Below are 72,089 nucleotides of genomic sequence, written 5' to 3' on the forward strand. Positions count from 1 at the left end.
GGAAGGGAGGAAGGGAGGAAGGGAGGAAGGAAGGGAGGAAGGGAGGAAGGGAGGAAGGAAGGATGGAAGGGAGAAAGGAAGAAAGGAAGAAAGGAAGGATGGAAGGGAGGATGGAAGGAAGGGAGGAAGGAAGGGAGGAAGGAAGGGAGGAAGGAAGGATGGAAGGGAGGAAGGAAGGGAGGAAGGAAGGGAGGAAGGATGGAAGGGAGGAAGGGAGGAAGGAAGGAAGGAAGGGAGGAAGAGAGGAAGGAAGGAAGGAAGGGAGGAAGAGAGGAAGGAAGGAAGGAAGGGAGGAAGAGAGGAAGGAAGGATGGAAGGGAGGATGGAAGGAAGGAAGGAAGGGAGAAAGGAAGAATGGAAGGGAGGATGGAAGGAAGGAAGGAAGGATGGAAGGAAGAAAGGAAGTATGGAAGGGAGGATGGAAGGAAGGAAGGATGGAAGTGAGAAAGGAAGGATGGAAGGGAGGATGGACAGACGGACGCAAGGAAAAAAATGAGGGAGGGAAGGAAGGAAGGAGGGAACGAACGTTTTTGATCAAAAAAACTGAACGAACCGGAACATCAATCAGCTCCCAGTCTTACAAATGCTGTCAGTTTTTGGGCACAAATTCCAACAGGCGTACTTCTCAGAGGAGCGGCTGTTGTTCTAGCTAAAAAATATCATAGACACAGAGGTCGCTGTATTCTAATAAAGTCTGTTTTTAATAAAGTTTGTTTTAGAAAAGAATAGCCAAGCCAAGTTGACACTGTTGGGCCCCTGAGCAAGGCCCCTAACCCTCAGTCTCTTGTATTGTATACGGCGATTGTAAGTCACTTTGTATAAAAGCATCTGCCGATGGCCGTGATTATAAATCTATAAACACGAGGCCAGTAAAGTGAATTATATTTATTTTATTTCTTCTATTTTATTCTGTTTGTTCTGGATGTTGGAGACCTGCAGCACTTAAAGTCCACAGCACGTCTCTTTTGGTCCATATTCAGGTAAGCAGTTTCCTGTTTCCATAGAAACGCTGAAAAACATCTTACTGATGGGCTTTAGTGCACAAAACACAGGTACAAAACACGCAGCACCAAAAATAGCCTGAACATCAGATCTGTTCTCTACAAAACACATTTCACATCACGGAAACGTCACTCTATAGCACAAATAAGCTAAACTGGACTTTATCAAAGTAAATATAAAAATAACAATCATTTTTACTGATAAATACTCTTATTTATAAACTACCGGCAGTGTTTTTGGTCAAAAAAAAGTTATTAAAGTTATTAAAGCGCTTTGTTTAGGTTTGTGAACATGATTTTGAACTGGCATGTTTTCACCCAAAAAAAACCCCAAAAGCTTCTAAAGAAGATAGAAGACTTATACACAATATTGCCAAAAGTATTCACTCACCATTCAAATGACTGAATTCAGGTGTTCCAATCACTTCCATGGCCAAAGGTGTATAAAACCGAGCACCTCGGCATGCAGACTGCTTCTACACACATCAGTGAAGGAACGGGTCGCTCTCAGGAGCTCAGTGAATTCCAGCGTGGTACCGTGATGCCACCTGTGCAACAAGTCCAGTGGTGAAATTTCCTCACTACTAAATATTCCACAGTCGACTGTCAGTGCTATTATAACAAAGTGGAAGCGATTGGGAACGACAGCAACTCCACCACCAAGTGTTAGGCCACGTAAAATGACAGAGCGGGTCAGCGGATGCTGAGAAACATAGTGCGCAGAGGTCACCAACTTTCTGCAGAGTTGATCACTACAGACCTCCAAACTTCATGTGGCCTTCAGATTAGCTGAAGAACATTGTGTAGAGCTTCATGGAACGGGTTTCCATGGCCGAGCAGCTGCATCCAAGCCTCACATCACCCAGCGCAATGCAAAGTGTCGGATGCAGTGGTGTAAAGCACGCCGCCACTGGACTCTAGAGCAGTGCAGACGTGTTCTCTGGAGTGACGAATCACGCTTCTCCGTCTGGAGATCCGATGGACGAGTCTGGGTTTGGCGGTTGCCAGGGGAACGGTACCTGTCTGACTGTATTGTGCCGAGTGTAAAGTGTGGTGGAGGGGGGATTATGGTGTGGAGGTGTTTTTCAGGAGTCGGGCTCGACCCCTTAGTTCCAGTGAAAGGAACTCTTAATGCTTCAGCACACCAAGAGATTCTGGACAATTTCATGCTCCTAACTTCGTGTGAACAGTTTGGGGATGGCCCCTTCCTGTTCCAACATGACTGCACTCCAGTGCACAAAGCACAAGCTCCATAAAGACGTGGATGAGCCAGTTTGGTGTGGAAGAACTTGACTGGCCTGCACAGAGTCCTGACCTCAACCCGATAGATAGAACACCTTTGGGATGAATTAGAGCGGAGACTGTGAGCCGGGCCTTCTCGTCCAACATCAGTGTCTGACCTCACAAATGCGCTTCTGGAAGAATGGTCAAAAATTCCCATAAACACACTCCTAAACCTTGTGGAATGCTTTCCCAGAGGAGTTGAAGCTGTTATAGCTGCAAAGTGTGCAGAGTTTACAGAGTTACCGTTTTTTATAATTTTCGGTTTTTTTTTGTTTTTAGGGTTTACAGAATTTAGTGTTCAGAGTGTATTTTTTTTTTTTTTTTTAGAATGCTGCTCTCTCCTCTATGCACAATAAAGAGCTGTTTATTTGAGACTTAATGTTGCTTAATGTATATATACACCGATCAGCCATAACATTAAAACCACCTCCTTGTTTCTACACTCACTGTCCATTTTATCATCTCCACTTACCATATAGAAGCACTTTGTAGTTCTACAATTACTGACTGTAGTCCATCTGTTTCTCTAAATGCTTTGTTACCCCCTTTCACCCTGTTCTTCAATAGTCAGGACCCCCACAGAGCAGGTATTATTTAGGTGGTGGATCATTCTCAGCACTGCAGTGACACTGACATGGTGGGGGTGTGTTAGTGTGTGTTGTGCTGGTATGAGTGGTTTTAAACACCGTGTCCACTCTATTAGACACTCCTACCTAGTCGGTCCACCTTGTAGATGTAAAGTCAGAGACGATCGCTCATCTATCGCTGCTGTTTGAGTCGGTCATCTTCTAGACCTTCATCAGCAGTCACAGGACGCTGCCCACGGGGCTCTGTTGTCTGGATATTTTTGGTTGGTGGACTATTCTCAGTCCAACAGTGACAGTGAGGTATTTAAAAATCCGCTCATACCAGCACAACACACACTAACACACCACCACCATGTCAGTGTCACTGCAGTGCTGAGAATCATCCACCACCTAAATAATACCTGCTCTGTGGGGGTCCTGACCATTGAAGAACAGCATGAAAGGAGGTAACAAAGCATGCAGAGAAACAGATGGACTACAGTCAGTAATTGTAGATTTACAACGTTTTTGTTTATTGTTTATTTATTTAAAAGCTTGGCATTAAGGGTGCACTTGTCAGTGCACTCTCAGTGCAGGTCCCAAGCCCCGACAGAAATAGGAGAGTTGTGTCAGGAAGGGCATCCGGTGTAAAAACTGAGCCAAATACGGGAGCAGCTGAAATAAAAAACACACTTTTTAAGGTGCATCCAATTATTCCGAATATCCCGTCCTTATTTCTGTACTGCGTGTTGTTTATTTATTCGTTTGCGTCGGGCTTGTTTGTTGGATTTTGGTTGGAACCTGCGATGGAAATCCCGTTTCTTTATAGAACAAAGACTCCGGCGCTCTGCGTATCGACAGAAATACAGACGCCTTGTTAAAACGAGGTCTGTACGAAGTGCCACACGCGAGAAAATACAACAAAACAACAGAACAACACCGTGGCCTAAAATATATTCAACCCTGGTAGCTTCTGAGGCTTCTACTGTCAGAAATCAGGGGCGTCCCGAAACAGCAAACGGGGCGATGCTTTTCATCATCGAGCCCCAGGTACGAACACCTCCGTCACTTTATTATCTGTAGTGATCGGAACAGCGTTTTGATCTGTTGTGTTGTGACCTGATGTGAGGTGAGTGTTTCTGCTTCGACTGGATTTCAGTGTTTGTAGGATGTCGGGAGTTGGCAATGAAGACATAACATCAGGCATAACATTATGACCACCTTCCTAATATTGTGTTGGTCTATATATACAGTATATATATAATTGTCACACGTAACTAATGTTAACACATGCAGACGCTAGAGACTCGTTTTTTACGAGTCATTTTTTTGAGAGTGATGAGTCGAGTTAGAGTCATTTGAAACAAGTCTGAGTCGTCTCTGTGTCCAGCCAAACCAGGGACTCGACTCCTTGCATACCAAACCAGCGTTAATCTTTAGTCTGTTAGGTTAAGATACAGGTTGTCTGCAACTTCAGCTTTTCGGACATTGTTAGCTGTTCTGGATAAAAGACAAAAATAATAAATAAATAAATAAATAAATAAAGAAGGTGTTTCATGCTTGTCGTTAACAAATGAACTTAATAATATAATAAGTTCAGAATGCCGCTCATGGCTTCCATATTTTTGGTCTGTGGAACAATTTCTTGTGTGGGTTGTTTGTGCATTAGCTCATAAACCATCGTCGTAAACGATGTAGCGATGTAACGATGTGTGTGTGTGTGTGTGTGTGTGTGAGTGTGTGTGTCTGCAGTCTCTGGCTTGCTCTCTGGGTACAGCATGTACTTGGCTGGGATGAAGTCTGAACGGTTCAGCGTGACATCTATAAAACACACCGAGCAACACACACACACACACACACACACACACTAAATGATGCCACTGTCCTGGCCTTTTCCCTATAAAAGACTCAATCAAGCAGTATGTGCCCCCCCCCCCCCCCCCCCCCCCCCCTCTCTCTCTCTCTTGAGAAACATCAGGAAATGCTTCGCGGTATTTTGGCTTTTTTAGAGGTCAAATTTTTACCTTTAAACTCCATCACAGATTCCGATTCTGAAATTATCATTAAGTGTGATACGTGTTGACAGGGGGCGAGCTATGCACCCTAGTAAACTGTAAATGGGCAACAATGTGCTCTGACTACAATCTTATGGGTGTGGTGCGGTGGCACAACTGGTAGAGAAGATGCCAAAGAGGAAAATAGGTCCCGGGCATCTTGAGCTGGATTGTGAATGTCCCTGGTCACAGCTGGTCACTGTTTGTGCAGTTTTGCACTTTTTGTGTCTGTGTGACTTTTCTCCAGGTACTTTGATTTCCTCTTTGATTATTTAAAAGAGCAGGCCACGCCTTCAACTGTAGGTTTTTTAGTGGATGAGGAATGATTATGAGGCAGTAAGGGACAGACAATTTTGGGCTGGGGTCCAGGGCATCCCCCTTTTTATGTTGGGCAGCTGAATTTCCCCCATTCCTTTTTTTAGTTTAGGAAAACAAGAACATGAAGAGCTGTGGTGAATATGAGGAGGTTATTATTATTATTACTGTTGTTGTTGTTATTATTATTATTATTGTTATTATTATTATTATTGTAATTATTGTTATTATTATTATTGTTGTTGTTATTATTATTATGTCTGTTGTTATTGTTATTGTCATTATATTATTTTTTTTTATTATTATTATTACTACTACTACTATTATTATTATTAATATTTTTTATTATCACTATTATTATTATTATTATTATTAATAATATTAATATTATTATCGTTATTAATATTATTATATTGTTATTTTTATTATTATTGTTATTATTTTTATTATTATTATTATTATTATTACTGTTTTTATTATTATTATTTGACGTTTGCTAACTCACATGAATGTCAGAGTAAAAAATAAATGATAATTTAGGAATGTTGTAAACTAGTGGTTAAGGTACTGGACTAGTTATCAGAAGGTCACTTGTTCCAGCCCCACTGCCAGGCTGCCACTGTTGGGCCCTTGAGCAAGGCCCCTAACCCATAATTACTGTAAGTCGCTTTGGATAAATGCCGAAACTGTAAATAATTAAATGTTTTGAAAATTGACATTGACATTCAAACCAACCTACACAATACAAATAAAAATAAAGCATCACTTCATGTAGTTACTAAATAATAAACCATTATTAGTAACTTTAGAACAATAATCATCACCAGTTTGACAGCTAAGCTTTCTTTTTTCTTTTGTTTTGACAGATTTATTTCTGCCCTCGAGGTGTTTAAAAGCCCAGAAGCAAAAGTGCAAAAGTATAAAAACAAACATAATAAATAAATAAAATTAAACTATGTGATGCATGTTAAAACATTTATTAAAGCTGAATCCTCACATTCAGTGACAGCTTTTTATTTATTAATTATTTTTATTTTATTTTAATTGTATTTATTTAACTATTTTTCTTACTGTTATTATAGTGCTTAGGTAAACAAAGCATGATGGGAAGTTTTGTTTCTCTTTTAGACGGAAGTACAGAGATAAAATCACCAAAGTTCTAGATATCATCACTAGAACTGGGTAACCAGTGCATTTATATACACACACACTAGTTTATTACTGACTTACACGTTTCAAACACTGGACAATTGATTGCGTTATTAATCCCCATAGAGAAATTGAAGTGTTACAGCAGCAATTTACAAATGTCATAAGCACCACACAAAACACGTCAATGTAGTGCAATAAGGAAATTCAATAAAAAATTAAAAAATGTAATGTAAATATATGATATAATATATATATATATATATATATGTGAAAAAAAATTGATTGGAGTGTAAATAAAAGATAAAAAAAAAATATATATATACAGTATATATATACAGTATATATATACATAAAAGAAAAAATTTAATGTAAATATGTGATTTAAAAATGTATATATATATATATATATACATATATATATATATATACATATACAGTATATATCAATTCAATTGTCAATTTATTTATAAAGCACATTTTATATATATATATATACATGAGCAAAAAATGTAATGTCAATATATAGTATAACAATATCATATGAGAAGACATGTAATGTACTGTAAATATGCAATATAGATATATAAAAAATATATAAGTATTTAATATAAAATGTAATATTAAAAAAACACTAAAAGAGTAAGAATGAAACAGCACCATGAGCAATTGTGTGCTGTGCAGAAAGATTGATTATCTTTGATAGTTACTATAGGTTCTGTGTCTTCCCCTGCACCAGAAAGAGTTATTAAAGATAAAAATAAATAAAATAAAAATCACTTTTTCAATACAGGGTAGGACCGATGCATAAATATATAAACTTAGTTGTGATTTTGGTCCATGATGCAAATTCGCAGGTCTAAAAAGTCACACTAAAGTTGAACCTGACACATTTTACTCAGGATCTACTGCCACTAGACGTCTGTAACATGAAATCTTTCACTGCACCAAATTCCAGTAGTACTGATTTAATTTTTCTCACATTTTTGCTAAAGTGGAGATGAACAAGTTTCTGCGGGTGAGTTTTAAACCTTTGGAGATCTGTTTTAATAAAAACTTCTTCTCCGGACCTGCAGCAATAAACACAGGAAGATTCTGAGTTTATTTTTATCCCCTTCACTGCATCCACGTTCCCAGAGGAGGAAACCTGCAGGAGTAAAGCTGACCACCTTTAATATCGTCCAACCAGCGAAGGAAACCTGCAGGAGTAAAGCTGACCACCTTTAATATCGTCCAACCAGAGGAGGAAACCTGCAGGAGTAAAGCTGACCACCTTTAATATCGTCCAACCAGAGGAGGAAACCTGCAGGAGTAAAGCTGACCACCTTTAATATCGTCCAACCAGAGGAGGAGAGTCCTGGTGCTTCACATGCCTCACAAAGCTTTATCTGTTTTATTCAGACTGGTTCCTTCACGTAAAGATATTATGAGTATATATTGTGACCAGGCGGCACACTGGCCTGGTGGGTAGCACTGTCGTCTCACAGCACCAGCAAAAAGGTTCGATTCCCAGTTGTTCTGGTTTCTAACTCTCCGAGATAAGAGTGTAAGAGAGACTCTCAGCTAAGAGGAAAACATCGTAATCCAAGAGTCAGAGCGAAATAAACAAACATCCTTTGATAAATCATCCGGGTCTGCGAGTTCACTCACATTCTTGGATCGTTGCAGATGTGTACAGATGTTACATGTTAAACGTTGCTTATTGTTTTGTTGAGAAAAGTAGCCACAGTTTACTGCTCAAAACACCAAGATTCCACTCAGTGTTTTTAATGTACATATATATATACAGTAGGGCCAAAAAGTATTTAGTCAGCCACTGATTGTGCAGGTTCTCCTATTTAGAAAGATGAGAGAGGTCTGTAATTTTCATCATAGCTACACTTCAACTATGAGAGACAAAATGAGAAAAAAAATCCAGGAAATCACATTGTAGGATTTTTTAAGAATTTATTTGTAAATTATGGTGGAAAATAAGTATTTGGTCAATAACAAAAGTTCAACTCAATACTTTGTAACATAACCTTTGTTGGCAATGACAGAGGTGAAACGTTTCCTGTAAGTCTTCACCAGGTTTGCACACACTGTAGCTGCTATTTTGGCCCATTCCTCCATGCAGATCTCCTCTAGAGCAGTGATGTTTTGGGGCTGTCGCTGGGCAACACGGACTCCACAAATTTTCTATGGGGTTGAGGTCTGGAGACTGGCTAGGCCACTCCAGGACCTTGAAATGCTTTTTACGGAGCCACTCCTTCGTTGCCCGAGCGGTGTGTTTAGGATCATTGTCATGCTGGAAGACCCAGCCACGTTCCATCTTCAATGCTCTCACTGATGGAAGGAGGTTTTGGCTTAAAATCTCACGATACATGGCCCCGTTCATTCTTCCCTTAACACGGATCAGTCGCCCTGTCCCCTTTGCAGAAAAACAGCCCCAAAGCATGATGTTTCCACCCCCATGCTTCACAGTAGGTATGGTGTTCTTGGGTTCTTCTTCTTCCTCCAAACACGACGAGTTGAGTTTTTACCAAAAAGTTCCATTTTGGTTTCATCTGACCACATGATATTCTCCCAATCCTCTTCTGGATCATCCATATGCTCTCTGGCAAACTTCAGACGGGCCTGGACATGTACTGGCTTAAGCAGGGGGACACGCCTGGCACTGCAGGATTTGAGTCCCTCTCGGCGTAGTGTGTTACTGATGGTAGCCTTTGTTACTTTGGTCCCAGCTCTCTGCAGGTCATTCATCAGGTCCCTCCGTGTAGTTCTGGGATTTTTGCTCACCGTTCTCATGATCATTTTGACCCCACGGCATCGAGGGAGATTATCAATGGTCTTGTATGTCTTCCATTTTCTTACAATTGCTCCAACAGTTGATTTATTCACACCAACATGCTTGCCTATTGTAGATTCACTCTTCCCAGCCTGGTGCAGGTCTACAATTTTCTTCCTGGTGTCCTTCGACAGCTCTTTGGTCTTGGCCATGGTTGAGTTTGGAGTCTGACTGTTTGAGGCTGTGGACAGGTGTCTTTTATACAGATAACGAGGTCAAACAGGTGCCATTAATACAGGTAACGAGTGGAGGACAGAAGAGCTTCTTAAAGAAGAAGTTACAGGTCTGTGAGAGCCAGAAATCTTGCTTGTTTGTGGGTGACCAAATACTTATTTTCCACCATAATTTACAAATAAATTCTTTAAAAATCCTACAATGTGATTTCCTGGATTTTTTTTTCTCATTTTGTCTCTCATAGTTGAAGTGTAGCTATGATGAAAATTACAGACCTCTCTCATCTTTCTAAGTAGGAGAACCTGCACAATCAGTGGCTGACTAAATACTTTTTGACTCCACTGTAGAGAGAGTTTTAAAAACAAACTCCGTCACTTTTGTACATCGTTGCCTTCCGATGCATTTTTCCAGCATCGTACCGACTTTTTAATACCGTCAGCAAAAAATGTTATTGGTTGAGCTCGTAGCCACTGATGCGCCGCTGCTTTCACATCATCATCACATAAAAATCTTCTTCCCCTTAGAGCCTCTCTGAGCCTCCAAAAAGGTGGAAATCAGATGGAGCTAAATCCGGACTATAAGCATCTCTCAGAGTGATTACTTCTCCTCCTACTACACCCTCACTTCTTATTACCAAAATATACAAGTGAGGAAACTTTTGAAGATCCCTCGTATTATGGCGAGTGGCTGGTGGATGTTCCCCTGCTTACATCATTGTGCACTACATCGTGAGATACAGAGCTCCCACTGCCGAAACATTGATGAGGGTTAAAACGGGTTTATTGGTTGAAATACACTAGGATCGTGTGGGGTAAAATCACGTTATCAAATTATGTTTAAAGACTTTTGGAAGTTTGGAAAGGCACAAGTTTGTTACGGGTTGCAGTGGGATTGATTTTTTAAGGGAAAAACCACCCAGGACAGGTTGCCAAACTGTGCATGATAAATACCTTGAGACGTCAGTCGGTTCTGGGAGTGGCGTTGAGTTTTAAAGACGTTGAGTTTCAAGGTATTTTTTCCCATGTGGATGTTTGGGAAACCTGTTAATGCGTCCATGGTCCCGTGGCGCTGCAGATATTTTAGTCTCATGTAAAATAATGAGGTTGTTTTTGACACTTAAACACAGAAAATAACACAAATATAATATAAACACACTGAAATACAATTAAAAACAGTTAAACATCAATAAAAATACAATAAAAGCTGCACTTTAGTTTTACTTCTTTATTGTTTCATTATGCTTCTTAGTCGTGGAGATCTTGGAATACCGTATTACATTCAGTACCGGCGCATTCACATGAGAAGTGTCGTTGTTTCCTATGGAGTGTGACAAAACACTGTGTCTTATGCAAACACGCCCTAAAGATGACCACTTTGTTTACATTGCTCACCCCTTTGTTTTGCTGGGCAAAGCGGTCTGTGCGAGGCAAACAAGTTCTCGCTCGCACGTTGAGTTTAAGGGAAACGCTGAACGTTGACCAATGCACTGTAATGAATTGCCACCCCTTTCTGAGAACTCAATGTGTTTCATAAAAAGTGAAATGAAAAAATTATACTAATTAAAAAAAACCACCAACTCTAGTGTACATACTGCCAATTATTTTCTACCTGACTGAGTTCATGCCTGGATTCCTCTGACTGATCTACTTTTTTACAGAACGCTGCCAACCAATCGACCTCATTGGTTTGATCCACTGGGGTGAAATAGAGCAGCGTTTCTTAAACTTCAAATTTTGTTTTTTGGGAACCCTCGGACAGAGGTTGTGATATTATTCTTTGTCTTACAGCAAGGATGATGTTTATTAGCCCTTCTTGCTCAGGAAGGTTTATATTTTGGTTGATGATGTGGGTTTTACAGCTAGCTTGAAGAGCTTGTGTAACTAGTGGTAGGAGCTTCCTCACCTGGGCCTCTCCATCAACAACTGAATCCGAATCGTTCGTAGTTCCCGTCTGCTGACCTCTGCACCTCCGAGGTGGACGAATCAACTATAAACTACAGTATATGTAGTTAAAATAGATATTATGACGTCACAAGATATCTCCCGTTTGCCAACAGTTTATTGATTTTTATGTCCCGCAGTAAAATGCAACGGGACCCCACTGGGGCTCACCGAGGGCCCCCTAATGGTTAAGAACCACAAAGACTCAACTGATTTAGGAGCTTGATGCTCAGTGTTATTATTGATGGTATACCGCCACCTAGTGTTTATAAAAGAACCATAACACCAAAACTACAAAAATTCAAGGTGAAAGGTCAAAAATTATAAGCAAACCTTGATTATAAGGGGTGTAAATCATGGTAGTCTTGTAATTTCAATTATTCCTTCCACTGTTCCTCTAGGGTGACCACTTTTTGTTTTTTAAAAGCAGGGTGGAGGCATGGGGCAGACGGATGTTTTTGGGATAGGGGGGGTGAATGAATGAATGAATGAATGAATGCCTTTATTGTCATTGTATATAAAATACAACAAAATCTTCTGTGCAACTCCTTGAAAAATAAGAAAAACAAGATCATACGCTTGACAAATGCATCCATAAGCATGAATCTAAGTTAATAAACTTTAATACATAAATTAACAAATGCCCTCATGGCCAGATAATTTTATTCCATTCAGCCGTTGACCCTAAACAACAAAAACAACAAATAGTTTAGCTTTTAATTCCTTTTACATAACAAATGTCATTTTCATGGCCATATATTACATAGAAAAAATAATGCACACAAATAATAGACTACAAAAGCTGAATCCTGGACATTTTTGGTCATTTAGAAATCCCTGCTGGGTGCATTGTCCAGAAAAAAATGCAAGGACATATGGTCACCCACAGAATCCTCTGACCAACGTCATTCATCAATCCTTATGTTTATTCACTTAAAAAATATCACAAAATACTATGTTAATATTAGTAAAACATTATTTAGGGAAGTAGGGCATCACATACTGCAGAATGTGCTGGTAAAGTGAAGTTAAGAATGCCAACGGGCATGGCGGTGATGGTCAAACTGACCAGTCAATTAGCACCATCACCAAGCTAAACTGATGACAGCCTTGGTCTGGCCAGTAATCACATATCGATGTTGACGTTTGCAGCATTTAGTGGATGCTTTTATCCAAAATGACTTACAGTACTGTGACAGTACACTGTCTAGGCAATTAAGGGCCTTGCTCAAGGGCCCGACAGTGACAACCTGGCAGTGGTGGGGCTTGAACCAACAACCTTACCTTGAACCAGTACCTTAACCGCTAGTTGTGTGATGTAAAGTCTGGACACTGAAGAAGGAGAAAGAGAAAGAAAGACACATTCATACCCACTGTGTCGCCCCTACATTAATCAAATGATTATAATAAACATTCATTTACTCATTGTCTGTTTAACCACCCCTTTATCCTGGTCAGGGTCGCGGTGGGTCTGATTCATTGGGCAAAAAGTAGGAAACACCCCAGGTCGCCAGTCCATGACATGACAAACACACACATTCCTGTATGAGGAAACCAGAACACCCGGAGGAAACCCACACAGACACGGGGAACGATACGGTTTGTGTAACTGCTGTATTTTTTAAATTTGTTTTTGTAAAGCACTGTGAGATGTTTGGCATGTTCTCACCCTCGTTGTTTAGGTTTTCTCTTTGTTGTGGTTGCTCTAAATTGCTCTTAGATGTGAGTAAGTAAGCAGTGTGTAAGCGAGTGTGTGAGCGAGTGAGTGAGCGAGTGAGTGGTTTGTGTTGCTTTGTGTTTCTGCTGTTGTATCTTTAGCTCATTGTAAAGCACTGTGAGATGTTTGGCATGTTCTCTCCTTCGTTGTGTAGATTTTCTCTTTGTGTTGGTTGCTCTTAACTGACTTTTCTGGAAATTGCAGAAAATCTTATGAAGGAAGATGATCACCACTGAGCGAGTGTACGAGACGGCCAGAACAGAGAAGGAGCTCCTGAACCACATTAAGTCCAGCAAGTTACGTTACTTTATGTTAGTGAAGGCCAGGATGTGTGGAAGGACCCAGAAGATGAGGAAGACCAAGAGTACACTGGACAGGCAACAAGAGACACATGACATAGTCACATGACATGAAAATGATGGACACCTGATTAAACTCTAAAGATGAGTCTAATCCATCTACTAAACACAGACCTGCTAAGGTCACGTCTAAATCTCCTCAAGCAGCGACCGGAGGCAAGGTTTGAAACCAAGACCCTGAAGTCACGCATCATTCACACGACCTGCTGCTTCACCTTGTGGGAAACGATAAATAACAGTACTGGGATTCGACAGCATGAACAGTGGCACCGTTTCATGTCTAGTTTGCAATTTAATTTACTTCAGTCGTAATTCAGATTCCTGGAAGTCGTTCCTGGACGTGTTGGCAGTTTTATCGCGCCGGTTCTGCTGTGCCCGTAGCTTCTAAAAAATATTATTATTAAAATTTACATCCAGTCCTCCTCCGGTTCATCCATCACTGCCAGTCTAGCACCACACACACACTCAGCAGAAGTGCTGAATCGCACCGTGATGCCTTTTAGTTAAAAGAAAGCCTGATTCAGCAGAAGGAGAACAGATCCTAAATCGTTTAGGGTTTGAGCTGAGTCACGTCTCTCTGTTATTATAAAATGCATTATTAATCAGAGAGGGTTTCACAGATCTGATCAATTACAGTATTGATGGAAAGCTGATGGGACTTGCTGTTGATTGATCATTTTGTTTTATGCACTGGAGCGACCGGATGCTGTAAATTCTACATTAATTAATGAATTTATTTATTTATTAGGATTTTAATGTCATGTTTTACACACTTTGGTTCACACAGATTCATCAGTTCAAGTTTTAATATCAAACACAGTCATGGACAATTTAGTATCTTCACTTAAAAACACTTGCACATCTGTGGGAGGAAACCAGAGCTCCTGGAGGAAACCCACACAGACACGGGGAGAACATGCAAACTCCACACAGAAAGAACCCAGACCACCCGCCTAAGGATCGACCCCAGGACCTCCTTGCTGTGAGGTGACAGTGCTACCAACCGAGCCACTTGTGCCGCCCCACATTAATCAAATGATTATAATAAACTGTAAAGCACTGTGAGATGTTTGGCATGTTCTCTCCCTCGTTGTGTAGATTTTCTCTTTGTGTTGGTTGCTCTAAATTGCCCTTAGATGTGAGTGAGTGAGTGAGTGAGTGAGTGAGTGAGCAATGTGTAGGCAAGGTGTGTTGGTTTGTGTTTCTGCTCTTATATATTTATTTCACTGTAAAGCACTGTGAGATGTTTGGCATGTTCTCTCCCTCATTGTGTAGATTTTCTCTTTGTATTGGTGCTCTAAATTGCCCATAGATATGAGTGAGTGAGAGAGTAAGTGAGTGAGTGAGTAATTGAGTGAGTGAATGAGTAAGTGAGTTAGTAAGAGAGTAAGAGAGTGAGGTGGTTTGTGAGTGAGTGGGTAAGTAAGAGTGAGTGAGTGAGTAAGAGAGTAAGAGAGTAAGAGAGTGAGTGAGTGAGTGAGTGAGTAAGAGAGTAAGAGAGTGAGAGAGTGAGTGAGTGAGTGAGTGAGTAAGAGAGTAAGAGAGTGAGTGGGTTTGTGAGTGAGTGAGTGGGTAAGAGAGTGAGTGAGTGAGTGAGTGAGTAAGAGAGTGAGTGGGTTTGTGAGTGAGTGAGTGGGTAAGTAAGAGAGTGAGTGAGTGAGTGAGTGAGTAAGAGAGTAAGAGAGTGAGTGGGTTTGTGAGTGAGTGAGTGAGTGAGTGGGTAAGTAAGAGAGTGAGTGAGTGAGTGAGTGAGTGAGTGAGTAAGAGAGTAAGAGAGTGAGTGGGTTTGTGAGTGAGTGAGTGAGTGTTCTGCTGTATCATTAACGCCCGGATACAGGCCTTCCTTACCGAGCACAGTGTCCTGAGTAATGGACAGATCGGCTTTTTACCAAATCATCGCACTACTGACCATATTTACACCCTACACACCCTAATCCACCAACAACTACACAAACTAAATCATGCTAAAGTTTTTGCATGTTTTATAGATTTTAGAAAAGCATTTGATTCAATCTGGCAAGAAGGATTATATTATAAAATTATCCAAAATGGTGTAGGGGGTAAAGTCTATGACATCATTAAATCAATGTATGTCAATAATAAATGTGGAGTAAAAATTGGCAATAAAATGACTGAGGTCTTCACTCAGGGGTGTGGTGTCAGGCAGGGTTGCAGCTTGTCTCCTACTCTATTTAATATCTATATCAATGATTTAGCGGTGTTATTGGAGCAATCTGCAAATTCCGGCCTGACACTAAATAAAACGGAAGTTAAATTTCTTCTCTATGCGGATGACCTGGTGCTGCTGTCGCCCACAGAAAAGGGGCTTCAGCAGCATCTGGATCTGCTGGAGAAGTACTGTCAGACCTGGGCCCTGACAGTAAATCCTGATAAATCTAAAATCATGATCTTCCAAAAGAAAGCCAGATCTCAGGAGACCAGGCACACTTTCAATCTAGGAAACACCGCCCTAGACCACACCCTTTCTTATGATTACCTGGGGCTCAAAATCAGCGCCTCAGGAGGCTTCGGTCTGGCAGTGGATGCACTGAAACAGAAGGCCTGCAGAGCCCTCTATTCAATTAAAAACAAATTCATTAAGATTGACATCCCAATTAGAATCTGGTTAAAGATCTTTGATAGTATAATCCTGCCCATTGCGCTATACGGTAGTGAAGTATGGGGTCCACTCAGTCATCATGACTACACTAGATGGGACAAGCATCCCACTGAAGTCCTGCATGCAGAATTCTGCAGAATGATTTTACATGTACAGAGAAAAACCCCAACCAACGCATGCAGGGCTGAATAAGGCCGATACCCATTAGTCATTAATATTAAAAAAAGAGCCCTTAAATTCTGGATGCACCTAAAATCCAGTCCCACAACAAGCCTGCAGTTTCAGGCACTTCAATCCCAAGAGCTCTACCCTGAAAAGAGTCCCCTGTGTCAGCTGGTTCAGAGACTGACCAACACACTGACCCCTAACAACCCCAACTCTCTGACCAGCACTGCTTCCCAAACACCAATCAGAATCACTCAAATTATCAAACACCTCAAAAACACTTATCTGGAACATTGGAGAACCCAAACTCAATCCCAAAACAGACTAAACTGCTATCTGACCCTAAAACATGAATACAACCTGGCCACGTATCTCTTCACTGTCCGAGATACGAAGCAGAGACAGATCCTCACCAAATACAGACTGAGTGACCACAGCCTGGCCATCGAGAGAGGCAGGTTAAAAAAGTCCTGGATCCCCAGAGAGGAGAGACTGTGTGGTCACTGCAGGACAGGTGAGGTTGAGACAGAGGTGCACTTCCTTCTAAGTTGCCCAAAATACACAACAATCAGACATAAATATTTTGATCAGTTTGGAAGAGAGGTGAGCGGCTTCAGAACGCTGACAGACAGTGAAAAACTGGCCATTATATTAGGAGAGGGACCATCAGCCTCCACTGCAGCCAGATATGTACAGGAGTGTCACACACTCCGGGAAAGTGAGTGAAACACCAAATAAAATCCCCACCCACCCCCCGCACACACACCACACACACACCACACACATCGCACACCCACCACACACACACACACTAATATTTTCTCTCTTTTTGTGTGAACAATTGTTTTACTATAAATTGAATATTTTCTTATCATTTTTTTTTTCTATGTATATACTTGTTCTTTTTTCAAATATTTATATATACTAATGTAAGCTTTGACAATACAAATATGTAAACTTGTCATGTCAATAAAGCAAATTGAATTGAATTGAATTGAGTGAGTGAGTGAGTAAGTAAGAGAGTGAGTGAGTGAGTGAGTAAGAGAGTGAGTGGGTTTGTGAGTGAGTGAGAGTAAGTAAGAGAGTGAGTGAGTGAGTGAGTGAGTAAGTGAGAGAGAGAGTAAATGAGTAGGAGAGTGAGTGGGTTTGTGAGTGAGTGAGTAAGTAAGAGAGTGAGTGAGTGAGTGAGTAAGTGAGAGTGAGTGAATGAGTAAGTGAGTTAGTAAGAGAGTAAGAGAGTGTGGGTTTGTGAGTAAGTGAGTGAGTAAGTAAGAGAGTGAGTAAGTGAGTGAATGAGTAAGTGAGTTAGTAAGAGAGTAAGAGAGTGAGTGGGTTTGTGAGTGAGTGAGTAAGTAAGAGAGTGAGTGAGTGAGTGAGTAAGTGAGAGAGAGTGAATGAGTAAGAGGGTGAATGAGTAAGTGAGTTAGTAAGAGGGTGAGTGAGTAAGTTAGTGAGTGAGTTAGTGAGTGAGTGAGTCAGAGGGTGAGAGAGAGAGAGAGTGAGTGGTTTGTATTGGTTTGTGTTTCTGCTGTTGTATCTTTAGTTCACTGTAAAGCACTATGAGATGTTTGGTATGTTCTCACCTTTGTTGTTTACATTTTGTCTTTGTTTTGGTTTGTTAACCCAGACATGCAGAATGTGGATTGGTTGCTCTAAATTGCCATTAAATGTGAATGAGTGAGTGAGTGAGTAGTATGGTGCCTTGTCCAGTCCTGATCTAGAAAGTGGTTATTAAAGTGATATAAATAAACGTTTGGTAATGTTTAATTCCTATAAAAGCATACGTTTGATGAGTTAAATGAGCTGGTGTGGCGTAATGGTACTCACCACCAGTTCTGTGGGTTCGAATCCTGGGCCGAGCTCAGAAATATAGAGGGCATTATGTGAAACCAGCCATTGGGGTAGGTGGATCAGTGCACACCTAATGCAGGTCCTAAGCCCGGACGAATAGGAGGATTACATCTTAGCGAAAGCGGCCAAAAGGAATCATGCATTCATATATTCAGTGATGGTGGCACCAACATGATGTACTTCTAGAAATGTAAAGCTTTCCACAAGCAGCAGTGATGACTGATGAGAATTTTATCTTTATTCTGTGTCTGAAAATAGCTTTAAAGCATCATGCTTAGTCATTACAGAAATAATTCACTTTTTTTACTAAAGGAACCATTAATGTGGGTTTAATCGAGAGAGATCCTGAATGCTGGATGGATGGATGAATAGCTCTTTCTATCACATCTCAGACTCTGTAGTATCGCCGGCCTTGAAGCCCGTAATATTAAATGTGATTAGCAGGAGCGCTAACCGACACGTAAATACTAAAAGCTTAAATCGATTGTGGGCGGCGAACGTCGTCGTTCTGGTTGAACAATCTTAATCGTCCCACTCATTCAACTGATTCTGAATCTGTTCCATTGTGAGGTACAGTAAAGGTGGGTGTATTTTTTTAGGAAACTGGAGCGTAAGCGTTAAATAAAAGTATTTCTAAAAAAGCAGCCAGAGATTAGAAATTAAAAGAGATAAAAAGCAAAGGAGATGAATTATTGTATAATTAATTGAAACTTCACATTACTCATTTTAAGGCAACTTTTTCCGCCTGTAACTGTAGGATTCTGAGCTTTTTTTTTTTGCTTTCTTTACGTTAAGCAGTAAAAGCAATTTATCAAACAGAAATAGTTCTTGGTCAGTGATTTACTGATGTTCTGTTAGCAAAAGGCTGTGGCCTTATTTATTTAGATTTTGTGTGGCTTGTAAAAGAAAAAAGAAAGCTGTAATTCAATATTACAAACATGTCAGTGTGGTTGACCACTCGTTCTTTCAATTTAACCAAACCAAAGAGATCTGCCTCCTCCTGGTCAGGGTCAAAGTACGGTAAATCTGTTATGTACTATAGATACACTGCGAGTAAAAAAAGGGACCTCTGTATTTGTGTACAAGGCCGTAGCCATGACTTGAGCACTGCTATGTCAAAGATGTCCAAGCTTGAGAGGGGGTGCTGGAGCCTATCCCAGCTTTTCAATGGGAAACCCACGCAGACACGGGGAGAACATGCAAACTCCACATAGAAAGGACCCGGACCGCTCCACCTGGGAGTCGAACCCAGGACCTTCTTGCACCCACTGAGCCACCATACAGCCCTGATTAGAATTAAGCGTTTACTAATGATAAATAAATAAATAAATAAATAAATAAATAAATAAATAAATAAATAAATAAATAAATAAATAAATAGACGAACGAATGACAGTCAGCACGATTGCGGAGTGAGTAGCAATGTCGCCTCAGGGCAGGAAGGGCCTGGGTTCGATTCCCCAGCCGGACAGCAAGGGTCCTTGCATGGTGTGGAGACTTTGCATGTTCTCCCTTTGCCTGTGTAGGTTTGCTCTGGGTTTTCTGGACACGTCGCCAGTCCGTCCTAGGGGAAACACTTTCTCACGCATTCACACACACATTCATACCTGGGGGACTTTAGTAGCTCCAGTTATCTTGACTGTGGGAGGAAACCCACACGGACATGGGGAGAACATGCAAACTCCACAAGCAAAGGACCCGGACCGCTCCACCTGAGAACCGGACCCAGGACCTTCTTGCACCCACTGAGTCACTGTGCCGCCCTGATTAGAATTAAATTGTTACTAAAGATAAATAAATAAATGAATAGATGAACAAATGACAGTCAGCACGGTTGCGGAGTGAGTTGCACTGTCGCCTCAGAGCAAGAAGGGCCTGGGTTTGATTCCCCAGCCGGGCAGCCAGGGTCCTTGCATGGTGTGGAATTTGCATGTTCTCCTTGTGTCTGTGTAGCTTTGCTCTGGGTTATCTGGACAGGTCGCCAGTCCGTCATAGTGCAAACACTTTCTCACGCATTCACACACACACACACACACATATTCATACCTGGGGGACTTTAGTAGCTCCAATTATCTTGACTGCATGTCTTTGGACTGTGGGAGGAAACCCACGCAGACACGGGGAGAACATGCAAAGTCCACACAGAAAGGACCCAGACCGATTCACCTGGGAGTTAAACCAAGGACCTTCTTGCACCCACTGATCCACCGTGTCGCCCTGATTGGAATAAAGAGGTTACTAAAAATACATAAATAAATGAATAGACGAGTGAGTAGCACTGTAGTCTCAGGGCAAGAAGGGTCTGGGTTCGATTCCCCAGCCGGGCAGCCAGGGTCCTTGCATGGTGTGGAATTTGCATGTTCTCCTTGTGCCTGTGTAGGTTTACTCTGGGTTTTCTGGACAGGTCGCCAGGCCGTCATAGGGGAAACACGCATTCACACTCATACCTGGGGGACTTCAGTAGCTCCAGTTATCTTGACTGCATGTCTTTGGACTGTGGGAGGAAACCGATTCACCTGGGAATCGAACCCAGGACCTTCTTGCACCCACTGATCCACTGTGCCACCCTGATTAGAATTAAATGGTTAAACGTTGAACGTTGGTCAGCACGGTTGCGGAGTGAGTAGCACTGTTGCCTCAGAGCAAGAAGGTCCTTGCATGCTGTGTGGAGTTTGCATGTTCTCCCCGTGTCTGTGTGTGTTTCCTCCGGGTGCTCCGGTTTCCTCCCACAGCCTGGTTGGTTAACTGCAGATACTAAAATTGACGAGTTTGTGTGTGTGTCTTGGGTGTCCCCTGCTTTTCGCCCAATGAATCAGACCCAACGCGACCCTGACCAGGATGAATCGTGTTGTTGCCACGCCCACTGTACAGAGCTCGCGGAAGCAGGAAGGCTGCTCGTGCTCTTGTAGGTGTTTTAGACACTTCCGGTTTGTTTTGACAGCGATTAAACTTCATTAGCAGCTCCGGTCACTGGTAAGAGCTTTATTTATATATATCTTTATTTATTTATTTAATAAATAACACACTAATACTAAATACAGTCTGCTGTATTTAAAAGTAGATATTAAGCAAATGAAATGCAACAGGTTGAGGAGGAAACTTTAACATACGGAAGATTGACTCTGAATTTCATAAATAATAACAAGCAACACAGAGGATAGTATATTTTATTAAAGTTAATAGTGTTAAAGTTCTTTATTTGTTGTTTTTTGAATGTAAATGTGCGTAAACAAAAACGTTTTCTAAACCGAAAGTGCAAAGCTCTGCAACCTACTAGGTTAACAGTGTTCCGTACACTACAGTGCATAAATAATATCCAATAAAATCGAAATATGTATTAAATAAACAAAATAAAGGTCTCTAATGTAAATGCACATCTCTACAAACTGCTTCCCATTCTTATTTTTGACTATAATTCGTATAAAACTTCATAATCAACAGGTTTGTACGGAACACTGTTATTAAGAGCTGTTTAGTTAGATATTCCATGACCGACTGTAGCTTTGCTTGCTCAGAGTTCATTTACACTCACAAGAGGCTTAAATATGAGCACTATTCTAGCTGTTCTGAGGAATTCATTGTGGTGTCTATCACATAAGACACATAAAACGCTTTCTCGATGTTTAAAAGTGTGTCTGTGGGGATTTGTGCTCTTTCACCTAAAAGCAAATGGCATTCCAATTCATCTCGAAGATGTGAAACTGGATTAAGGTGCAAGTTAATAAACGGCACAGACTCCTCTGGGCTCAAGCTGACAGGTCCACCCGTCAGTTCTTCTCGGATGGTACCATAGCCCATGGTATGGTGGTGTGTTGGTGCCAGGTCGTGTGTAAGTTACACCTCTGTGAAGGCGGCATTAATGCTCAGGGTACATGTGAAAATGTGTGTTGTGGTATAAAGCACAATATTCCACAGCTGAGACTCTGGAGTGTTCAGAAGATAAAGTGTTATTATAAGCAGAAATAAGAAAAAAATCTACTTGTACAACCACAACAGTTGGCGTTTGTGTTTCCCAACTGATTTATAGAACATTGTAAAGAAAAGATGATGCCACACCACGGTAAACATTCCCCCAGTGCAGCCATAAAATCTACACTGAGTCAATATACACGTACAGATTGTGAAACTCTAAAGATGATTAGTTTAAATATTAAAATTTTTTTCTTTCTGCTCTTTTCTTTTCAACTAAATGCAGACAGAAAAAATGTACACATCACTGCCGTCTTTATTCATGCTGTTTATTCACTCTAATATTACAAAGTACTAAAGAAATGTAAGAAAATAAAATAAATAAATACATCTGAAATAAATCAGTAAAAATAAAGAAAATAAATAAAAAATAAAATAAATGAATAAATAAACAAAAGTGAGGAAATTGAATAAAATTAAAGCAAAAAAAATAAATAAATACAAAAGTAAAATAAAGGAATAAAGGAATAAGAAAAAAAATTAATTTAAAGAAAATAAAAAAGTAAAGGAAGAATAAATACATAAATAAAAGTGAAGAAAATAAATAAATAAAAGAAATGAAAATAGCTGAATTAATTAAAAATAAATTTAAGAAAATAGTAAATAAATAAATAAAATTACATAAAAACATAAATAAATGTAAAATACTGTAAATTAATACATAAACAAAAGTAAAGACAATAAATAAAAGTAAATGTAAAGCAAGAATATAAATAAATACAAAGGTAAAAGATATAAATAAAATAAAGTAAATAAATGAAAAAAGGGTAAGTAAAGAAAATAAATAAATAAAAAAGGAAATAAAATTAAAAAAGCTAAGAGAGCATAAGTACATCAAAAGTGAAGAAAATAAATAAAAATAAAAAAGTAAAAAAAACAAATACATAAAAAAGTAAAGAAAATAATAAATAAATAAAAAGACATAAAGAAAAGACATAAATAAAAGTACAACAAATTAATACATAATAAAAGTAAAGAAAATAAATAAAAACAAACAAAAGCAAAATAAATAAATAAATACAAAAGTAAAAGATATAAATAAAATAAAGTAAATAAATGAAAAAGGGTAAGTAAAGAAAATAAATATAAGTAAAAATAATAGTAAATAAATAAAATAAAAAAATTAATAAAAATATATATTTTTTTTTTTCCAGATCAGACTTTGCGGTGGGATGAGCATCATGACGTCAGAACAAGACAAGGAGTTTAAATCTGTGCAGCTGGAGCAGCATGGAGCTGATTCTCTTGGTCCCGAGGGTCAAGTGGACTCGACCAGCACTCAGGGTACAGAGAGTGTGGAGGAAAGCACCAGCGCATCAGCGCAGCCCACTATTAACACCACCAGCACGACCAGCAGCAGCACCACCGAACCGGGACAGAAGTGGGTCAGAGCCGTGGAACAGTACAAGCTCAAGAAATTCTTCGTCCTTCGGGTAATTATACGGCATTTTATTCCTCACTGAATAACAGTAGCGCAGCACTAAAGCATGCTAGCCCACCAGTGCTGAGATCTCCAGCTCTCCAGCCGGGTGCTCACACAGACACACGATTGGCTGTGTGTCTGTAAGGGGCGGGACAATAGCTAAACAGGGATTCCTCATAACTGCTGCAGTTACGACCCCTGCTGGCTGATCGATGGTGCTGCACAGAGACGGGGGATAATGGAGAACGGTGCGTGACTCTCAGTGCGTGATACGGATCTCCAGGTGAGAAGAAGCGGTCGGTTTTGCACACGTGTCGGAGGGGGAGTGTGATGGTTGCGACCCTCCTCGGTCAGGATGGAGGTGAAATACGATCAGGGAATTGCATATGACTAGATTGGAAGGACACTGAGAACGCTCCTAGCGGGAAAAGCAGTGTTGACCTTATTAACACGCCCTATTATTCTCGTGTTGAAGTGTGTTCAGTTGTAATTATTAACGGATCCTCACTCCACCCAGTGTAAATAACCTGATCACATGACAGCCTAACAGTACAAGGCCATAAAGGCTCACCCTGTTTCCTGCATTACTTCATTCCCTTTGTGTAGTCCAGCTCATAGTCCTTGTCTACATGTAGCTGTGGTGTGGTTTTCCACACTGACCTCTGAAACATTTGCCAACCAAATCAGCTCGGCGACTCACGCAGAAATGCGTCGCTCAGTTTACACCAAAGTTAAAGTATAAAGTCACCAAGGAAGCTCGAAATCCAACAGCAGTCCCAATCTCTTCTTCACTTAGACATTTCAGACATAGTTTATATGAATTTTAACTCTATATGCAAGTATTTCCACATGTTGGTGGATCTCAGGTTAACTAAAGCACTTACAGAAAGGTTGTTTGGCTTGAATAAGCCTTGACTTACTGCGAAGAATTCCCAAAGAATTTGCCAAATATGCTCGTCTGTTACTGGGCGGTGAGGACGAACACAGAACATTACCTTTAAAAACATGCAGTATTTAAAATATTTAACTTTTCTATACCTTTTTTATATCTTTATATTTATTTATAGGTCTATAACATTGCAAACGTCCCCCTGTGGGATAATACAAGGTTATCTTAACTTATCTTAATCTATGTAAACTTAACTTATTTTAACTTACTTTATCTTAACTTATCTTAACCGATCTTAACTTATCTTAACCTATCTTAACCGATCTAAACTTCTTAGCTTATCTTAACCGATCTCAACCAATCCTAACCGATCTAAACTTATCTTAACTTATCTTAACCTATGTCAACTTAACTTATCTTAACCTATGTTAACTTAACTTAACATATCTTAACCGATCTTAACTTATCTTAACCGATCTTAACTTATCTTAACCGATCTAAACTTATCTTAGCTTATCCTAACCGATCTTAACTGATCCTAACCGATCTAAACTTACCTTAACCGAACCTCACCGATCTTATCATATCTTAACTTACATTAACTTATCTTAACTTATCTTAATCTATCTTAACTTATCTTATCTTAACATATCTTAATCTATCTTAACTTATCCTAACCTATCTTAAGATGTCTTAATCTATCTTAACTTATCTTAACATATGTTAACTTACCTTATCTTAACCAATCTTACCTTAACCGATCTTAACTTATCTTAACATATCTTATTATATCTTATTATATCTGACCTCATCTTAACTTATCGTATCTTAACCTATCTTTACTTATCTCAACATTTGTTAGATAGTTTTTTTATATAAGTATAATTTTAATGTGAGTTTTAATGTGACATTTTAATTACTCAATTACAAATCGTTACCAAGGGTCCCGGAGCTGTGAGTGCACATTAATCTGATGATTTAGATTTACCCACAATTATTAGCTGCACTAATTACTCTGCCCTTCTGCTCTGTACGCTCTAACACTGATTCCTGTTGTGTGTTGGTTCCTGGTGTAGCCGGGGACTTTTGACGGTGCAGTCGATGACATCAAGTCCATGGTGGATGAGAAGGAGGACGGTGATGTTCAGAGTGTTTGGTTAATGGCTGAGTAAGTGTTTTTGTTTTCTTTAGGTATTAAATGTCCTGTCATGAATGGAACCAACATGGAAAACATGACCTTTAAATCCTAATTAATAAATGAATAAAGAAATGAATGATGCTTTTAGGTATTCGGGTGGTCAGGTATCAGATTGTGGGATGTATTGTAGGAATTATAATATTTGCATACTGGTGCGCTGCTGTATTTGATAAGTGGAAGGAGATTCCAGAGAAAATCCACTGGACAGAGTGACTGGAAATAAAATTTGAACCCAGATCTTGGTGAATGTGGTTGTGACCACTGATAATTATAAATCTCAACGCTTTGCTATATTATTGTATTGTATCTTATCTTATCTTATCTTATCTTAGCGTAGCGTATCTCATCTCATCTCATCATATCTCTCCTTGACTTGGCTTGTCTTATATTATCTTATCTTATTTTATCCTATCCTATCGCATCCTATTTTATTTTATTTTATTTTATTTTATTTTATTTTATTTTATTTTATTTTATTTTATTTTATCTTCTTATCTTATCCTGTTGTTTCTTATCTTACTTTATCTTATTCTATCCTATCCTATTGTATCTTATCTTATCATATCTTATCTTATCGCATCGTATCATATCTCGCCTTGACTTGACTTGTCTTATCTTATCTTATTTGATCTTATCTTATTCTATACTATCTTATCGTATCATATTGTATCTTATCTTATTTTATCTTATCTTATCCTATCTTATCATATCATATCATATCTTGCCTTGTCTTGTCTTATCTTGTCTTGTCTTATCTTGTCTCACCTTGTCTTGTCTTATTTTATATTATCTTATCTTGTCTCACCTTGTCTTGTCTTATTTTATATTATCTTGTCTTGCCTTGTCTTGTCTTGTCTTATCTTGTCTCACCTTGTCTTGTCTTATTTTATATTATCTTGTCTCGCATTGTCTTGTCGCATCATATCATATCTTGCCTTGTATTGTCTTATCTTATCTTATTTGTCTCATCTTATATTGTCTTATTTGATCCTATCTTATCCTACCCTATCCTATCGTATCCTATTGTATCTTATCTTATCTTACTGTACCGTACCTTACCTTATTCAGTCATGCCAGTTGGAGCTACTAAATGCTTCCTGTCTTTAGCCTAAAAATCAGACCCACCACGACCCTGACCAGGTTAACACGGTGGTAAATCAGAATAAATAAATGAATAAAACTTGTAAATAACTAAGAACACCTTGCTGGATGTGTAAAAACCTGCGTGTAACGCTCGGAGGGTATCGGCGCACCTCTCTGCACTTTGCATATTCATGATCCTCTCTGCACTACAAGCCCACAATTCCACTTTGAATACAGTTTAGGATGTTTACGTTGCTACACGGCGAGTCAGACGGCGGCTCGTGTTCACGGCGGTTGGTTTCTGGCGGCGTGATCGTTACGCCATGAGTCTTGGTGGAGGGAACGAAAGGTTGTTTGCTTTATTTCCTTGGAAAGAGAGAGAAAGAGGTATTACAAAGTTCCTGTTTGAGAAATTGTGTTAACCGTCAGTTTGAAACACTTCCTCTTCAGTATTTGGTGTTAGATAAACTTTCAGGTGATAAAAAAACAAGAAGTTCAGACGCTTTAGGTAAAATAAGCATATTATTTTTACTGCTGCTTCATATTTAGAGTAGACAACAGCAGATGAAACAGATTCCTCAGTTATCTTGTGTTCTCCCCGTGTCCGTGTGGGTTTCCTCCGGGAGCTCCGGTTTCCTCCCACAGTCCAAAGACGTGCAAGTGAGGTGATTTGGAGATACTAAATTGTCCATGACTGTGTTTGACATTAAACTTGTGAGCTGATGAACTTTGTGTAACCAGTAACTACCGTTCCTGTCATGAATGGAACCAAAGTGTAAAACCTGACGTTAAAATCCTAATAAATAAATGAATAACCATGTATCTGAACAAGGGCGGTACGGTGGCTCGGTGGGTAGCACTGTCGCCTCACAGCAAGAAGGTCCTGGCTTCGATCCCCAGGCGGGGCGGTCCGGGTCCTTTCTGTGTGGAGTTTGCATGTTCTCCCCGTGTCCGTGTGGGTTTCCTCCCGGACGTCCAAAAGACGTGCAGTCAGGTTAATTGGAGAGACACTGAATTGCCCTATAGGTGAATGGGTGTGTGTGTGTCTGCCCTGCGATGGACTGGTGCCCCGTCCAGGGTGTTACTGTGTGCCTTGTGCCCATTGAAAAGCTGGGATAGGCTCCAGCACCCCCTTCGCGACCCTGATTGGATAAGCGGTTAAGAAAGTAAGTGAGTGTATTTAAACAAGCTGTCCATCTTTGCAGACATCTTTGTGTCTGCACCAAATCCACCTCCCAAGTTAGGCAGGAAACACCCTGGACAGGTCACCTGTCCATCACAGGCCACCACACCACACACACAAACACCTAGGGTCATTTTTGATTGCATGTCTTTATACTTGTGGAAGGAAACGGGAGCACTCTGTGGAAGCCTGTGAAGCTTTGTTAGCCCCCTTTCATGCTGTTCTTCAATGGTCAGGACCCCCACAGGACCACCACAGAGCAGGTATTATTTAGGTGGTGGATCATTCTCAGCACTGCAGTGACACTGACATGGTGGTGGTGTGTTAGTGTGTGTTGTGCTGGTATGAGTGGATCAGACACAGCAGCGCTGCTGGAGGTTTTAAATACCGTGTCCACTCACTGTCCACTCTATTAGACACTCCTACCTAGTCGGTCCACCTTGTAGATGTAAAGTCAGAGACGATCGCTCATCTATTGCTGCTGTTTGAGTCGGTCATCTTCTAGACCTTCATCGGTGGTCACAGGACGCTGCCCACAGGGCGCTGTTGGCTGGATGTTTTTGGTTGGTGGACAATTCTCAGTCCAGCAGTGACAGTGAGGTGTTTAAAAACTCCAGCAGCGCTGCTGTGTCTGATCCACTCATACCAGCACAACACGCACTAACACACCACATAAATAATACCTGCTCTGTGGTGGTCCTGTGGGGGTCCTGACCATTGAAGAACAGGGTGCAAAGGGGCTAACAAAGCATGTAGAGAAACAGATGGACTACAGTCAGTAATTGTAGAACTACAAAGTGCTTCTATATGGTAAATGGACAGTGGGAAGAGATTTAAAGTGAAATTTAATTTAATTTAACATTTTAAATGTGAGAATCCTAACATGCTGGAAGTGTTTATACAAACCCAGGAGGCACCTCGGCTTTATTATTTTGTCACTTTTCTGCCCTCTGCTGGTTCAAACTTGCATTTGCACCCGCTTTGTGCCCCTTTTTTAATTACACCCTAACCAGGGGTGTCTAAACTTTTCTTGTTGGGGCCCAGAATGAGCAAAAACATGAAAACACGGGTCCACCGCGGAGACGCTTTAGTAATAAAACAATTAAAAATATAACAGAGCTTGCTGATTACTAACAATTTCACTTTCTGTTTATTTGAGTTCTAATGATCTATCGTTCGAGAATGATAATGTTCACAACTGTGCCTCCGTCTCTCTGTTTCACCAGAGTCGATCACTGGAACAACGAGAAGGAGCGCGTGGTGCTGATCACTGAGAGATCTCTCCTCATCTGCAAGTACGACTTCATCATGCTGAACTGTGAGCAGATCCAGAGAGTTCCTCTCAACATGGTGGATCGTATCATCCAGGGCGGCTTCACATTCCCCCCTCACTCTCTCCTCACGTGAGTAACTGTCAGTGATTGTATGTCCTCCATCACAGGCCAGAACTGACACCTTAGGTATTTACTTGTGCGATATACTGCCAAGCATTTGGACTTCTGACCATGAGCTTGTTAGACGTAAAACAGAGGTTTCTCACAAGACTTGGAATTATGTATGTGGGAATTTGTTCCCATTCAGGTAAAGGATGTCAACATTTGTATGGCTGGACGCTGATTGATCAGCTGATGTTCTGGTTCATCCCTGAGCTGTTGAGTGCGGCTGAGGTCAGGGCTCTGGGCTGGAAACTGGAGTTTCTTTACTTTAAACAAATAATTAATAATAATAATAATAGTAATAATAATAATGAATAATAAATAATAAAATAAATAATAATAAGTAATAATAAATAATAATTATAATAATAATAATAATAATAACAAATAATGAATAATAATAAATAATAATAACCGTTATAGTAATAATAAATAATAATAATAATAAATAATAATACATAGTAATAAATAATAATGAATAATAATAATATTAATAATAATAAATAATAATAGTAATGAATAATAATAAATAATAATAACCGTTATAGTAATAATAATTAATAGTAATAATAATAATAAATAATAATAATAATGAATAATAAATAATAAAATAAATAATAATAATAATATTAAATAATGAATAATAATAATAACAATAAATATTAATAATAATGAATAATAATAAATAATAATAACAATTATAGTAATAATAAATAATAATAATAATAATAATAATAATAATAATAAATAAAAAATAATACATAGTAATAAATAATAATTAATAATAATAATAAATAATAATAATAAATAATAATAATAATAAATAATAATAAAAAAAAAATAATAATAATAATAATAATACATAGTAAAAAATAATAATAATGAATAATAATAATAATAATAAATATTAATAGTAATGAATAATAATAAATAATAATAACAGTTATAGTAATAATGAATAATAATAAATTATAATAATAATAATAAATAATAATAATAGTAATAATAATAATACATAGTAATAAATAATAATAATATTATGAATATGAATAATTATAATAATACATAGTAATAATAATAATAATAATAATAATAATAATAATAATAATAAAATAATAATAAATAATAATAATAATAATAACGAAATCCTTTTATTTGGCGTATTCCATCTTGTTTGGATCAGAGTACAGGGGGCGCCCCTGGAGGGAGAGGGTTATGGGCCTTGCTCAAGGGCCCAACAGTGGCAGCATGACAAAGCTGAGATTCAAAATCTCAGCGTTTCAATTGAGAGTCCAAAGTTCTACCCACTAGATTATATGTTTATACAAATAAATGTATGTTTTTATGTAATAATAAATTCATTTGTATAATATATATTTATAGATATTTAGTAGATCTTCACTTAATTAAGCAAATAACCAGTCAATCAAACAATCAATAAATAAATTAACAATTTTATTAAGCAACCAATTATTTAATAAATTAACCAACCAATTAATTACTCAATCAGTAAATAAATCAACCAATTACCCTATTAATTACCTGATCAATTAATCAATCAATCAAGTAATCAATCAATTATTACACCAATAAATAAAGCAATCAATCAGCCCATTAATCAATAAATTAATCAATCAAGCAATCAATTATTTGAACAATTAATCAAACAATTCATCAATCAGTCAATCAGTTAACCAAGCCATTAATCAATCAGTTATTACATCAATAAATAAAGCAATTAACCCATTAATCAATAAATGAATGAATCGATAGAGTCTCAGCTCACGTTTCTTGATGATGTATTAGTTTTGCCGTTCCTGGAGAGCGCTGCATGTCAGGTTGGTACAGTCAGGAATGTGTTATTGATCTCTCTGACCTGATGTGAACCAGATGTTGGTGCAGATGTGTGCAGCAGTGAATCACTTGTAGCTCCGGGACATGAAACGTTTAGTTTGATCGGTGAGTCATGTGAAGGTAGAGCGCAGTGATGAATCCGCCGCGCATAGTTCGGAGGGGCGCGGCTCTGTGAGCGGGCGGGTGTGAAGGGGCGTGTTCGGGGGTGGGGTGGGGTCGGGAATCGGGAATCGGAAGGTGCGTCGTCTCGCCTCTTCTTTTTACTCCTGTACAAGGATTTATTCTCTATGAGCGTGAAAAGCTCCGTTCCTTTGGCTCAGTGGTTGAGGTACTGGACTAGATATCAGAAGGTTGCTGGTTCAAGCCCCACCACCGCCAAGTTGCCACTGTTGGGCCCCTGAGCGAGGCCCTTAACTCTCAATTGCTCAAAATGTATTCATATTGTAAGTCACTTTGGATAAACGGTTGTAGGTGGCGGTTGTAGCCTAGTGGTTAAGGTACAACACTAGTAATCGGAAGGTCGCTGGTTTAAGTCCCACCACTGCCAGGTTGCCACTGTTGGGCCCCTGAGCGAGGCCCTTAACCCTCAATTGCTTAGACAGTACAATGTCACTGTACGTCACTTTGGATAAAAGCGTAAGCGTAAATGTAAACTTAATATTATTTCTTTATAGCGGTTAAGGTACTGTTTCACATCTGCTGTTGGGCCCCTGAGCGAGGCCCTTAATCCTGAATTGCTCGTACTGTATACAGCCACAGTTGTAAGCCGCTTTGGATAAGCGTGTCTGCTACATGCAGTGATGTAAATATAAAGTCTTGATTATGTGCTTAAAGGTGAAGGTACTGGACCCGTCATCAAGTTGCCACGATAGGGCCCCTGAGCGAGGCCCTTAATCTCAATAGTAATCACAATTTTCAGACGCTTTGGAGAAAAGTGTCTGCTAAATTGTGGAGGTTGTAGCCTAGTGGTTAAGGTACTGGACCAGTAATGGAATGGTCTTGGTTCAAACCCTGCCCGGTTGTCACTGTTGGGCCCTTGAGCGAGGCCCTTAACCCTCAATTGCTGGGACAATGTACTGTCACAGTGCTGTAAGTCGCTTTGGATAAAAGTGTCTGCTAAATTGTGGCAGTTGTAACATAAAGATTAAGGTACAAGACTAGTAATCGGAAGGCCACTGGTTAAAGTCCCATTGTTGGGCCCTTGAGCGAGGCCCTTAACCCTCAACTGCTTGGACAATATACTTTCATAGTAATGTTAGTCGCTTTGGATAAACGTGTAAGCGTAAATGTAAACGTAACATTATTTGTTTACTGGTGGTGGTATCTCAGCCTCACATCTGCTGTTGGGCCCCTGAGCGAGGCCCTTAACCCTGAATTGCTTGGACTGTACTGGATAATCGTGTCTGCTAAATGCTGTGATGTAAATATAAGGTCTGGATTATGTGCTTCGATATGAAATTCTACAGGCATCGGTTGCCTAAAGGTGAAGGTACTGGACCCTTAATCAAGTTGCCACGGTTGGGCCCCTGAGCGAGGCCCTTAACCCCTTAAATGCTCAAAATGTGTAAATGTATTCAGTAATAATCGTGAGTCACTTTGGATAAGAGTGTCTGCTAAATTGTGACGGTTGTAGCCTAGAGATTAAGGTACAAGACTAGTAATCGGAAGGCCACTGGTTTAAGTCCCACCACTGCCAGGTTGCTACTGTTGGGCCCTTGAGCAAGGCCCTTAACCCTCAATTGCTTGGACAATATACTGTCACAGTTCTGTAAGTCACTTTGGATAAAGGCGTCTGCTAAATACAGAAAATATAGTCCAAATATTATCTATTAACTGCTTTGCTGCCACTGCCAGTAAAGGGCCCACTTCTGCTGTTGGGCCCCTGAGCGAGGCCCTTAATCCTGAATTGCTTGGACTGTACTGGATAATCGTGTCTGCTAAATGCTGTGAGGTCAATATAAGGTCTGGATTATGTGCTTCGATTTGAAATTCTATAAGCATCGGTTGCCTAAAGGTGAAGGTACTGGACTCTTAATCAAGTTGCCACGGTTGGGCCCCTGAGCGAGGCCCTTAATCTCAGTAGTCAGTCTGTGATTTCAAACTCTGTGACGTATCTTTAGACCTAGTTGACACTAACATGAATAACTAAAAATGTACTTTGTAGCTGGACGTCGTATCCAGTTCTCACCTCCATGAGGCGGGTTCATATGGAGATCCGTATCGTGCACTTAGGGTGACACATCATTTTTCATCATCACCGTCGCTGTAGTGCCGTAGATCGGCCAGCAGAGGTCATTATGGCAGCAGTTATCCACGCTGGAGCCATTCGTTGTCCGTACAGGCGCCCGGCCTGGCTGTAGCAGAGCTGAGATTCGAACTCACAAGCTCATGATGTCGAATAGTTGACGTGCATTTGCGTAAATGTAGGTGGTCTAAGTTTTAATAGTGCATTTATGCTGGAAAAATATCAAATTCTAAATTAAACGCCAATAATTGTGACTTCAGATTGTAGTCAGGAGTCGTGTTTGCTGTTTTGGACCCCCCCCCCAAACTATTCGATCCAAGGAGCTGTCTGTGGGGTACCTGAATTACGTACTGCAGAGGCATTAATCGGGGTAAAGGATATCGTTTAATATCTCAGTCTTTCGGTTCTCCCAGCGCCTCAGCGGCCTGAATAATTCTGGCTCAGTCTTAAACCTGTCTAAGAGCTCCATTAGTCCTGAGCAGAGATGTTTGCAGCTCTCTGTAACTCAGTGTAAGACTTTAAGGCGGACTGGCAGGACAGAAACCACCACTGAGTAAAAAGCATCTTATATGGAACCACAGAAAATTCGACTCACTGGAAATACCGGAGGAAAGGACGAATAGATGCAGCCAAATTTAGGAACATCTTAAAAAAAACCTTCTCCAGAACACACGCTGACTCAGACATCCGTCAACATGACAGTCGCCTCAATCATACCGCCAAAACAACACTAGAGTGGCTTCTGAGTGAGTCTCTTCATGTCTGTAAGTGACCCAGGCAAAGCCCGAACTTAAACCCAATGAAAAGCATGAGGGAAGAATGGGATAAACTGCCCAAATCCAGATGTGCGAAGCTTTGTTAGACTTTATTAAACCTAGTCAAGTCTTTATTATGAGACTAGTGAGAACAAGAAGTCCAGAATGTAAAGAACTCTGTTATTGTAGGTTCTCGTATTTATTGCACTGCGTCGGACGCTCCCTCGTTATTCGGTCAGATCATCACTCAGAATTAAGGCGCCTCAGTAGGAGCATTTTAAGGGAGCTAAGAATTTAGACACGCCCTCTTCTCAAGAGTGTAGGATCGTGTAAGATTTTCAGACAAACTCAAAATATATGAAAATATAAGTGCGCTGTGAGTGTACCGAGGTAGCGAATGAGACGGATCCTGTGACTCGGGCTGGGTTGGGACAGACCGCAGGGTTTTGTCTGAATTCTGGCGCATCGTACAAATGCGAGACAAATTTATATATATAAAAAAAATAATTGAGTTGTATGATTAGAAAGGGGGACGAATAATGGGGTTCTGCTGTAAATAGGAGGCGAATATGATTAAAAACCAACACTGGGTATTTGTGCCGGACTTGTACTGGATAAACCGACCAAATCCAGATGTGCGAAGCTTTATTAGACTTTATTAAGTCTAATGAAGGTTTATTGTGAGACTTTATTAAAAAGTAGCGAGAACAGGAAGCCCAGAATGTAAAAACCTCAGTTTCTTTAAATTAGAAATGTCTTGCAGTTATTGTAGGTCTTCGTATTTATTGTACTTTTTTATCTGTACTGTGTGTATTGTTTATTTGCACTATGTACCTGTATATAACTTTACACTATACATATATTTTATACATATATACATATATTTATGTATATAGTATATAGTGAACTGTGGTTCACTTTATAATTCACTTTAATTCATTTTATAATTTACTTTATAATTTATATCTTACAACTGTGACTTATAATTAGGCAATAGAACACTCGAGGTCGTGTGTAATCGCGAATAACATCACGGCTGTGATTTGGTCGCAGGCACGAACCGAAGGTGAGAACTGTTTATACAACAGTTTTTACAAAATAAAGAAAGAAAATAAATCAAAGAAGCCCTGAATTTCATAATAAATATGCTTTAATATTGACGATACCTTCCGCCAAAAAGTAGTTCCACAACGAATATAAAGTTTAACACTACAAAGCACACATCCCAAGTTGCAAAAACTCATTTCAGGGAGGTAAGAACAAGAAGAAGAAGAAAGCAAGAACCTCCGAAGGGAAAAAAAGAAACAAAAAACCTCTCACACACACCAAAGGATTATGGAGAAAAACAGAACTACTAGGAGCTGCTAACTGGCTTAACTAACTGTTCGTGTTACAAACACATTAAAGTTCCCTACATAGTGCACTAGATAGTGAATTAGACAGTTGATTTATGTTCCCTACATAGTGCACTAGATAGTGAATTAGACAGTTGATTTATGTTCCCTACACAGTGCACTAGATAGTGTATCAGATAACGGATTTATGTTCCCTACATAGTGCACTAGATTGTGAATTAGACAATTGGTTTATGTTCCCTACACAGTGCGCTAGATTGTGTATCAGATAACGGATTCAAAACGTGATCGGGAATAAAGTCGGTGTCGCCTGCGTTTGTGTGCATGAAACTTGTCGTTACTGGCAACGCGTCAGCGGAGTAATACAGTTGTGGTGTGAAAAGGCTTGTGGTTAGAACGCTTCTCAACCAATCAGATTGTAAGGTCGGAACTACCTGTTGTATAATCTATACTAGCCTCGCAATGTTAACTGAAATAACACCTCCGTATGTACCACATGTACACCATATGTACCCTCAGGTCCTGTTTGGTGTTGTGTGTTGTCCGAGTGTTGTTGTGGTTATACAGATACTTTTTGTATAATGAGAGTCTCTGTAGTGTGTACTATTACTTACTATTACTTACTATTACTTACTATTACTTACTTTTTGACTTTGATTGATGTAACTTGCTACTGAGGTCTTAATTTCTTTCAGGATTAATAAAGTATCTATCTATCTATCTATCTATCTATCTATCTATCTATCTATCTATCTATCTATCTATCTATCTATCTATCTATCTATCTATCTATCTATCTGAAATGACAATAAATCCTCTGGACTTGACTTGAATGATTAATTTAAAGAATTAGTAATAGTTTTAAAGCTCTGGAATTTATACAAAACATAGACTAATGTGACTTTTTCCTCTTTATTTTGCTAAAGTATGTGTTTTTATTTCTCTAAAATACAATAATCAGTTTGAATGCTTGATAAAAGAGATGCGGGTTTATCTGGTGCTGTAATTCCCAGTGTGGCCAGCAGAGGTCAGTATTTACCACACTTATATCTCGGTGAAGAATATGCTTTTAATAAAGCTTTAGTAATAACTATAAAGCTCTGGCATTTAATAACCAATATAAATAGTCTAGTGTGATTTTACTTTATTTATTTTGCTAAATTAGGTGCATTTATTTCTCTAAAATACAATAATAAGTAGTTTAAATGCTTAATTATAGAGAAGCGGGTTTATCTGGGGCTGTAATTCCCAGTGTGACTACACTTATTTCTAGCAGAAGGAAATGCTTTTAATAAAGCTTTAATAATAGTTTTAAAGCTCTTAAGTGTAATGACTAATATAAAAATAGACTAATGTGACTTTTCTCTGGGTGTTTTTTTCCTCTAAAACACAATAATAATAGCTTTGAATGCTTAATAATTAGTCGATGCACCATTTTTAGAACTGTGTTTACAAATGATCCTGTTTAATTTCTACAACAACTCCATCAATATAAGCGTTCATATGATTCCCTCAGCACTACTTGCTGTGTGCAGGACCTCGGTCGTATCTGGTCCGGTCACTGGTTGGCGACATTAAGCTGCAGCAGATCAGAGGCCGATTGTAGAGCTTTCAAATAACAGCTCAAAGTTTTCCACGACCCAAATCATCCAAAGTTTGGTGATACTTAAAACTGGCACAAAACTAAAAGCTGGTTTGTACACGGTGCAGAGCTTTGATGGTACCACAGCAGCACCAGTGCCATGCTGCACGTCTATATAGTTTCATTACGCTTGTTTTGATTAATCGACTAATCGATAAAAAAGTCTATAGATTAATCGATAGAAAAATAGTTGTTAGTGGCAGCCCTATTAATAATAAAGAAGCAGGTTTCTTTGGGGCTGTAATTCCCAGTGTAACCACCAGAGGTCAGTACTTCCCCTCTCTCAGTGCACGTGTTCTCACCCAGCTGCGCGCTGACCGCACGATCCCGGCTCATACACGACACTCACAGCTGTCGAACCGGTCGGCCGTCGGCGTATAGTCGTATTTTGTTGTGTGGATCCTCGTGACCGCGCGGTCGATCTGCACCGTGTAAACAGAGCGTGTAGGTGGAGTTTAGGTGGCTAAACCAACAAAAGCCCAGCGCGGTCCCACAGTGCTGAATGCGGTCGACTTCCTGACGTGGAGCGGCGGGGATTAAGCCGTCTTGTGTTCGGATTTGTTAAGCGCTTCTTTTCAGCAAGCATCTGCACATCATTCATACAGTTCTCACTACTGAAACACATCTGTGTGTCGAGATTACCGCGGCGTCGGGGTCAGCGTTCCGATTCGGATCACACTGGTGTTCACAAACGCCAGAAAAGAACTTTATGTACAGTGGAACCTTTATAATAAAACCTTAATGCATAAGATCTAGTGAGCTGCCTTGCTGCATACTTCAGTCCCTTTTATCGCCTCTTTATTGTTTACTATGGGCGACTTTTTTTAATGTAATACCATATTGAGTTCCCAGGTCTGAGACACATGTTCCACTTTTAAACGTTGTTGTTCTCGCTGCTTTCTTTTTGTGGTCGGTAGGGATGTAACAACACACTCTACCTACGATGTGGGTTCACTAAATGATTTTTTCCCTGATTTTTTTAAAAGAAAATGAAATAGAAGACAAATTATGACGTTTCCTTTTATTATTTCTCTTTAAAAATAAAATAAAATCTTTTATTTATCTAAATAATAAATGCCCTTTTATTTCTGAGGTAGGTACAAACTATGCAAAACGATGCTGCACATTTCACTTTTTCGTGTAAAAAAAAAACTGAAATGAAGTTTTAAAACAAATCCAATATAAAATAAATAAATGAATAATACAAATAAAGAAAGTATCCTTACATAAATCTCGTGATGTCAACCAGGCGAGGTGAATAGCGCCAGCGCCCTCTGCTGTTTAAAGTGAATATCGATTCATTTTGCATGAATTACCGATTCGAATCGTGGCACATGTGCACCGATTTTTAACCGTCTTGTCGTGCTTCGTTACATCCATAGTGGTCGGTTGAATTACTGAGGTTTTTGGACCCCTGATAGCACTTGTGTTCAGTAAAAAGCAGATTTTTCTGTAGCCATTCGTGTTTGTTGACGTTTATAAGCTCCTCCCCCGGGTTCCCTTTACTCGGTATCTTGCATTCTCATTGGCTGGAGCTCGACTTCGCACTCGCTGCCGGTCACAACCTGATCGTGACACTTCTCACACTACAGGGTTTTTAGTCACCAACAGGTCCAGGTATTTAGCACAACTTGCATCCGATCTGTCGGAATTCGTGTAGAATGAACTAGGTATTAGCGAACGAGACGGATCCCGTGACTCGGGCTGGGTTGGGATGGACCACAGGGTTTACGAGTAGAAAGGACGGCACGGTGGCTCGGTGGGTAGCACAGTCGCCTCACAGCAAGAAGGTCCTGGGTTCGATCCCCAGGTGGGGCGGTCCGGGTCCTTTCTGTGTGGAGTTTGCATGTTCTCGGAGTACGGCGGGGTGTCCTGCAGGACGGGTGATGAAATGTGTGCTTTAGGTGTGTTTTATCCTGAAATAAAGCTTGACATTTTTGAGCGTGTGTGTGTGTGTGTGTGTGTGTGTGTGTGTGTGTGTGTTTGATGGAGCGTCCTGTACAGGATGTTTTATGGACGCTCATTATTCATCCACGGCAAATCTTTTCTCTCCGAACCTTTTCTTCTGTCTGTTTGTTTTTCTTAATCCTCTAGAACAATGCTGTAAAGGAGTGTGTGTGCGTGTGTGCGTGCGTGTGTGCGTGTGTGTGTGTGTGTGTGTGTGTGTGTGAGGAGTGACGGGGTGTGTATGTCTAAGACAGTGTGTTTGTTTAAAGTGTGTGTAATATTTATGTATTAAGAGATTGTGTGTGTGTGTGTGACTGCATGTATTTGTTGAGATGGTGTGTGTGTGTAAGATTGTGTGTATGAATTAAGTGTGTGTGTTTGTGTAAAGAGGCTAGTTGTGTGTGTGTGTATGTGTGTCTTCAAATACAAGATTCATGTATTAGGAGATGATGTGGGTGTGTGTGTTTAAGATTAATGGGTGTGTGAGTATGTGTGTGTTGTGAAAGGGATTTTAAGTGTGTTTGAGTGTGTGTGTGTGTGTGTGTGTGTGTAGACGCAAGTGAGCATGAGTGAATGCATGCACGAGTAAGTGTGAGTGTGAAAGTGAGAGTGTGTGTGTGGCAGGTGAGTGTGTGTGTGTGTGTATACGCGAATGAGTATGAGTGCATGCATGAGTGAGTGTGTGAGTGTGTGTGTGTGTGTGTGCAAGTGAGAGTGTGTGTGTGTGTGGCAGCTGAGTGTGTGTGCACATGCGAGTGAGAGTGTGTGCAAGTGTGTGTGTGTGTGCACATGCGAGTAAGTATGAGTGCATGCATGCATGAGTAAGTGTGTGTGTGAGTGTGTGTGTGTTGCAGTTCAGTGTGTATACACACAAGTGTGTGTGTTTGTGTACACGTGAGTGAGTATGAGTGCGTCCATGCATGAGTGTGTGTGAGCGTGTGTGTGTACACGCGAGTGTGTGTGTGTTTGTGTACACGTGAGTGAGTATGAGTGCGTCCATGCATGAGTGTGTGTGAGCGTGTGTGTGTACACGCGAGTGTGTGTGTGTTTGTGTACACGTGAGTAAGTATGAGTGCATGCATGCATGAGTAAGTGTGTGTGTGTGCAAGTGAGAGTGTGTGCGCACATCTGAGTGGGTGAGTGTGTGTGCAGACTGTGCACATGGGAGTAAGTGTGAGTGTGTGTGTGTGTGCACATGCAAGTGAGTGTGTGTGGCAGTTGAGTGTGTGTGCACATGCAAGTAAGTGAGTGTGTGTGTGCACATGCGAGTGAGTGTGTGTTTGTGTGTGTGTATACATAAAGCACTGATGACTGAGGTGTGTGTGTGTGTGTATACATAAAGCACTGATGACTGAGGTGTGTGTGTGTGTGTGTGTGTGTGTGTGTGTGTGTGTGTGTGTGTGTGTGTGTGCAGCCCCGCCCTCTGCTTGTCTGAACTGGTTCTTTTATTCTCACTGATTTTCCTGAATCATCTGAGACCAAAAACCTGAAGCTGCTTAACAAACCCTCACAGGAACCTTTACATGAACCACTACAGGAACCAATACAGGAACCATCACAGGAACCACTATAGGAACCTTTACATGAACCACTACAGGAACCAATACAGGAACCAATACAGGAACCATCACAGGAACCACTACAGGAACCATTAGAGGAACCAATACAGGAACCATCACAGGAACCATCACAGGAACCACTACAGGAACCAATACAGGAACCATCACAGGAACCACTACAGGAACCATTACAGGAACCATTACAGGAACCATTAGAGGAACCATTACAGGAACCCCTGCTTCTGTGTTCTAGTGAGGAACACTAGTGTTACCAGGTTTATACCAGGTTAACTTTTAAAAAATCAGCTTTGATTTGTCATTACTTTGTCGACACTGGAAGGGAAATACGAGTGGTGCATCCTCGCCACGTGCTAGCAATACAATCCTGACCAGTAGCGACCCAACCCTAGACCTAGACCCTAAACCCCCAGCCCTAGACATGGACTCGTGTGTCATTACAAGAGTTCCGTATCTGCAGCCGGCACAGCGGGCGGAACCTGTCATAAAGTTACCAATACAGAAGCCCGCTTGCCTAAAGGGACGATACGATTGGTCAGTTTTACTGTTTCATTGAATTCATATTGCTCCGCCCTTTGAAAATCTTCAGCTGGACAACCAATCCGCACAAAGTTCTTTTTATTGACAGCAGGGGGCGACAGAGAGGCGTCTTTAATTTAACCCTTCACATTCCAACACAAACTGAATAAGCAGGTATGAAGGATTTAATAGCTTAGGTTAGGTAATTGATTAGTTGATTGATTAGTTGGCCCTCTCTGAGGGTCTAGAGGCGCCGACGCCCCCCTTTGATCTAAAAAAATAACTTAAATACAATGTAAAAATAAATGTTTTGGTTCAGCCTGGCCAGACGCATCCGCTAATCCCAGTGATTTCTGACTGACCTTTAGTGTGGGTGTTGCACAGCAGCAGGGTCTTGATGACCTGGGTTTAATCCCAGCCTCCAGTCGCTGTATCAGGTTACAGTCTGTATTCATCTTCTCTGTCTGCCTGTCTGGGGCTCCAGTTCTTTTTCCACCTGCTTAAAAAATGCAAAAGGTGGATTGGCAGCTCTAGCTTGGCTCACGGACACACCGCCCTCTGAAGCTCAGCAGGGTTCGGCTCGGTCAGTCCCTCCACGGTCGGTCGCTCAGGAATACTGAGAGACGGCGGTAGCCTTGTGGGTTGAGATTTCAGCTATCAGTCGGAAGATTGTCGGTTCGAATCACGGCCCTGCCACTGTTGGGCCCCTGAGCAAGGCCCCTAACCCTGTCTGCTCCAGGGGCGCCGTATAATGTCTGACCCTGACTTCCAGATGAGCGAGCTGGGGCCGAGGGAAAAGGCTTTTGATTCTACTGTACGTGTGCATGTATATATGACAAATAAAGGCATTCTGTTCTATTCTATTCTATTCTATCTTATACTTTACGCTTCTATTATATTTGTATACTTTTCTTTCTATTCTATTCCATTCTGTTCTATACTATTCTATATTATACTTATTTTATTCTATTGTATTCTATTCTATACTATTCTGTGATATACTTTTCTATTCTGTTCTGTTGTACTTTATACTTGTCTCCTTTTTTTATTCTATTTTATACTTTTTTATTTCATTCTATTCTTTTCTATTCTATTCTATTGTTTACTTGTTTATTCTATTCTATTTTGTACTTTTCTAATTCATTCTATTCTGTTCTATACTATTCTATTTTATGCTTGTTTAATTCTATGTTATTCTATACTACTTTGTTCTATACTATTCTATGCTTTTTTTGTTCTACTTTATTTTGTACTTTTCTAATCTTGTTTATTGTATACTTCTCTATTTTTTCCTATACTATTCTATTGTGTTTTATTCTACACTTTTTATTCTATTCTATGTTATAATTTTCTGTTCTGTTCTATTCTATACATCTCTATATTCTATTTGGTTGTACTTTACACTTTTCTTCTTTATTGTATTCTATTCTATACTTTTCTATTCTATACATACTTTTCTATACTGTTCTATTCTGTACTTTTCTATTCTATTCTACATTCAAATCTATTTTATTTTATACTTTTCTATTTTATTTTACACTTTTTTTCTATTTTATACTTTTTCTATTCTATACGTTTCTATACTATTCTATTGTATTTTATTGTATACTTTTCTATTCTGTTCTATTCTATACTTTTCTATTCCATACCATAAAAACGTACCATACTATTCTATTTTATTTTACTGTATACTTTTCTATTCTATTGTATTATATTCTATACTAGTCTATTGTATATTTTTTTGTTTTATCCTATTTTTTTAATTATATTCTATACATTTCTATACTATTCTATTATACACTTTTCTATGTTCTGTTTTGCTATGACTATAGGCAGCGTTACGCTCCGCTTGCTTCTGTGTAATTTCCTGTTTAGTTTTGAAATCTTCTACACACAGTTAAATCCATCATTTGGACTGAAACGCTTGGAGGATCAAACCTTCCCGTCAGGTAACACCTCTGAATTTAGGGTGTACCCTGTGTACCAGGTCCTCGACACACAACCTCACCTTTCCTGTATCTCACCTGTGTGTGTGTGTGTGTGTGTGTGTGTGTGTTTGTGTGTGTGTGCAAGTGTGTAAGAGAGAGGCCGCGGGCGATGTGGAAATGCTTTCCTCGAGGTGTGTTCAGGAGGGTGTTGGTTCGGTCAGGCTAAATCACACATCCCAAACACAAGCCCAACACACACACACACACACACACACACACACACACACACACACACCAATCATGCTGGAAAATCTGAGCTGTCTCACCTAATGTGTCTCTGAGCGCTGATTTATCAGCAGACACTCGCGCCCACTTTGTGTGTACACCTAAAACAAAAGCCCTCATGATCCAGCCATGCGGAGAGAAACCGCCGAGCTCAGGTGAACACAATGAGCGTCATGCATCATGACGTGACATCAGCCGGCGGCAGGAAAAGTGAAAAACAGTCAATGTTTTTCTTTTAGAAATAAATACGACAGTCTCGAATACTCGAAAATACACACCAGACCTGAGTCAAGTCGAGTCGAGAAAAACCTTCACTTCTGATTATAATAACAAGGAATCCTAAATATTTAATTATAATTTTATTCATGTACAGATTGGAACTCAACTAAACCTTTCTCTAAATTAGAATAGAAGCCGCTCGGGTGGTGCAGCGGTAAAACACACTAGCACACCAGAGCTGACATTTTGAACTCGTCGGTTCGAATCTCAGCTCTGCCATCCGGCTGGGCTGGGCGGCTACAGGAACAACGATGGGCTTGTTGTTCATAGGGTGGGATAAGCCGGATAGGGACCTCATAACTGAGCGAATTACGACCTCTGCTGGCAGATTGATAGCATCAGGGTGTGGCTCTCCGTGCACAAAGCTGATCCGCATATGAACTCACCTAGTGCAGGTGAAAAGATGCAGTCGGCTACTGCACACGTGTCGGAGGGGGCGTGTGACAGTCTCGCTCTCCTCAATCGGGGCGGGGGTTCAGCTCCAGTGGAGGGCCCAACAGTGGCAACTTGGCAGTGGTGGGGCTTGAACCAGCAACCTTCCAATTTATAGTGGAATAGCTTAACTGATGTGCTACATCTGCCCAACAATTTATACACCGCATAAAAACCACGGCACAGTAAAGTCGATCAGTAAAAATATCGTATATTTTTTATTTGCTTGTTTATCAGTGGAATAAAGATTTAAGAGATTTAACACGTCACAGATTCGTCCCAACTTTTGTTTGAAATGTGTTTTTTATATTTGAACAGCTCTGGTAAATGAAGCATTTTTTAATAAATATTAAGTTGTTGTGTGTTTATTGTCACTACATAAGTAAGTTATTTATCCTGTTAGACGTTGGAGTCATTCTACATTTTTTAACAGTTTAGGGAAGGTCCTTTAAAAGGTCCTATAATTACGTAAAGGAAAGCTTGACCAGTGACCTCAGTCCCAGCTCTGGGATGAACCGGAACACCAACCAACAACAGTGCCCAGCTATTTAAATGCTGTCATATTTTGACTAAATGGGCACAAATTCCCATACACAGACACACTACAAAGTCTTGTAAGAAGCCTGTTGTTCTAGCTGAAAAGATCACATTCATGTCGTTCTGTTTTAAAAGGATTTGTTTTTGAAACCGGACGTCCGACAAGCTCATGGTCAGGCGTCCGAATACTTTTGGTTCATATATGGTCTGTGTGAAAACCTAGTGACCCGCCCTGCTCCCTAGTACCTACCTGATCAGCTGCCTCAGTAAAGAGGATTATAATAAGACATGGAGCTCATTAGGCAGATTATTTATACACTCTATTTTACGTCACCGCAGTTTTAGCTTACTAAGCTAAACGCAGTTAGCATCAGGCGGTACAACACACTAGCAAGCTGGCTAACGTCTGTGTACCGAAAACGCTTAAACTGTCCCCGACGCCTGAATTTACAAATAAACGACACTTGTGTAATTACACCTTTATACAGATTAAACATCAGCGAGGATTTATTTACATGTGAAAGGAACTCTGTTGGTTGCTTCGCATTTATTTATCCACCATGTTTGTAGTTTTTCGTGAGAAAAGTCGTGCCGCGCTGAATGCTGAAGAATTCAGACACGCCCTCTTCTCGGGAGCGTAGGATGATGTTAAATACGTCTATGTAGAGAGCGAGAGCTAGGCTTTCAGGTTATGCTCATATACAAAAATAAAACTAGCTGTAATACAGAAATACATTTACAGTCAGTGAATAGAAAGGAAAAAACTGTGAAAGTGTGAACGACGTCAGTATTTAAATAAATTTCCTCTAAGCGCCTCTGATAAAGCCCCGTTGGGAAATCAGAGCCTCCTGTGCCCTGATTGATGGGCGAACCGTAAACAGGGCGTTGTGAAAGACCTCAGTAAAAACACAAGAGTGCCAACAGCGTTCAAAAGCCTGAATGTGGAGCAGCTTTAGAGCTCCGTGTTTGCTGCCAGGCTCTCACTTGTCTTCTGGGGTTTCATGGAGCTGGAGAATAAAGACGTGGCCCCTGGGCGTTTCATTAAAATCTATTTACTTAAACGGCTGAAAGACCGAGGAGTGAAAGAAAATCTGGTGCACACTGGGAATTGCCTTTAAGCTCAGTAAACATTCGGTTGGCTCGCGACATAAAGGAGGAGCGCCGGAGAGGATTGGCGCTGATTTTTTTTTGGCAGCGAGCGAGCTTTGTTGAAAGGAAGAGAGAAGTTCAGGAGGTCAAACTCACCTATCACGAAGTAGATTTATTTTAACATGCTGACATGCTATTTCATTTCTTCATTTACAATCATTCCTGCATTTCAGGCCTGCAACACGTTCCAAAAAAGTTGTAAAATAAATATATGCCATAACATTAAAACCAACTCCTTGTTTCTACACTCACTGTCCATTTTATCAGCTCCACTAACCATATAGAAGCACTTTGTAGTTCTACAATTACTGACTGTAGTCCACCTGTTTCTCTGCATGCTTTGTTACCCTCCTTTCATGCTGTTCTTCAATGGTCAGGACCCCCACAGGACCACCACAGAGCAGGTATTATTTGTGGATGATTCTCAGCACTGCAGTGACACTGACATGGTGGTGGTGTGTTAGTGTGTGTTGTGCTGGTATGAGTGGATCAGACACAGCAGCACTACTGGGCGTCTCATTTAAAAACAAATGGTGTTAAAATAGCGCAAGTCTTCTTACAGGACTGTGAGAATTCGTCCTCATTCGGTCCAAAAATGATTTGTACAGCTGGACACTGATGTCAGTCAAGAAAGCCTCAGTTGTTGTTCCAGTTCATCCCAGAGCTGTCGAACGAGGCTGAGGTCAGTGGAAACCGCCGTGGCGGTAAAACATGGGAACAAAAACAGTATTTAAGAAATATTTGTACATTTTAATGCTTTATTTATTTATTTGTGATTCTAACGCTGAATGTCTGTGTTTCTGTGTGTTTCAGGCGAGAGGGGGAGGGACTGCGTGTGTATTGGGACAAACTCCGGGAGCCCTCTCTGACATCGCGCTGGAACCCCTTCGCCGTCGACTATCCCTACGCTACGCTGACCTACCACCCTGTACGAAATATTAACGAGAGGTTCTCCACAATATGTGAGGTAAGAACCCACATGCATACCTGTAACAACACAGCAGCACATTTAGATAGATAGATAGATAGATAGATAGATAGACAGACAGATAGACAGACAGACAGACAGACAGACAGACAGATGAGAGAGAGATAGGGAGAGAGACAGACAGATAGAGAGAGAGAGAGACATACAGACATATATAGACAGATAGATAGACAGACACATAGACAGACAGATAGACTTACAGACTGATAGATAGTTAGACAGACAGACGTATATAGATAGATAGACAGACAGACATAGACAGATAGATACATAGACAGAAAGATAGACAGACAGACAGATAGATACAGAGAAAGACAGACAGACAGATAAACAGATAGACAGACAGATAGACAGCCATGCAGACAGATAAATAGATAAACAAACAGACAGATATATAGTTAGACAGACAGACAGATAATTAGACACATAGACAGAAAGATAGACATAGATAGTCAGACATATAGACAGACAGACAGACAGATACACAGACAGACAGACAGACAGACAGACAGACAGATAGATAGATAGATAGATAGATAGATAGATAGGCAGGCCGACTGACAGACAGACAGACAGACAGACAGACAGACAGACAGACAGATAGATAGATAGATAGGCAGGCCGACTGACAGACAGACAGACAGATAGATAGATAGACTGACTGACAGACTGATACCCGTTTGATCTTAGACTATTATTTTTTACATCAAATAAAGGAAATAGTTATTAATCAGTTATGCATCATGCACATTACATATAATAACACAATAATAACCGAACATATTAAAGTCCTGCTCTGATTAAAGTCCACTTCGAAATTTGGTGGGTCCAGAGTCCAGACCTGAGGGTTACAGACGGGGTGTCATTCATTCATTCATGTATTTATTTTTTGCTGATGTTGACTGTAATTCTGTGGGAAATTGTTCTTTTTGGCAGCACAATAACATTTATTCTGTCATCTAACCCCTGACCGACCCAACCCTGCGCCCTGGCATCAGACATCAGACAACGCCCGTGTAGGGTGGAGATCCTGCAGCCATGATGCTGATGCATTACTGGATCATTAAATATATGGGTGGAGATGCACCACCACACAGGGGGGCCCCCAAAGATCACATAACCTCTTATTTAAAGACTCAGGGTGTCGAAGCTCTCGGGTCCGATGCCATTCCTTACATTCCACCACGCCCATGAGGTAGAGGCCGAAAACGCAGGGAAATGACAGATGAGCTACATGCTTTTAAGTAAAAATACACATTTCCTGAACACGTACTATAATAAAGGAGATTTAGATCTGGTTTAGGTTTGAGGCCGGTCTGAAATCATCTAACATAATCTTTTGGTTTGGGGGCTGTTGAAGCCAATTTTAACCCCTCTGCTCTACACAAAACATGTTCAATAATAGCAAAGGCTTATAATTAAAAATGACCAAACCTAATAAATTATACTGGTTCATAAATAGACAAACAAATAGACAGACAGACAGACAGATAGGTAGATAGATAGGTAGACAGACAGACAGATAGATAGATGAATAGACAGACAGACAGATAGGTAGATAGATAGGTAGACAGACAGACAGATAGATGAATAGACAGACAGACAGATAGGTAAATAGATAGGTAGATAGATAGGTAGACAGACAGATAGATAGATAGATAGATAGATAGATAGATAGATAGATAGATAGATAGACACAGACAGACAGACAGACAGATAGACAGACAGACAGTTTGACAGATAGATAGATAGATAGATAGATAGATAGATAGATAGATAGATAGATAGATAGATAGATAGATAGATAGATAAACAGACACAGATAGACAGACAGACAGATAGACAGACAGACAGTTTGACAGATAGATAGAAGCGTCAGATCCAGGGTTACAGCTCCACATGTATCTGTGTTTATCTGGATTCTCCTCCCTGTTTCACTTTTAAACTTGTGTTACAGCTCCAGCTTCTGAGAAACGGTGAGAATCAGAATCAGCTTCTCCCAGAGTCTAAAACGCTTCTGGTTGAAAATAAAGCTTAACGTGGTTTAATGTAGTAAAAGAAGGAGACAGGAGCACTAAACTTCTCTTCATTAAGTTAACGTTAAGCGTCGCTTTTACCGCGTCATATCAAACAGTTCGTCTCATTGGAGGAGCTTTGAAAAAATCAGCGGCAAACTGTCAGGGTAGAGAATCCACAGGAGGTATGAAGTGACCGCTCGAGCAGATCTAACACCCTGCTGTCCACTTTCTCCTCTCAGATCTTTAGTTTCAAGGAGCAGCTGATGGCCGCAGCTCAGAAAGCCCACGCTCAGAGTCCAGTGCCCGGGAAAGCCAACGGGGTTCTGCTCATGAACCAGCCCATCCTCATCGAGGCCTACGTGGGTCTCATGTCCTTCATCGGCAACCAGAACAAGCTGGGCTACTGCTTAGCCAGAGGAAACATCGGCTTCTGAGCGCGGGTTCTGCTTCCACGTCCAGGATGTTTTTGGTTTTTTTATTGAAGGAACACTTTAGCTATCGAATATTTCTAAATATGTTTTATTTGAGTTCTTTTTATAGCCAAAAACTAGTTTTAATGCGACTCCGGGTGCCTGTAATGTGGTATCATCCATTTCAACCGTCTAGCCGCCAAATCTCAGTCAAAAATTGGCACTTGTGATGCTTTGATATGCAACCTTTGATCATTTACATGTATATATGTTTAAAAGAAGGTTAAATCCAGCCGTATAGACGCTCGGCTTGGTAAAATGTGGCGTATAGTGACGAACACTATTTATTGCATATGAAAAATATAAATTTTCAAGTACAAAATAGTGACTTGTGTTGTTGTTCCAGCAGCAAATAATAAACATATAACATACGAGTTGTTTAATTTGTATTTAATAAATGCGTACTATTATTTTAATGCATGTATAAAGGCTAAAACTAGAACTAGAAACTAGAAAAGTGAAATCTAATGTTTGTTACTCACATATAAAATAATAATAATAATGTAGATTTGATGCTCTGGGGTTGTTTTTTTAATCGCTAATTTTAAATGAAGTTCCGTTTTGTAAGGAAATAACAGATAAGCAGAGGTGAAGAGCACAATTCAGAGTTTGTTTAGCTCAGAACTGAATGATATAAAGGAAGTTTATAGTCTTTCACCTGCTGCTTTTATACATTTTATACACAGATCTGGCATAACATTATGACCACCTCCTTGTTTGTACAATTACTGACTTTAGTCCATCTGTTTCTCTGCATGCTTTGTTACCCCCTTTCATTCTGTTCTTCAATGGTCAGGACCCCCACAGAGCAGGTTTTATTCAGGTGGTGGATCATTCTCAGCTCTCAGACACAGCAGTGCTGCTGGAGTTTTTAAACACCTCACTGTCCCTGCTGGACTGAGAATAGTCCACCAACCAAAAATATCCACATGATTACACAGCTGCTAGTTTTCTTTTTACTCAACATCTACAAGTGAAAACTTTTTATGTACCGTTTGTTAAGAATATCACAATAATATACAAACACGGCGTCAACCAAACAAATAAAAACGACCTGAATTTCTTCAGAAATCAGACGCAGCATTAGGATGAGGGCAGCTTATTCCTCTTCTCATTTCTCTTTTTATTTTAAACAGTTCTGTTTGTAATCCTCTGGTTTTTCTTCCCCCGCTGATGCTGCGGCGCTCACAGAGCTCCTGAAGCGTGAAGGTGAACGTTGTGCATCAGTCTGATGTTAGAAGTTTGTTATTACAGTTCAGCACTGAGCTGGAATTTCCCCGCATGTATAATTACAGATCGCGTTAAGCTCGGACGGTTTGTTTTACAGATGAACGGAATGACCAAAAGCTCAGATTCATCATGATATCAGAGCGAGAAATTAGTAATAAATGTTAAATAAAATAAATTACTGGCATAATCTGGGTTTATTGTCCTTTTAAGTAAATCCTCAAAGCTCCAGCGATGTTTACATTTATGACATTTAACAGATGCTGTTGTCCAAAATACACTGCAGGCAATTAGGTTTAAGGGCCTTGCTCAGGGGCCCAACAGCGACCTTAACAATAGGACCTTGTGAAGAACCAGACTCAACAGGGACCTCCTACCTTTTTTGGTGGCTTAGATCAGCGTTTTTTCAAACTTCTTTTCAAGTAAACCACATTTTGTCTATGATGTTTACTGCGACCCAGGCAACAAAAACAAAGCATCAATACTACTAATAAAAAATGTTATTATACTTAATAATAATAATAATAATAATAATAATAAAATAATAAAAATAGTGGGCGGCTCGGTGGGTAGCACTGTCGACTCACAGCAGGAAGGTCTTGGGTTCGGTCACCAGGCGGGGCGGTCCGGTCCGGGTCCTTTCTGTGCGGAGTTTGCATGTTCTCCCCGTGTCTGCGTGGGTTTCTCCCGGGAGCTCCGGTTTCCTCCCACAGTCCAAAAACATGCAGTCAGGTTAATTGGAGACACTGAATTGCCCTATAGGTAAATGTGTGTGTCTGCCCTGCGATGGACTGGCGCCCCGTCCAGGGTGTTACTGTGTGCCTTGCGCCCATTGAAGAGCTGGAATAGGCTCCAGCACCCGCGACCCTGATTGGATAAGCGGGTAAGAAAGTGAGTAAGTGAGTAATAAAAATAGTGGCAATCTGGTCTCACTATGGTTTACAAAATGTAACGTGAAGCCTTCACAGGGGGGGCGCTCGTGTACAAGTTCATTTTGTTTTTACATATCTGTTAAAATGAGTTTATTTCTTATTATTGTTTTGAGCATAAAGAATATAATTGGAGTTCATCACCTGTCAGTTCAGTCTGGTAGAATTAAGTCTGTTGGTGATTTTTGGACATCATAATTCCCGTCACACCCAAGAGGAACGACAGTGTCGGAGTGGCGACCTCAGACCCACAGGTTCAGTCTCAGGTAAGTTACTAAGGTAAGTTATTTATTTATTTATTTTATTAGGATTTTATGGACAATTTTGTACCTCTGATTCACCTCACTTGAATGTCTTAGTACTGTGGGAGGGAATCAGAGCTCCCGGAGGAAAACCACGCAATCACGGGGGAAAACATGCAAACTCCACACAGAAATGAACCTGGACCGCTCCTGGGGATCAAACCTAGGACCTCCTCGATGTGAGGTTACAGCCACCGTGTCGCCGGGTGAAAATGTTCATGTTCTGATGTCATGTAAAGATCAATTTTATAAAGGAATTGCAAAGTGCAGAAACGGGCGAACCATTCGGACGGACGAGCACCTCTGCGGCACGATTGACAAGACAGAAGCTTCTGTTCAGTAAAGTACATGTGACGGCCCACCTGGAGTTTGCAAAACCACAGGTAAAGGACTCCGACAACATGAGGAAAAGACAGCAAGCACAACGTCTGTTGAAAAACAGGCTCTGCAAAATCACCTGTCGGGTTACCTGTCATCACAACCAAAACAGCTTGTCCTTGTGTGGTCCAACCGACGTCCAGACTTAATCCCCATCGTACATCTGTGGAGAGACCTGATGATGGCTTGAGATAAAATATTGTAGATCTGCAAAGCATTGAGTCTTTCATTCATTCATTCATTCATTGTCTCTTTTACCACCGCTTTTACACCTAGGGGGACTTTAGTATCTGCTCCACTTGGGAATCGAACCCAAGACCTCGTTGTTGTGATTTGACAGTGCTACCCACCGCCACCGAGCCGCTGTAAGGTATTTCATGAAAAACAAAAATGGCATTATGGGTAAACTGTAGACGGATGGGTAGCAATTATATACACACACATTATACATGTACAGTTGCAGCTGGAATTGCCATACTCACCCGTCTCAGCTTAAAGTACAGCTGTACTCGATGTCCCCTAAACTCGAAATCTTTGAAACTCAATGCTCTTCGTGGAGAAATTTGTACCTTAAACTCAACGTTTCCCTTAAATTCAACTTGTTCAGCCTTTTAAAAAAAAAATTTTTTTATTTAATTTCAAATTAACAATGAACAGCCGCTTTGTTCAGCGCTCGGCTTGAGCGGCGCAGTAAAACGTCATCAAAGTGCGAATATGAGACGAATCTGCATTTGTGTGTGTTTGTGCCCCGCCACTAAAAAGTGGAAAAGCGCTCATGTGAATGCGCCGGTACTGAAGGGAATACGGTATTCCAAGATCAAGCATCTTCTCCATTAAGAAGCGTCAGGAAACAATAAATAAGTAAAACTAAAGTGCAGCTTTTATTGTATTTTTTTTTATTTTTAACTGTATTTAATTGTATTTTAGTGTGTTTATATTATATTTGTGTTATTTTCAGTGTATAAGCATCAAAAACAACCTCATTATTTTACATGAGACTAAAATATCTGCAGCTCCACGGGACCATGGACGCATTAACAGGTTTCCCAAACAGCCTTATGGGAAAAATACCTTGAAACTCAACAACTTTAAAACTCGACGCCAAACCGACTGATGTTGAGTTTTAAGGTACCTCTTTATATTACAGTGATGTGTATAGAATTAAATAAAAATATACAAGAAGTCTCAATAAACAGAGAGAGAAGATTTATTGACACATACAAGCAATCTGAGAACACACGTCCACGAGCACCATTATTCATCCCCTAGTCTCAGTACTGGTGGAACCTTCTTTTACCTTGAAAATCTCTAATAAACCATTAAAGATTATCTAATAAAGTACTAACAAGCTTCCTGAGCCTCTCTTGTGGAATCTTCGCCCATTCATCTGGTCCAGAAGCTTCCAGCTCGTTGAGGTTTGATGGTTTTCATGCTGAAACTTCTACCAAAGATTTTTTAGAGGATATTCCAGGACTGACACCATGAACAAGCACTGGTTGTTTTGGATGTGTTTGGGTCGTCGTCTTGCTGGAAAGTTCAAATATCACCCAGGTTGTCTTGAAGTATGTCCTGGTATTTCTTTGAATTCGTATTTACAGTATGTGTGTATAAACTATATCATTCCATGATTTTGAGAACCTAACGGGTTCAAACTGAAAGCTCTCTCTCTCCTGCAGGCGCGGCTCCATCCGTGTTTGTGCAGTTCGCCTCATGGAGATGTTTTCGATGGGTAAACACTGGGTGAAGTGCCAGCTAAGTCATTAAATCTGACGTGGGCCGAGGAGTGACTGATACAGGTACGCTGCCGAATTTCACAAGGAGACGCTCGGCCCGTGAGGCACAGGTTTCGCAATAAAAGAAATTAGTGAATAGGTCCTCGTGAAGAAAAATAATAAGAAGAAAGAATGTAGACGTGGGTGGAAATTACTGAGTAACTACAGCACAGGATCAGAAACTACAATTATTTTAGTGCCGTTTAACATTGATAAGAGTTTCTTACTTTTACTTTTATTTTTATGATGTCAGACAGGTTGAACCTGAGATATTTCATCTTTTATCTGTTCAATTTCTTTTTATTTATTAATAAACTAATAAACATCCATTCCTGCACTTCAGGTCTGCAACACATTCCGAAAAAGTTGGGACAGTAAAGCATTTACCACTTTGTAATGTCGCCGTTCCTTTTTACCACTTAAAAGATGTTTTGGCACCGAGGAGACCGAGTGATTTAGTGTTTCATCTTTTATTTTGTCTCGTTCTTCCTGCAAACACGTCTTAAGATGTGCAGCAGTACGGGGTCGGTACAGGTCAGGACTGCAGGCAGGCCACTCCAGTACTCGTACCCTCTTCTTCCTCAGCCACGCCTTTGTAATGTGTGCAGCAGGTGGTTTTGCATCGTCTTGTTGAAAAATGCTGGACGTCCCTGGAAAAGACGACGTCTTGAAGGCAGCACGTGTTGCTCTAAGATCTCAATGTACTTTTCTGTATTAATGCTGCATCACAGAGTGTAAATGACCTTTACCAAGGGCACTGACACGCCCCCATACCATGACACACCCTGGTACTGACACCCCCCCATACCATGACAGACCCTGGTACTGACACCCCCCCATACCATGACAGACCCTGGTACTGACACGCCCACATACCATGACACACCCTGGTACTGACACACCCCTATACCCTGGTACATACCATGACACACCCTGGTACTGACACACCCCCATACCATGACAGACCCTGGTACTGACACACCCTCATACCATGACACACCCTGGTGCTGACACACCCCCATACCATGACACACCCTGGTACTGACACCCCCCCATACCATGACAGACCCTGGTACTGACACACCCCCATACCATGACAGACCCTGGTACTGACACACCCCCATACCATGACAGACCCTGGTACATACCATGACACACCCTGGTACTGACACACCCTCATACCATGACACACCCTGGTACTGACACACCCCCATACCATGACAGACCCTGGTACTGACACACCCCCATACCATGACAGACCCTGGTACATACCATGACACACCCTGGTACTGACACACCCTCATACCATGACACACCCTGGTACTGACACACCCCCATACCATGACACACCCTGGTACTGACACACCCCCATACCATGACACACCCTGGTACATACCATGACACACCCTGGTACTGACACACCCTCATACCATGACACACCCTGGTACTGACACACCCCCATACCATGACACACCCTGGTACTGACACACCCCCATACCATGACACACCCTGGTACTGACACACCCCTATACCATGACAGACCCTGGTACTGACACACCCCCATACCATGACAGACCCTGGTACTGACACACCCCCATACCATGACAGACCCTGGCACTGACACACCCCCATACCATGACAGACCCTGGTACTGACACACCCCTATACCATGACACACCCTGGTACTGACACGCCCCCATACCATGACAGACCCTGGTACTGACACGCCCACATACCATGACAGACCCTGGTACTGACACACCCCTATACCATGACACACCCTGGTACTGACACGCCCCCATACCATGACAGACCCTGGTACTGACACGCCCACATACCATGACACACCCTGGTACTGACACACCCCTATACCCTGGTACATACCATGACACACCCTGGTACTGACACACCCCCATACCATGACAGACCCTGGTACTGACACACCCTCATACCATGACACCCCCTGGTGCTGACACACCCCCATACCATGACACACCCTGGTACTGACACCCCCCCATACCATGACAGACCCTGGTACTGACACACCCCCATACCATGACAGACCCTGGTACTGACACACCCCCATACCATGACAGACCCTGGTACTGACACACCCCCATACCATGACAGACCCTGGTACTGACACACCCCCATACCATGACACACCCTGGTACTGACACACCCCTATACCCTGGTACATACCATGACACACCCTGGTACTGACACACCCCCATACCATGACAGACCCTGGTACTGACACACCCTCATACCATGACACACCCTGGTGCTGACACACCCCCATACCATGACAGACCCTGGTACTGACACACCCCCATACCATGACAGACCCTGGTACTGACACACCCCCATACCATGACAGACCCTGGTACTGACACACCCCCATACCATGACAGACCCTGGTACTGACACACCCCCATACCATGACACACCCTGGTACTGACACACCCCTATACCCTGGTACATACCATGACACACCCTGGTACTGACACACCCCCATACCATGACAGACCCTGGTACTGACACACCCTCATACCATGACACACCCTGGTACTGACACCCCCCCATACCATGACAGACCCTGGTACTGACACACCCCCATACCATGACAGACCCTGGTACTGACACACCCCCATACCATGACAGACCCTGGTACTGACACACCCCCATACCATGACAGACCCTGGTACTGACACACCCCCATACCATGACACACCCTGGTACTGACACACCCCTATACCCTGGTACATACCATGACACACCCTGGTACTGACACACCCCCATACCATGACAGACCCTGGTACTGACACCCCCCCATACCATGACAGACCCTGGTACTGACACGCCCACATACCATGACACACCCTGGTACTGACACACCCCTATACCCTGGTACATACCATGACACACCCTGGTACTGACACACCCCCATACCATGACAGACCCTGGTACTGACACACCCTCATACCATGACACACCCTGGTGCTGACACCCCCCCATACCATGACACACCCTGGTACTGACACCCCCCCATACCATGACAGACCCTGGTACTGACACACCCCCATACCATGACAGACCCTGGTACTGACACACCCCCATACCATGACAGACCCTGGTACTGACACACCCCCATACCATGACAGACCCTGGTACATACCATGACACACCCTGGTACTGACACACCCTCATACCATGACACACCCTGGTACTGACACACCCCCATACCATGACACACCCTGGTACTGACACACCCCCATACCATGACACACCCTGGTACAAACCATGACACACCCTGGTACTGACACACCCTCATACCATGACACACCCTGGTACTGACACACCCCCATACCATGACACACCCTGGTACTGACACACCCCCATACCATGACACACCCTGGTACTGACACACCCCTATACCATGACAGACCCTGGTACTGACACACCCCCATACCATGACAGATCCTGGTACTGACACACCCCCATACCATGACAGACCCTGGCACTGACACACCCCCATACCATGACAGACCCTGGTACTGACACACCCCTATACCATGACACACCCTGGTACTGACACGCCCCCATACCATGACAGACCCTGGTACTGACACACCCCTATACCATGACACACCCTGGTACTGACACCCCCCCATACCATGACAGACCCTGGTACTGACACGCCCCCATACCATGACACACCCTGGTACTGACACACCCCCATACCATGACACACCCTGGTACTGACACCCCCCCATACCATGACACACCCTGGTACTGACACACCCCCATACCATGACACACCCTGGTACTGACACCCCCCCATACCATGACACACCCTGGTACTGACACGCCCCCATACCATGACACACCCTGGTACTGACACACCCCCATACCATGACACACCCTGGTACTGACACACCCCCATACCATGACACACCCTGGTACTGACACGCCCCCATACCATGACAGACCCTGGTACTGACACACCCCCATACCATGACACACCCTGGTACTGACACACCCCCATACCATGACACACCCTGGTACTGACACACCCCCATACCATGACACACCCTGGTATTGACACGACCGATACCATGACAGACCCTGGTACTGACGCACCCCCATACCATGACAGACCCTGGTACTGACACACCCCATACCATGACAGACCCTGGCACTGACACACCCCCATACCATGACAGACCCTGGTACTGACACGCCCCATACCATGACAGACTCTGGCTTTTGGACTTGTTGTTGATAACAGTCTGGATCCTTTTCGTCTTTGGTCCAGAGCACATTTTTTTCCAAAAAATGACCTGGAATGCTGATTCATCTGACCACAATACACATTTCCACTGTGTGATGGTCCATCCTAGATGCCTCCGAGCCCAGAGAAGTCGACGCCACTTCTGGACATGGTTAAAATAAGGCTTCTTTTTTACACAGTAAAGGTTTAAGTATGATTAGTGCAGTAACTCTGTATTGTAGAGCTTGATAAAGATTTGATAAACTAATCCCTCACCCATGTGGTTATATCAGCTAGTGTTGAGTGGAGGTTCTTGACGCGGCGCCGTCTGAGGGATGGAAGATCACGAGCGTTCAGATTAATCTTGTGTCCTTGTCCTTTACACACTGAAATTCCTCCCGATTCCTTGAATGGTTTAATGATATTCTGCACTGTAGAGGGAGAACATGCAAATCCCTTCCAATCTTTCTTTGAGGTTCATTGTTTTTAAACATTTCAATCATTTTCTCACACATTTGTGGACAAACTGGATCCTCTGATCATCTTTACTCATCAGAGACTCTCAGCCTTTCCTGGATGCTGCTTTTGTACCAAACCATGATCACAATCACCTGTTCAAAATCACATCATTATTTAGTTTTTTCACCTCATTACTAGCCCTAAATTGCCCCCGTCCCAACTTTTTCCCAACAAATTTTTGGAATGTGTTGCAGGCCTGAAATGCAGGAATGGAAGTTTATTAATAAATGAAATGAAGTTGAACAGATAAAAGATGAAATATCTCAGCTTCATCCTGTCTGACATCAAATAAAAGTCAAAGTAAATGTAAGAAAATGTAAGAATTTTCCACACTGTCCTAAGTTTGTCTGATTTGGGGTAGTAAAAAAAAGAGGAATTTAAAGGCATGCTAATGTAATGAGTTTTAGAGAGCATAATGCTCAATATTAAATTAACATTATGTAATAACATCAGCTTGATTTCAGTTGTGTAACCGGATTGTTCGGTGCATGTTGAAAGCCAGCACAATCCACCTTCTTCATTGTTTAAACTCTGACAAACAAAGAAAATAAAACTAGATAAACTCGATTATGTGCCCTAATGTCACCTGTAGTCAGCAGAATTTTTATTTTTACGATACTGGAACAGATCAGAGAAATAATTGGAGCTTATTAAAATACATATCAGTCCTGGAAAAGTTACTACTCAATTTTTTTTAGTTTCTATTTATGCAATTTTCTCCCAATTTGGTCATATCCAATTACCCACGTGGGCAGAAGGCAACCGCTTCTTTTCACCTGCATCGGGCGAGTTCATACAGAGATCCGTATCACGCACTGATCTCCATTATCCCCCGTCTCTGTGCAGAGCCATCGATCAGCCAGCAGAGGTCGTAACTGCAGCAGTTATGAAAAATCCCAACAGACACACAGCCAGTCATGTAAGATTCGAACCCAAGAGCTTGAGATGCCTTGTACGTCATCCTACACTCCCGAGAAGAGGGCGTGTCTAAATTCTTAGATTTCTTAACATGCTCCTAGTGAGGCGCCTTAATTCTGAGTGATGATCTGACTGAATGACGAGGGAGCGTCCGACGCTCAAAAAAATTTCTCACAAAAAACTACAAACATGGCGGACGAATATAATGCGGAGCAACCAACAGAGTTCTTATTGATGTTTAATCTGTATAAAGGTGTAATTATACAAGTGTCGTTTATTTGTAAAGTCAGGCTCATCAGGGAGAGTTAAACTGTTTTCGGTACACTGAGGGAGACGTTAGTTGGCGTGCTAGCAGGTTTGAATGGTCTGAGGCTAACTGTGTTAGCTTAGTAAGCTAAAACTGTGGTGACGTAAAGTAGAGTGTCTAAATAATCTGCCTTATGAGCTCCGTGTGTTATTAGAATCCTCTCTACTGAGGCAGCTCACTAGGTTTTCACACTGATTCATTCAGTCTGTTTTACCACCGTGAAACCTAGGGAACACCCCGGACAGGCCGCCAGTCCATCACAGGCTAAACTCTCCGCACTGTGTTATGGTTCATTGTAATCCATTTCTCTTTATAGGTGCAGATTATAGGAACATCTAATCACGTCTTGTGTAAACACTCGCTTTACTGAACTCACTTTTCTTGCTCTGCTTCTTTTTCCTCTTCTGGTTCTTCTAAGCCGGTTTGTCTTCGGTGTGATGATGCACGTAATCGCTTTGTTGTGTGTTTGGATTTATCTCCAAGGAGGCCCTAATAATTATAATGTTTTGTACTCTGCGGTTATTGAGTCAGCAGAACGTTGGAGACTTGAGCTGCCGTGCCTCCTAAACGCTTCCACTTTTTATTAGAACCACTCACAGTCTACAGTGGAACAAATTTCACCAACTGACTTGCTGCTCCAGGGACGTCCAGGGATTTGCGGCCTGTTACCATTTTAAAAAATTGTGCCACTATTAATCAGGTTTTATACAGATATATACTGTACATTATATTGCCTAAAGTATTCACTCACCCATCCAGATCATTGAATTCAGGTGTTCCAATCACTTTTATGGCCACAGGGGTATAAAACCAAGCACCTGTTGGATGCAGTGGTGTAAAGCACGCCGCCACTGGACTCTAGAGCAGTGCAGACGTGTTCTCTGGAGTGACGAATCACGCTTCTCCGTCTGGCGATCCGATGGACGAGTCTGGGTTTGGCGGTTGCCGGGGGAACGGTACCTGTCTGACTGTATTGTGCCGAGTGTAAAGTGTGGTGGAGGGGGGATTATGGTGTGGGGGTGTTTTTCAGGAGTCGGGCTCGACCCCTGAGTTCCAGTGAAAGGAACTCTTAATGCTTCAGCAAGAGATTCTGGACAATTTCATGCTCCCGACTCTGTGGGAACAGTTTGGGGATGGCCCCTTCCTGTTCCAACATGACTGCGCACCAGTGCACAAAGCACAAGCTCCATAAAGACGTGGATGAGCCAGTTTGGTGTGGAAGAACTTGACTGGCCTGCACAGAGTCCTGACCTCAACCCGATAGATAGAACACCTTTGGGATGAATTAGAGCGGAGACTGTGAGGCCTTCTCATCCAACATCAGTGTCTGACCTCACAAATGCGCTTCTGGAAGAATAGTCAAAAATTCCCATAAACACACTCCTAAACCTTGTGGAAAGCCTTCCCAGAGGAGTTGAAGCTGTTATAGCTGTAAGGGTGGCCGACATCATATTAAACCCTATGGATTAAGAATGGGAGTCACTCAAGTTCATATGCGTGTAAAGGCAGACGAGCGAATACTTTTGGCAATATAGTGTATATATACAGTGTATCACAAAAGTGAGTACACCCCTCACATTTCTGCAGATATTTAAGTATATCTTTTCATGGGACAACACTGACAAAATGACACTTTGACACAATGAAAAGTAGTCTGTGTGCAGCTTATATAACAGTGTAAATTTACTCTTCCCTCAAAATAACTCAATATACAGCCATTAATGTCTAAACCACCGGCAACAAAAGTGAGTACACCCCTAAGAGACTACACCCCTAAATGTCCAAATTGAGCACTGCTTGTAATTTTCCCTTCAAAATGTCATGTGATTTGTTAGTGTTACTAGGTCTCAGGTGTGCATAGGGAGCAGGTGTGTAGTACAGCTCTCACACTCTCTCATACTGGTCACTGAAAGTTCCAACATGGCACCTCATGGCAAAGAACTCTCTGAGGATCTTAAAAGACGAATTGTTGCGCTACATGAAGATGGCCAAGGCTACAAGAAGATTGCCAACACCCTGAAACTGAGCTGCAGCACAGTGGCCAAGATTATCCAGCGTTTTAAAAGAGCAGGGTCCACTCAGAACAGACCTCGCGTTGGTCGTCCAAAGAAGCTGAGTGCACGTGCTCAGCGTCACATCCAACTGCTGTCTTTGAAAGATAGGTGCAGGAGTGCTGTCAGCATTGCTGCAGAGATTGAAAAGGTGGGGGGTCAGCCTGTCAGTGCTCAGACCATACGCCGCACACTACATCAAATTGGTCTGCATGGCTGTCACCCCAGAAGGAAGCCTCTTCTGAAGTCTCTACACAAGAAAGCCCGCAAACAGTTTGCTGAAGACATGTCAACAAAGGACATGGATTACTGGAACCATGTCCTATGGTCTGATGAGACCAAGATTAATTTGTTTGGTTCAGATGGTCTCAAGCATGTGTGGCGGCAATCAGGTGAGGAGTACAAAGATAAGTGCGTCATGCCTACAGTCAAGCATGGTGGTGGGAATGCCATGGTCTGGGGCTGCATGAGTGCAGCAGGTGTTGGGGAGTTACATTTCATTGAGGGACACATGAACTCCAATATGTACTGTGAAATACTGAAGCAGAGCATGATCCCCTCCCTCCGGAAACTGGGTCGCAGGGCAGTGTTCCAGCATGATAATGACCCCAAACACACCTCTAAGACGACCACTGCTTTACTGAAGAGGCTGAGGGTAAAGGTGATGGACTGGCCAAGCATGTCTCCAGACCTAAACCCAATAGAACATCTTTGGGGCATCCTCAAGCGGAAGGTGGAGGAGCGCAAAGTCTCGAATATCCGCCAGCTCCGTGATGTCGTCATGGAGGAGTGGAAAAGCATTCCAGTGGCAACCTGTGAAGCTCTGGTAAACTCCATGCCCAGGAGAGTTAAGGCAGTTCTGGGAAATAATGGTGGCCACACAAAATATTGACACTTCAGGAACTTTCACTAAGGGGTGTACTCACTTTTGTTGCCGGTGGTTTAGACATTAATGGCTGTATATTGAGTTATTTTGAGGGAAGAATAAATTTACACTGTTATATAAGCTGCACACAGACTACTTTTCATTGTGTCAAAGTGTCATTTTGTCAGTGTTGTCCCATGAAAAGATATACTTAAATATCTGCAGAAATGTGAGGGGTGTACTCACTTTTGTGATACACTGTATATTTTTTTGTTTGTTTGTTTATACATTTTCTCCCTTTTTCTCCCATTTATTGCGTCCAATTGGCCGATTGCGTCACGCTTCCTCTTCACCAATGCCAATCCCCACTCTGATTTGAGGAGAACGAACCTAACCCACGCCCCCTCCAACACGTGGGCAGCAGCCGTATGCATCTTTTCACCTGCACTAGGCGAGTGCATATATGTGAATCAGCCTTGTGTACGGAGAGACACACCCTGATCCTCGACTCTGTGCAGACACCATCAACCAGCCAGCAGAGGTCGTAGTTGCATCAGTCCCTATCCGGCTTAATACCCCACCCCTATCTGAACAACAGGCCAGTCGTTGTTCATGTGGCCGCCCAAACCCAGCCGGATGGCAGAGCTGAGATTCGATACGATGTATTCGAGATCCCAGCTCTGGTGTGCTAGCGTGTGTTTTTACCGCTGCGCCACCTGAGTGGCCATTAATCAGGTTTAAAGCTTGCCACGAAGCCATAAGCCTTTAATTTATTAATTATTTTATTGTATATCAGTCACAGGGCAGTTTTAGTCCAGGTACTGGACTGGTAGGTTGCTCGGAAGGTTGCTGTTTTAAGCCCTGCCACATTGTAAGTGGCACTAAGGATCCTGGTTAGTAGCTCGAGGCGCCTGTACAGATGTGGAGGAACGTGGAGATCACTGCGTGACTCTCCATGCGCGAGACTGGCCTCATACGCCAGTCCACCATAGTACGGGCGGACCGCGCACGCCTCAGAGGGGGCGTGTTTTAAGTGAATATACCCTCCTCGGATGCCATCCCCAGTAACGGAAGACTAATTGGCTATGACTAAATTGGAGAAAAAGGAACAATTTACATTTACTGCATTTAGCGGACGCTTTTATCCAAAGTGACTTACAGTACTGTGACAGTATATTGTCTACGCAATTGAGGTTTAAGGGCCTTAATCAAGGGCCCAACAGTGGCAACCTTGCAGTGATGGGGCTTGAACCAGCGACCTTTTGATTACTAGGCCAGAACCTTAACCACTAGGCTCAGAAAGTTAATGCTGTCCCCCTATAGGGCAGTTACTGGACTAGTAATCAGAAGGTCACTGGTTCAAGCCCCACCACTGCCAGGCTGTCACTGTTGGGCCCTTGAGCGAGGCCCTTAACCCTCTATTGTTTAGACTGTACACTGTCACAGTACTGTAAGTCGCTTTGGATAAAAGCGTCTGCTAAATGCTGAAAATGTAAACTTAATATTATCTGTTTACTGGCGGTGGTAGCTCGGCGGTTAAGGTACTGCCTCACATCTGCTGTTGGGCCCCTGAGCGAGGCCCTTAACCCTGAATTTCTTAGACAATATATACTGTCACAGTACTGTAAGTCACTTTGGATAAAAGTGTAAGCATAAATGCTGTAAATGTAAACTTAATATTACTTCTTTATAGGCTGTGGTAGCTTAGTGGTTAAGATACTGCCTCACATCTGCTGTTGGGCCCCTGAGCGAGGCCCTTAACCCTGAATTGCTCGTACTGTATACAGCCACAATTGTAAGCTGCTTTGGATAAGTGTGTCTGCTAAATGCCGTGATGTAAATATAAGGTCTGGATTATGTGCTTAAAGGTGAAGGTACTGGACCCGTCATCAAGTTGCCACGGTTGGGCCCCTGAGCGAGGCCCTTAATCTCAATAGTTTGAACTGTGACAGTCACAATTTTCAGACGCTTTGGATAAAAGTGTCTGCTAAATTGGGGTGGTTGTAGCCTAGTGGTTGAGATACTGGACCAGTAATGGAAACCCTGCCAGGTTGTCGCTGTTGGGCCCTTGAGCAAGGCCCTTAACCCTCAATTGCTTAGAGAGTATACTGTCACCTGGATAAAGGCATCTGCTAAATGCTGAAGATGTAAATGTGACTGTACTACAGTACTGTACATGCTTTTCTTTTATTTCTTTCATCTATAAACGGGCGTGGTCTTGACAGATTACTTATATAAGAAATAAAGACAGATTTACCTTCAGGCAGGTTTTACACCTCTTGGCGAACCCGTTTTAACGCTTTTTTAAGCTCTTATTTCACATGACGTCACAGTTTAACTTCAGCGATTTCACTTTTCTTGTTTTGTTTAGTATTTGTGACAGAATGTAAACGTTACGGCGCTGTTTTAACGTTAGATGTTCCTTCACGGGCAGTGAGGAGCGCCGGAGTCGCTCGATTAATCATCCTAAACCTTCACACCGAGAGCACTTTTACCTGCATTCCACAGCGAGGAGGTAAACCACTTAAACGTGGCCCCGGGCTACGACATACCGCCATACAGGCTCCGTAACCCAACCTGCCGCCAATTATTTACACCAGAACGCTATCAGAGGTCGAGGCTTATCTGCTCGTGCTGTTTATCTTCAGTTCACTTCATTTTTTTCTTGTCATTGTTGATCACAACTTGCTGATTTATGCTCCCAGATTTCTGTAAAGCTCGTTTAGAGTGACATCCAAGAGCTCGAACCATAAATAAATAAAAACCCGGAGGTACGAAATATAATCTGTGCAGCTAAAGTCAACAAAAACATCAGAATTAGGATTAATTAATGACTGTTGCAACTTTCTCTAAGTTTACTACCACTGTTATAACTTTACTATTACTGCCTCTACAACTAGTACAACTACTACTGCTACTTCTGGTACTACTACTAATAAAAATGTTATTACTGCTACTTCTGCTATACTAATACTACTACTAGTAGTGCTATCTCTACTACTATTGTTTCTATTACTACCGCTGCTACTACTACTACTATTGTTTCTAGTACTACATCTACTTTTATTACTGTTGTTACTTGTTCCACAGCTACAATGACTACTATTGTTACTAGTACTACAGCTACTAGTATACATTTGCTACTACTAGCCGTTACTGCTGCTACGACTGTTACTATATTATTACTGTTGTTACTACTTTTTAAATAAACAGTAAAAAATTTTTTTATAATATTAAAATTAGTTACAAAATTAACTATTAATATTAAAATTAGTTACAAATTAAATAAAAATATAAAAATTAGTAACAGTTAAATAATAATTAAAATGAGTTACAAAATAAAAAATAAAGAATAATATTAAAATTAGTTACAAAATTAAATAATAATATTAAAATTTGTTACAAAATTCAAAAATAAAGAATAATATAAAAATTAGTTACAAAATTAACTATTAATATTAAAATTAGTTACAAATTAAATAAAAATATAAAAATTAGTAACACAGTTAAATAATAATTAAAATTAGTTACAAAATAAAAAAATAAAGAATAATATTAAAATTAGTTACAAAATAAAAAAATAAAGAATAATATTAAAATTAGTTACAAAATTAAATAATAATATTAAAATTAGTTACAAAATTCAAAAATAAAGAATAATATTAAAATTAGTTACAAAATTAAATAATAATAATATTAAACATAGTTACAAAATTAACAATATTAAAAAATAATATTAAAATTAATTACCAAATTAAATAATAGTAATATTATCATAATATTAAAATTTGTTACAAAATTAAAACAAATTAAACAATACTAATAAAATTAGTTAAAATTCAATATATAAATAAATAAATCTATAAATAAATTTATAAATAGGCTATTAAATATAATTTATAAAATAATGTTGATAAAGTGCTTTTTGAGAATCTCACATAATTCACATAATTTAATAATTATAGATAAATAATAGTTAAACAGTGATGCTACAGTGAAAAATAAATAAATAAATAAAAATTATATATGTATTTATAATTGGGAATGTGGGTTTGTTATTAATGCTTATTAATATTGAGTATGGAAACTCATGTGTAAAACCATATTAATGTCATTAAAAATTATTTTTACAGCTCATTCGTCAGAGTTTTTAAAATCAGCCTCATAATGTTTGGCAGTTCTGTGGCCCCTCGGTCGGGCCCCTCGTATCTTTACTGTAAGAGTTAAGCTGTGTGTGTAGACGGGTACTTTATGGGGTTTGTTGTGATCCGAATGAGGTGTGAAATGTAACTGGCAGAGTTCAGGCTGGGTGGAGGAGCTCTGAGAAACGTTCCGAGCGCCCGTGACCCCGAACGACCCGACTAACGCCAGAAATGCTCGGCGTGCCTGGAGCGAGTAACACTAGACGTACAGCAGGGTTCGTATGCCAGGACGACGTGGCACGCGGCCCGCGGCATCCTGGGCACCCGGGAGCACGAGATACAGACGAGATGTTCCAACGGAATAGTTCTGAATGATAAAACCTGGAGCTGTTATCATTTTTATAGATTTCTGAGTCGGTTTAACGTCGTGGAGTTATTAGAAAAGCCGAAGCAGAATCAAGCAATTATTTAAAATAAATAAATTCATTAATGAAAAACGTTCTGGGCGCCCAGGTGGCGTAGCGGGATATTACACTAGCGCAGGGTTTTTTAAACCCTGGGTCGTGACCCTTAGGTTGGTCGCAAGCTGAGAAAAACAATAACAATTAAATAAACTTGTACACAAACGCCCCCTTGTGGAGGCTTTATGTTACATCTTGTATAGAAAGAGTAAGACGCATTGTTTGTGTTGCCGGGGTTGCATAAAAAATCATAGACAAAATGTGGGTCGTTTGAAAAAAGCACTAGCGCACCAGTACTGGGACTCTGAGCTCTCCGAGTTCAAATCTCAGCTCTGCTGCTTTTCTGGTCTGCTGGGCGCCACCTAGCGGGCACAATCGTCAGTGCAGACGGTGCAGCAGATAAAATCGGCCACTATAGTCTGCTGTGTGGGAAAAGACGGGACTAAATTGAAACACGGCCTTAAGCTACAGCACAGCTGATCTAAACATTATCCATTCGCCCTCAGAGGTCTCTTGTTTTTTAGTCGACGTTGTTGAAAGATTCTACAGATAACCAAAAACAGAGCGTGTGTGATTGTGATGCTGCTGTGAACGTTTTACTGCCATAATTCTGCTATCAATCATATTTATTCATTTATTTTGCTATTATAATATAGCTGTGACCCACCTATGGCCTGATTACAGCCCCACTGAACAGCTCTGGAATGAACTTGAACATCGACTGAGGCTTTCTTATCCAGCGATACAAATGTTGTCATGTTTTGACTAAATGGGCACAAATTCCCATACACAGACCTACTTAAAAGTCTTGTGGCTGTTGTTCTAGATGAAAAGGTCACACAGAAGTTGCTCAGAGGTTTAAATACAGTTTGTTTTTGAAATGGGACGTCCAACAAGCTCATGCTCAGGTGTCCAAATACTTTTGGACATATAGTGTATAGATCAATCTGTACACGGAAATTAAGTGTGGTGCATTTAGGTTGTGTCTAAAAACCTGGTGATCTCTCTACACAGACGCATTTTAGGTTGTCCTACACTCCCGAGAAGAGGGCGTGTCTAAATTCTTAGATCCCTTAAAATGCTCCTACTGAGGTGCCTTAATTCTGAGTGATGATCTGACTGAATAACAAGGGAGCGTCCGACGCCTAAATAATCTGCCTTATGAGCTCCATGTCTTTCCTGAGGCAGCTGATCAGGTAGGTAGTCGGGAGCAGGGCGGGTCAAAGATTTTGGACAATGCCTCCATGAATTTGTGCCCATTTAGTTAAAAGCATCTCCGAAGGCACCAATGTGGAAAAATACGTGTTGAGCTCCCACATCAAACCTGTCAAACGAAGGTTTTCTTTCTTTATTTTATGGACGTTGCTTTGTGTGTGGAAATTGTGCCAACTGTGCCCGCTGGAGGCGCCCGGCCGACCGGGAGTCTAGCTGGATGGTAGAATAAAACACAGACTTGTCCTCGGGTCACCTGTATTCGTCGCTGTTAGCGTAACTTGTTTATTGAATACACACGAGGCACCTGTTACCATCAGCAGGTTACCGAGTCCACCAGCTCGCTGGAGTCTGGATGCCACCGCCGCCGCCCGCTTCTCCGTTCCCGCGGTTCATTCTTCCCATCTGTTCTCCATACAGCTGTGTGCGAGCGTCTGCGTGCCAGGCCGATCTTAATATTTGGTTTTTATTTACCCCCCTCACGCGCTGATCCCGCCCCAGCTGTCCGTGTTGTGTCTGGAGGGCCGCGCTGAACCCGCCGCGGAATGAGGACCCCTGGAAACGGCTCAAGCTCGCCACTCGTCCCAGCTATGCGGAATGCGGGAGGGGACACGCCCAGGATTCCTGCGCGTTGGAAAACAATAGCTATGGCGAAAATGTGAGGACGCCACCCCCCGCTGAGCGTCATTACTACGAAACGCTGGCATCGCTTCATTCCGTGTCGCTTTTTTAACGGTGTTGTTATGATCGATGTCGAATTGCGGGCAGTTTTTACATACCGTTTCTTACGCTGGTCACTAGCCGGCTAATCGAGAACGTCGTCGGAATGTTTAGTCCTGTATTTTACAGATGCCTGAAATATCAAACACCCCAAAAATATAAACGTATTAATAAATATCAGATATGCAGAGCTGTATCTTTAAAAAGCACTTTTGCTTGTTTACCTTAAACATTTACACTCCTCACTTCATTCATTCAGTCGTTCATGTCTGATTTACCACCGATGTATCCTGGTCAAGGTCACGGTGGGTCTGATTCAGTGGTCGAAAGGCAGGAAACACCCCAGACAGCTTGCCAGTCCATCACAGGGCAGATACACAAACTCACACTTTATTTAGTAGCTCGAATTAAATTGACTGCATGTCACAGGAAGAACATGCAAACTCCACACAGAAAGGACTGGGGAATCAAACCCAGGACCTTCTCACGCCCCTCCCCTCCCCTTCTGCCAAATTTATAACTGTTTTTCACCTACAACAAATCCTGGATTTCACAACAAAGCAGTATTAAAAATATATATAAATTATGTTATATATTTTATATATAATTATGGTTGAGAATTTATAAAGTCTCTGAACATACAGCACCAATAAAAATATATATTAAAAAAATATATATATATTGTATTGGTTTAAAACAACTGAGTTTGACAAATATGCAAAAATAGAAGAAGGCTGGAGGAAACAAACATGATTTCATGACACAAAACTTAAACTACAACCCTAAATAATTCGTTGGACTGTCCCTCTGCTCAGCGTGATCAATACAGAACCCTCCACCTGTTAGAACCCAATTTCGAGGGCATAGAACTTTTATATCTTTTGAAACATTCCTCAGGTACTCAGGTTCCACATAGAACTAAGTAAAGGAACCCTTATTGAATAACTATTAGGGTGCATTCACATGAGAAGTGGTGGTTTGACCCAGTTTGCTGTTTGCTGACCTTTTCAAAGCTCCTCCAATGAGACGAACTGTTTGATATGACGCTAGTACAAACAAGGCTTAATGGAAACCAAACCTAACGTGACTTATTGTAGTAAAACAGCGAGTGAGGAATGTGATTAGTGGAGGAACTTATGAGCAGTAATAATGAAGAGAAGTTTAGTGCTCCTGTCTCCTTCTTTTAGTACAGGGGTGCCCATACTTTTGTGGCTTGAGATCTACTATTTTAGTCGACAGGTCATCGTGATCTACTTTTTAAAAAAGGTTGGCCTCATTATTTTTTAAAAAAGGTTTAAAGCTTTTGTAAATGTGCTTCAGTTCCTATATTGATGTTCAGCTTTACATGGCAAGCGACTGAAAAATCACACCGACCTTATTCTGATGATTAAAACTGAACGGTGTCGGACAGGTTTATGGCACATTTTCTTCTGTTTGGATATTTATCCTCAGCCAGCAAGTTCCAAAATTGTCCAGCAGAGGCGCTTGAGTTCATATAAATGTCAAATTGTTGGGTTAAAATGTCTCTGTCAGCTTCTCCCCTGTATGAATGAAACAGCGTCTCTGCAGTGTTCCGGCCCGAATCGAAGCGTTTTTGGTTTCTTTGTGCTTGGTTGCGCTCTCATCTACACAAACAGCGCAGTTTTTAGGTTACAGAAAAATGCAAAAATGGCACAAACTGGCCACTGATGAGTGAAAACTTTCTAGATTAGTGGTGCTTTAGTCGGGATGAGGTGTAGCTATGGTAACAAATTAAAGCAAATTAAAAAAAACAGAGGCCACATTTCATGTTAATCACGTTGACCTGTTTGAATGAGGCGCGATCTACCAGCGTGCACTGTGCCATCGACTGATAGATCCCGATCGACATATTGGGAACCCCTGATCTAGTACATTAAACCACGTTAAGCTTTATTCTGAACCAGAAGCGTTTTAGACTCTGGGAGAAGCTGATTCTGATTCTCACCATTTCTCAGAAGCTGGAGCTGTAACACAAGTTTAAAAGTGAAACAGGGAGGAGAATCCAGATAAACACAGATACATGTGGAGCTGTAACCCTGGATCTGACGCTTATTCCACACTGATGCAGATTCAGCTCATATTCACACTTTGATGACGTGTGAATGGGCTAGTAATCAGAAGGTTGCCTGTTTAGGCCCCACCACTGCCAGGTTGCCACTGTTGGGCCCCTGAGCAAGGCTCTTAACCCTCAATTGCTCAAAACTGTGTAAATGTAAGTATTTAATTAAAGTAAAATGCTGTTCTACAACTACTCTACATTTTCTAAACTAACGTTACATGTATCACATGTATTGGGTGGCACGGTGGCTCAGTGGGTAGCACTGTAGCCTCACAGCAAGAAGGTTCTGAGTTCGATCCCCCGGTGGGGCGGTCCGGGTCCTTTCTGTGTGGAGTTTGCATGTTCTCCCCGTGTCTGTGTGGGTTTCCTCCAGGAGTCCAAAGACGTGCAAGTGAGGTGAATAAATTGTCCATTGTGTTTGATATTAAACTTGTGAACTGATGGATCTTGTGTAACTACCGTTCCTGTCATGAATGGAACCAAAGAGTGTAAAACATGACATTAAAATACTAATAAATAAATAAATGTTACACATATTAGCACTAACGCACACGAGAGAGGACCCGACAGACCGCCACACAGCATCCGTACATTCAGAAACCCGTTTCTGCATCCCAGGATTACAAACCTAGTGATTATTCTAATCTCACTCAGTCCCCGAGCGCAGGAATGCGGTTTTATTTGTGTACGGTCGATCCTGTCAAGGACGAGTGATATTTTTTTCTCTCCTCAGTTATTACAGCCGAGGAT

The 72,089-nt window shown here is 41.2% G+C and overlaps 1 protein-coding gene across 1 annotated transcript; it reads left to right on the plus strand.

Annotated features, from left to right (window-relative positions):
• The first annotated feature begins 20,945 nt into the window (after window positions 1–20,945).
• Window positions 20,946–49,557, plus strand: tprg1 (tumor protein p63 regulated 1). The gene is made up of 6 exons (XM_062996504.1): window positions 20,946–20,995; window positions 23,146–23,424; window positions 25,380–25,471; window positions 28,994–29,170; window positions 46,521–46,674; window positions 48,953–49,557. Exons 2-6 carry the CDS (start codon window positions 23,164–23,166, stop codon window positions 49,145–49,147), a joined length of 879 nt encoding a protein of 292 aa, XP_062852574.1. The 5' UTR covers window positions 20,946–20,995; window positions 23,146–23,163; the 3' UTR covers window positions 49,148–49,557.
• Window positions 49,558–72,089: the final 22,532 nt, after the last annotated feature.

Source organism: Trichomycterus rosablanca, chromosome 6 (genome assembly GCF_030014385.1).
Source record: "Trichomycterus rosablanca isolate fTriRos1 chromosome 6, fTriRos1.hap1, whole genome shotgun sequence".
In the NCBI taxonomy this organism is placed as follows: Eukaryota; Metazoa; Chordata; class Actinopteri; order Siluriformes; family Trichomycteridae; genus Trichomycterus; species Trichomycterus rosablanca.

What these genes read in the sequence shown, in the direction of transcription:
- tprg1 (XM_062996504.1), top strand. Translation starts at nt 23,164, where the DNA reads ATGAGCATCATGACGTCAGAACAAGACAAGGAGTTTAAATCTGTGCAG. An exon ending in AGAAATTCTTCGTCCTTCGG is followed by an intron (nt 23,425 to 25,379) that starts GTAATTATACGG and finishes TTCCTGGTGTAG; the next exon opens with CCGGGGACTTTTGACGGTGC. An exon ending in CCCCCTCACTCTCTCCTCAC is followed by an intron (nt 29,171 to 46,520) that starts GTGAGTAACTGT and finishes TGTGTGTTTCAG; the next exon opens with GCGAGAGGGGGAGGGACTGC.